At 39.7% G+C, this 58,037-nt stretch overlaps 1 protein-coding gene and 1 long non-coding RNA gene across 2 annotated transcripts; both read left to right on the plus strand.

Annotated features, from left to right (window-relative positions):
• Positions 1-9,602: 9,602 nt before the first annotated feature.
• LOC108699806 (histone H1B-like) lies at positions 9,603-10,599 on the plus strand. Its single transcript, XM_018232388.2, has one exon. It carries the CDS (start codon positions 9,801-9,803, stop codon positions 10,428-10,430), a length of 630 nt encoding a protein of 209 aa, XP_018087877.1. The 5' UTR covers positions 9,603-9,800; the 3' UTR covers positions 10,431-10,599.
• A 1,743-nt stretch (positions 10,600-12,342) lies between these two features.
• Positions 12,343-49,770, plus strand: LOC121397716. Its single transcript, XR_005963854.1, has 2 exons — positions 12,343-12,889; positions 49,393-49,770. It is a non-coding gene; the product is annotated as an uncharacterized LOC121397716 (long non-coding RNA).
• Positions 49,771-58,037: the final 8,267 nt, after the last annotated feature.

Here is a 58,037-nt window from a genome sequence, read left to right on the forward strand (position 1 = left end):
TCCGAAGGACGGTTTTAGGATCAGACGCTATTGCTTATTTCTATACTGTGGTTGAGACAAAACTCCTTTTCTTTCCAGAAATTAAGCAACTCCATATTTTTCGTTTTATTTTACAATGTATAGTCAGCTGTGAACTACCCACTGCTGTGAAAAATACCAAAACACAATTAGGAGGGCAGCTGCTTTCAAGTAAATGGAAAAGAAGAACTGGCATGTGTCCAAGGATGAGAAGTTTCTTCTGTGCCCTTGTATCTTCATCAGAATATCTAATTCCGTGTGTTGAGCGATGTTTATGTCCACTGAGCTCCATTAACATTCGAGCATTGGCACGATTCAGAAAATAATTATTTTTTTGTAGATGAAGAAGTAGCAATGCATAAAAGAAGAAATGATTCAGAATTATAGTAACACAAATGCAATCATTCTTAGCAAGAAGTGAATGTTACAAATGACAAATGTTCGGAATATTCAGCCTATTAAAGCTTGTGTTATTCTTTGAAGGAAAACTATCATGAGTAAATGACTTTTGTGTTCCGTTGTATCGTACATACTATTGAGAGTCTTAGTGCAGTGTTTAAAAAATTGTCGAATCTTTTTACAAATTCTGCTTCTTTGCTAATCTAGGTGTCATTCTTTTAATAATACATTGTGATGACAGTTTCTAGAGGAATATCAGACAGACCCATTTTGGGGAGCTGCTGGAAGTCCTTAAAGGGATATTGTCATGGGAAAATTTTTTTTTCAAAATGAATCAGTTAATAGTGCTACTCCAGCAGAATTCTGCACTGAAATCCATTTCTCAAAAGAGCAAACAGATTTTTTTATATTCAATTTTGAAATCTGACATGGGGCTAGACATTTTGTCAATTTCCCAGCTGCCCCTGGTCATGTGACTTGTACCTGCACTTTAGGAGAGAAATGCTTTCTGGCAGGCTGCTGTTTTTCCTTCTCAATGTAACTGAATGTGTCTCAGTGAGACATGGGCCTTTACTATTGAGTGTTGTTCTTAGATCTACCAGGCAGCTGTTATCTTGTGTTAGGGAGCTGCTATCTGGTTACCTTCCCATTGTTCTTTTGTTTGGCTGCTGGGGGGGGGGAGGGAGGGGGTGATATCACTCCAAGTTGCAGTACAGCAGTAAAGAGTGATTGAAGTTTTTCAGAGCACAAGTCACATGACTTGGGGCAGCTGGGAAATTGACAAAATGTCTAGCCCCATGTCAGATTTCAAAATTGAATATAAAAAAATCTGTTTGCTCTTTTGAGAAATGGATTTCAGTGCAGAATTCTGCTGGAGCAGCAATATTAACTGTTTCATTTTGGGAAAAAAATGTTTTCCCATGACAATATCCCTTTAAAATAACATTGATTGCATTGATGTTCTAAGTGGGAAACCTGAAGAAGTGAAATGTTGAATAGAAGCAGCCAACAATGTAAGAATGTAAGAAATGAATGCTGTGTTTAAAGAACTGGTGGAATGTAAAGAGTTCTCTCACAATACTTTAATTCTGCTAAATATCATTTTGACATTAAATAAACCCAATAGGATAGTTTTGCCACCAATATGGATTCATTTAGTTGCCAAGTACCATTTGATTATTTAAGATTTTAGATGCTAAACTACCAGCTGTATCTTAATAAAGGTAGAGGTGCATGTTTGTCAATGCAAAGTTAAATCACACAATTTGCTGTACTCACATTTAAGTAAATTGCCAATGTCAAAGTGAAAACTGAAAGTTCTTCAAATCTGGCATTTTGCACAAAAATGTGGTTACGGTTTTAGCTCTGCAATAACATATACATTGCCATACCTAAAAAAGCTCCTTCCCACTATGCAGTTCTTCATAGAAACAATGGCTCCTATGTTGCCAATTTCTTCCAAAGCATGGTGCCAACTTTTCCATCAATATCTACATATCCTTTCTCTGGTCAGGCCAGAAATCCTTCAAATCAGCTTGCCCAAAGCTTTTACATTTTAACCAATTATGTACTGTAGTGGATGTAGTGCATGTGTAGTGGTAGTGTAGTGAATGGGTACATTTCATTTGGCAGGATAATTTTTTTTCTTGCAAAACATGCATGGAGAGACTTTAGTACAGATTCATGGTTCTAAAGTAAAACCTCACAAGAAATTACTTTCTACTAGTTTACTGACTGGGGATTAGCACCTGCAATCACCTGCAAATCTGGCACTGTTTTCCAGGTTTCTTAACAGAAGGAACATTAGATTGTGAAAGTGTGAATTATTCTGCATTATTTATCATCTCAGATGGCTCTTTGTATAGCCTCCGACTGCCTCTGTCTAAGTAAGATGATTCTACCCACTTGACATATCTTAACCCTTCCACTTCTACGCAAATAAATTGATTTTGATTCTTTCCATTTTGGACCTTCATAGATTTCAACAGATAAGTACAAATAAAAAGACCTTAGATTGCGCTGTTCTATCAAAATATATTAGGTTGCCCCTGCACTAGGAAGAAATGCAGCAACTCAAATCTCAATACCTAAACACATATACAGAGGTTGAACTGCCACTGTCTTAGAGTACTACTTGGCCCACTGGGATACCAGGAAAACTCCCGGTGGGCCCAGGTGGCAGTGGGTCCTCATGCTGCTAAACTTTTGGCCTATTTCATGGCCATTCCATATTTCTATGAGAACAAATATACTAAATAGATGGAATAATTGATTATAGTATGTTAAGAAAACAGACTAGGAGAATAGAGGTTGATTGTGGAGATGACGAATAATAGTACTGAGAGTGGTCCCTGATCTAAGGTTTTATGGTGGGCCCCTAGTGTCCCAGTCAAACACTTACCCAAAACCTGAAAAACTTCAAGCATGGGAGGAACAGAAATGTGTTAACGTTTGGAGGAACAAGAGCCAAACTAAGTAATTAACTAGGAAGCTTTCTTCACATGGGTAGCGAATGCTAAATAGGTAAAATGCCAATAGGAGCAGAATAGGACTCAAAACACATTTCTACTTTTGGTCCAATTAGCTGCCATAATTACTAGGTGTTATGGAATATTTTTCCAGTTTGACATGTTCCCATAATTCTTATGTTGTGTTTGAAATCTAAAATCTAAAATGCTTTGAAATGTCAAAAAGTTGCCTCCAATAAACCAACATTTTTGGGTTAAGGACAGGCCCGGATTTGTGGAGAGGCCACCAAGGCCCGGGCCTAGGGAGGCAGGATTTTAGAGGGCGGCATGCTGTTCAACCACACCCACTTTGGTTCAGAAACACTGGGGATGTGCAGGAGATACAATTGTTTTTTTTAATTTCCAGTGCACCAATGATCATTGCTTCTGTCCCGATGAAAATTTGAGCAAATAAAAGGGAGGAGATGGGGGCGACGAATGACAGTGGACCTAGTGGTGGCAACTACAAGTACTAGTACCTGAAACGGCCTTCTCAATGTGATACCCTTTCTACCCTCTCCCTTTTCTTCATGGCAGGAGCAGCCATTGGAGCTTTCAAACAATTGCATTATAGTCAATAGAAGGCAACAAGCGAAAATGCCCCATGTTCGTTCAGTCTACAATTTTTTTTCAAAATGTTCCTTTTCAGACTGTTTTGGGAAGCCATTCTGTATAAAGAAATATGGATTTCAAAACTGTACGGATCACTTACAATCATACCTGCAAATGAACCCTAGTACAATAACCCATAACAACAATTAGATATTTGCTCTTATTATTATTACAACTGTGCCAGATTGATCTGAGCTTAATGGTTTCTGTTAAACTTGCACCTGTGTTAGTAAAGAAGTGCCTTTGATTTTTAGTCTATGCGAGAGAGTAAAGAACTCCCAAAGGTGGGAGTTAAATAAACCACAAAAGTACAGCAAGACATTGGGTAAAAAATGAGACAAGCTTGCAGGGATAAAGGATGCATACACAGAGATCTGCATGTAACAGGCACAAGGACCAATAAACGCAGCAGGCATCTGCAAGCCCGAACGGATTTGCCTTGAGTTGCATTTCCCTGGAGGGCAGTACAGATAGTGTAACTCTGCTCTCTGGAATGAAGCAATCAGCGATTAGAATCTAAAGTAGCCAGCGAGCATCAACCAAGAGCGTTAAAAATAAAATCTTCTTCTCGCCTTTCTTAACTGTATGTAAATGTGTCTGTTGCTTTGATCAGATAGAGAACTCTCCCTCTAGCTTAGTCAACTGATACAGTTTTGCATCATTTTATTATATAAAAAAAAATAAAAATCATCTGGACTGATAAAGGCAGAGTATTTCCATCTGCAGTTCTTAACGCTCATTCCTCTATCACTAGCCACGCGTTACTGATATATCCAGGTTAATGTACCAGGTCTCACCTATCAGGCTGTATTTGCAAGCATTAAACTTCCCTTTGTGTTTAGTTCCACTGTAGTTTTTTTTTTTTAATGGGGAAACATACCAGCTGCATAAAATGCCATTTATTGTGTTTGCAGGGTGTTTTCACTCATATTTGGATGCCTTGATTTTCTGTATGTTATAGTCATTCTCTAAATATGCAGTAAATAGAGTGCTGAGTTTTAAAGGGGAAGGTCTTTGGGCCAGATTGTATCCAGTAGTATAGATGATAGTCATCAGCTGGAAGGTAGATGCCTGTGCTACACAGTGCCTTTTTCATATTAGTCTGGTAACAAGCAGAGTAATTCAAGGATTTAAACTCTACATGATTTTAAGTATCGTTTTCTTAAAGGAGAAGGAAAGGCTAAAATTAAGTAAGCTTTATCAGAAAGGTCTATATAAATACACCAGTAAACCCTCAGAGTAATGCTGCTCTGAGTCCTCTGTCAAAAGAAACACCACTTTCTTTCCTTCTATTGTGTACACATGGGCTTCTGTATCAGACTTCCTGTTTTCAGCTGAAACCTCCAGGGCAGGGCTTGAGCATGCTCAGTTTGCTCCTCTCCCCCTCCCTCCTCCCATCTCTGCTGTAATCTGAGCTCAGAGCTATGAGTGAGCAGGGAGAGACTCAGGCAGGAAGTGATGTCCCACCAAGGTTATATGGCAGCTGCTATCCTAAACAAACAGACAGTGTCTAGAGCTGTTTACTCAGGTATGGTAAAGCATTCTACAGAATAAATATAGCATTCTAGCTTGCACTTTTGTGGTTAATATGTTGGCAATAAACTGTCTTGGAGCTTTCCTTCTCCTTTAATCAATATCATGTTCTGTGTACATTAAAAAAATGCAAGCTTGGTCATCACCACATACAGTAGCTTGCCATGCACTGAATTACTAATAGTACGTGGTTCTCATCATGATATTTTTGTAATGACCATTTGGATCTTGAGTAAAAGATGACATTTTAATAAATATTACTATAATAGTTTTTCTATGCTCTAGAGAAGGGATCCCCAACCTTTAGAACCGTGAGCAATATTGAGAAGTAAAATGAGTTGGGGAGTAACACAAGCATGAAAAAATGTTCCTGGGGTGCCAAATAAGTACTGTGATTGGCTATTTGGTAGCCCCTATGTGGATTGTCAACCTACATTGAGGCTCTGTTTGACAGTACACCTGGGTTTTATGCAACTAAAACTTTCCTCCACTCCTGGAATTCAAAAATAATCTCCTGCTTTGAGGCCACTGGGAGCAACATCCACGGAGTTGGAGAGCAGCATGTTGCTTGTGAGCCACTGGTTGGGGATCACTGCTCTAGAAAATTCTACATACCAGTCCATAGTTTCCTAATTTCCTATCAAACTAGTTAATAGACTCTGTTGATAACCCATATTTTTAAGCAAAAGGGGTGAGCCCAGGGCACAAATTCTACTGTGTGGCCCTCGCTGCCAAAAAACCATGGCAGTTGTGCTGTCACCTTTCTTAGCACCCACACAATAATAATAATAATGATGATGTTGAGATGATAGTATATATTAGATATGTCTGCTTAACAAGTATCCATGTCTGATAAGAAATGGTTTAAATAAATAGGACATCCAATGTTATGTTCAGAATGACTTGTTTTTTTATATTTTACTTTTTTGAAAGTCATTAAATACAGCCATTACATTTCGGAAATATTAATTATATTATTCTGTATTTCCTTCCCAGACTCTCCAGTAACCATGCTCTAGGAAACAAAATAAAGCTAGCCATGGAAATCTTTGTGCGTATGGGGTGTGGATATCATCTTTCCTTAACCAAGGGCTGGGTATTTGACAGTTGGAAGGGGGAAGGAGTTCCCCTGGGGAAAACAGGGAATTTACTGTACTTTTGACGTGTCGGGTCAGTTCCTTAAAAAGGATAAGAATCCCAAGTTTTGGACTGCACTTGCTGGTGGATGATGTAAATGGACTTCACAGCAATGTCTATAACTTCTTTATTTATAGCATCATCTAATGGGAGATCTGCCGCATCTTTGTAAGCCACCTAATTCTGTAGCTCTAACATTAGGGACAACTAACCAACAGCCAACTAACCTCCTGAATTTGTGCTTGGTGCTGGTAAGAAGGCTGAACCAAATCCAAGATTTGGTTTAGGATTCGACCAAGATTTGGCCGTTTTTGGCAGGATTCGGCCTAATCCAAATTCCTGCCGAACCAAATTTGAATCCAAAGATCAAAAACGTGACTTTTTAACACACAAACAAGCACAAACAGCACACAGTTCTCGTTCCCCCTCGTTTCCCTAATTTATATACTTCGTCCAAATCTTTAACAAAGGATTCTGGGTTCGGGCGAATCCCAAAATAGTGGATTCAGTGCATCCCTACTTGTAAGTGTATGTATATACAGTATTTGTATATTTTTATTTGCATAGTGCTCCTTGAGGGAAAAGCACTGTAAAGCAGAACAATAAATTAGTAGAAGAAGTAGATCATTACAATAATAAGAACAAATAAGTATAAAATACAAAGCACAGAAATATAAAGTATAGTTACAATACATATTAAGTGCTTATTGTCAAGGAGATAAAAGGATGGAGGTCCCTGATCATAGAGCTTACAGTCTAACAGTGAGCAAACAGAACATTGTGATTCACCTTTATATAACACACTGCAGAAAAAATGTCTCCTGAAAATTAAAGTTTTTCATAAGAAAAATAGAAAGTCTAAGTAAAAAGATTTTTAAAAATGACGTTGAAAAAAGGTTATATTATAAATAAAATGAGGGGTTTGGTTTTTCTGTGTGATACTTTATACAAACATTGTTGCAGATGAATAGGCCCTTGACAAATGCCCATTTACTTTGTATTAAGTACATTTTTAATTTAATTTGGGCAGAAAACCTCAATGGTTAGCAATGCCACCATACACTCTTGAGATCCCGAGTTTAGTTCCGACCAGGCGCCCTAGGCAACACAGTCGGCTAACCGTGCTCCATCTTTGTGCATGTCATAACGGAGGGGGGCAACAAAGGGGAGGGAGGAAGGGCAGAGGAGGGAGATAGCAGCAAGAGACAGATTGGAGGAGGTGGGAGGGAGGTAGGAAGGGGAGAGTGACAGAAGAGGGAGGCAACAGTGGCAGAAGGTAGTGAAGCCAGACTGGGAGTAGGCAGAAGACCCTTGAACAGAAACCTGCCCAGCGCCCCCACATCATTGCACCCTAGGTGCCTCTTCTGCCTACTCCTGGTCTGGTCCTGTCCTGGTCTGGCCCTGGTTCCAACCACAGCACTATCTGCTTAAGGTTTTTAATTTCTCCCTTGCTCCAAGAACATACAGGTAGGGTAACTGGCTCCTAATAAATCTAGTCCAAGGCAACCTTAGCCTCTATGCTTCACTGTGGCAGAGAACGATGAACAAAATCAGTGCAACATGATATTATACAGTATATGCTAATAATAATAAATTAATCAATTTCTAGCAAGGTATAGGAAATCCCTTTGTCATTAGTAGCACAAAACCAATTTGCAGCGGCGCCCTGTGAATCAATTAGTTATTCATAGTGAACAAATTGAATCAAAATAGTGTAGCAAGTTTGGATAAGTCTTCTGGGGGTAGACCACTGCACATTCCTGCAGATCCCCAAAAAATAGTCACAACGATTAAGGAAACAGCTGGCTTAAAGCCAGTTTTGTTGGTAAGACAAAATCCAAAAATCCAACCCCTAAACATGTCCAGCTCTTCATAACACATAAGGCTTAATGCTCTCTAGCATGGGGTGAAGGCCTAGCACAAACAAACACAATGAAAAGCTTTTTGCACTTAAAAGTTAATAAGGTTTACAGTGCATTGTCTACACTTTCCCAGGTTATTTTTCAGCAGCATTAGCCACCCACTGACAGTTGGAGATTTATAATCAGGCAGGTATGTGAATGGGATAACATGCAACTTGGAGTCACCTAATGGAATGGAGGGTTTACCCACATCCACCTATTAACTCCTGGGATACTGTGCACCAGCATCACCCAACCCAAAGCCATGACATGAGGTGATAATGTTCCAGTCCTGCTAGCGTTTTTTTAAGTTGAAATTTCTTCAATGCTTTGTATTGTTTACCTTTCACTTCAGGCCCTCTTCTATTCATATTCCAGTCTCTCATTCACACTACAGCTAAATTGGACCTTAAACCCCCACTTTGAAAACTGTAGACATAACTTGCATCCAACTTGCATAAAAGTGTGAGTCTTAAGGTGGACATACACGACGGGATGATAAAAGCTGCCAACTCGGTCTGTCGGCAGCTTTTATCATCCCGTCGTGTATGTCCACCTTAAGACTCACACTTTGATGCAAGTTGGGGCCCTCCGATGGGCTTCCCCGAACGATATCTGCCCGGAAAGTCAGGCAGATGTCGATCGGGCAAGGCTAAAAATCCTGTTGGATCATGGATCGTTGCTCTGGGCTGAATGCAGTTTTACTTCCATATTAACAATTGTTTTCCCCCAGTTCCATTTTATATATTTTGTATACCTTGAGTTCAGCTTACCGGAAAATTCTTGTTTCATTCCAATCTAAAAAGTAAAACTATAGGCTAATGTATGAATTGAATATAAAGGTATGGAATCATTGCACTGAGTAAGTACACATAAGCAACATGTTGCATGCTTGGTGTATGTTGCTACTATGCTGAGTGGAACAAGCATAGTACATGAACATACCAGCCTGTATATTATTCTAAATATAACAGGCCAATAGCATACCTCCAAATTGTCCCGTTTTGAGCTCAGCCCGCAGTCCCGGCTTGTTACTGAAATGTCCCTACTTTCTCTCTTACATTTTTCTGGCTGTTCAATGCAAGAGATCAAAGTTTCTAACTTAATTGGCTTTTGGCAGAAAGCCCAGAACAGCCACTAGGTGCACAAAGATACTTTTGCAACAATTTTGGGATAAGCAAATAAGTAATTGTAACAATTAAGATAAAAAATGTCTCTTTGGAGAAGTTAGACTCACAGCTTAAAGGGCGATTCACCTTCATTAGCAAAACTGTAATAACTGAAAAAAAACCACAGAAACATGTTCAAACTTTCATAACCTGCCAAATTTTGGAAAATGAACATGATAATTAGGGGGCATGGTCCATTTTTGTGACCACATCCCCTATTTACCATTTTCATTTTACAACTATTTTTGTCCCTCTTTCTATTTCCAAAATATTGGGAGGTATGCAACACAGCCATTGTTATGATCTGGGCACAGGGAATAGGATATTTAATTGTGGAGGTCATCAGATGGGAATGCTTGCTGTGGTGGTGTGTGTGTGCTAGCTACCAAATTGTCACTAGTACTGAATGCAGGCTTAGTAATTCAAACATAAAGGCAAGGTTGTCTAGTAGGTTTACTGGCTGTGCTTGCTTAATAAATGACCCACCCACAGATTTTAGCTCTTGTGAGTGAATTGGAACAAGAATGACAGCTACAACTAAAACCGATCCCGCCATTCCCCTGGCAGAACCAGCCACTGCCAAGAAGACAAAGAAGCAGCAGCCTAAGAAAGTAGCGGGAGGCACAAAAGCCAAGAAACCCTCCGGGCCCAACATGTCTGAGCAGATCGTCAAAGCCATGTCCGCCTCTAAGAAGGCTATGGCTGCCGGAGGATACGATGTGTACAAGAACAACAGCCGGCTCAATTTGGTTCTCAAGGCCTTGGTCACTAAGGGGACTCTGACCCAAGTCAAAGGGAGCAGAGCCTCCGGATCCTTCAAGCTCAACAAGAAGCAACTGGAGACCAAGAACAATGCGGCCAAGAAGAAGCCAGCGGCACCCAAATCCAAGAAACCAGCAGCCGGGGCAAAGAAGGCGCCCAAGTCCCCTAAAAAGCCCAAGAAGGTCTCGGCCGTAGCAATGAGCCCCAAGAAGATGAAGAAACTAGCAAAGGCCGCCAAAAGCCCCAAGAAACCGAAGGCTGTTAAACCCAAGAAGGTGGCAAAGAGTCCCTCTAAAAAGGCCAAAAAGCCCAAAGCTGACAAGAGCCCAGCAAAGGCCAAAGTCGCCAAACCCAAAGCGGCTAAAGCCAAGAAGCCTGCGCCTAAGAAGTAATGTGCCCGCAACCCCCGCTCATCCCTGTCAGGATAATGCAAATAAATGTAATGCTGGAAAAACATGCATTACAAATATTGTGCTCTTAAATGCATTTCCAAAACGGTTTTACCTAGCAATAGAGGGATGTTGAGGTTTGATGTTCAGCCTGTACATCCCAGCTGAGAGAAAAGTGACCCCGTCATCCTATTTCTCTATTAGGAAAGCTTAGTTACAATAGCACACAGCCTGAAAATACAGAAAAACTAAACAAACCTTTTATTTTTTTAGTGTACTGTGGGCATGGGAGTGATCATGTGCTGTGTTTCCCCTCTATAGGTGCTTTATATGTATGAGAAAACTCTCTTGCTCTAAAAAAATGAAAATGCAGTATTATGAATTACTTTTTTCACCACCGTGGAAGAAAACACCTTCAAATGTGCTGAACAGATGCAGCACCTGAAACGAGAATGAGATTCCTCCTTAATTGGCTCTTAAGGAGTTAATTCGTTATGCCGCAAATTAAAAAATTCATAATTTATCATTGCACCCAGTCGAAATGCCACCCAACTGAGCCTCACCCCTGTGAAAACCATCACATAGTAACTGTCAAAGCCTTCTACAGCCGACGGGCAAAATTAATATGCAAATGTATGCAAGAAATTAAAAAGCAGAATTACACAGGCAAATGAGGTAGCTACACTTGAATTGTTAGGATTATGAATAATTACTGCAAATTTTCTGCTCCTAATATAACTTGTTTTTTGATAAACAAAGACTTAATTATCGAGATGCGCAGGAGAATTTCCGTGGCGCTCATTAATCTTGCAAAAAAAACAAGTCCCTGGTGCCCAAACCGTAATGAAGAGCGCGTGCCCTGAATCTTCAGAAAGATCGGAGGCACCAGGGTGCCAAGGGTAGAGAGAAAAAATGACAGTACCAATGTCCCTTCACATACCCTAGAGTGTCGTAACATCTTCCCACTAACTATCAAAGGGACTTATTTATGGAAGCAGATGAGCAATAAGAGAAATTTATGAGGCCTTAAGCACTAGTGAAATGATCTGGTGCTGTGTACAGCAAAACAAGAAAAATAATACTGTGGGATCTTGCAGTGGCTTATGATCTGCTCCCGTGAACACTGAACTGACGAGGGTGAAAATACCCAAAGCTGCAACACTAATGGCTGAAAGGAGAGTAGAACACGGGGGATTTCATCTCCCAGTCTTCGCCGCACCGTGTCATCTTGGTTGGAGAATGGTGGTGTCCATGGGAACAGAAGCGTTATTATAAACAATGGCTCTGCCAATTTTCCCCCCACGGGGGACTGCAATTCAGAGGAACGAGCCTGTGTGTTGTCATATACGGCATGTGCATGTTGGTTTCTGTATCAATATATGTTTGTGTCAGTATGGATATCTCCAGGCGAGAACAGGGTTGAACAATCTGTATCTTTCGCAGTTGGGCTGCGCTACAATATCCATTCAGCTGAGAATGATGGGAGCTGCAGTGCGACTCTAGCTTGAGAAAAAAAAGTTATCATATATATACTGTGTATATATATATATATATATATATATATATATATATATATATATATATAAAATACACAAAAGCCATGAATATCTTGTAAATTATATAGTGAATAAAGTACCCCCTTTTGTAAAATATAAGGATATTATAAGTTACTGAGGAGTTTCATGACCATATAAAAACACGAGGATATTATAAATTACCGAGGAGTTTCATGACCATATAAAAACACGAGGCAGAAGGCCAGGAAACTCCGAGGTAACTTCTAATATCCTCATATTTTACAAAAGGGGGTACTTTATTCACTATATAATTAACTGATGACATCAGAACTCACTGTTTATATAGTGGATAATGTACCCCCTACTGTAATTTATAAAGATATTATAAGTCACCGAGGAGTTATGTGACCATATAAAAGCACGAGGCCGCAGGCCGAGTGCTTTTATACAGGTCACATAACTCCAAGGTGACTACTAATATCTTTATAAATTACATTAGGGGGTACATTATGCATTATAATCTAGTTTTTATGTACAGTGCCTTACAGTGGCTGTGTATGTGCAGAGTTTTACTGGCATTGCTTTATGTGGTACAAAATAACACTTTTGAGGCTGTTTTATTTTGCCCTACCCCCCCCCCCTGATTAAATTTTTTCCATGTAGTTACTTTTTTTGGGGATAAGTACCTTTTGAATTCAATCTGCTATTTTCATTTTCCTTGTGCTGCATTGAGTGACGTCGTCAGTTGCAGGTTAAAGACAGCTGAGGGGGGGGGGAGGGTGAATAAAGGAAGGTGACACAATTCAGGAACAGAGAGTGATGGCTAAATGCGGAACGAAACCGGAGTTTCACTGTGTAAGGACTGTGTGAGGGAGACTGGAATGACATCGTGGAGGGGGAGCTAAAGCAGCAGACACGGAGGAGTAGGAAGTTAAAGTTAAAACGGTGAGTGGAAGGGAGGGGGAGTGAGACAGAGAGGCACTTTGCGAAGGGGAGGGAGATAATAGAAGCATCATGTGACGGGAGCCAGACGGAGGGGGTGGGGCTAGGGAGAGCCGAACCCTACACTGACTGATTTAAACAGGCCATAGTTATGACACAGGAGGAGCGCGCCGTGTAAAGAAAAAGCTGAGCCAGCGAATTACAGAAGCAGGACGCAGTGGAGGAAAAGCGAAGCAGCGGCAAGTGACGTCTCTAGCTTATAAACGGCGCGTTCTGATGTCAGAACGCGCCGTTTATAAGGATATAATTTACAGTCTGGTCCCATAGGGAATTGACCAGACTGTAGATTATAAGGATATAATACACAAAAGCCATGAATATCCTGTAAATTATATCCTTATAAACGGTGAGTTCTGATGTCATCAGTTATAAACGGTGAGTTCTGATGTCATTTCTGTCACATGACTCACCGAAACTTGTGTATTATAATAAATAAAGTACCCCCAGTTGTAAAATATATGTAATAGAGGATTCGCACTCTCATTTTCAAAGTATAACAACTTTTATTTATCACATTACAATCCGACGTTTCGGTCCCTCCTGGGGACCTTTCTCAAGGATATCCTTTCTCATGTCCTTGAGAAAGGTCCCCAGGAGGGACCGAAACGTCGGATTGTAATGTGATAAATAAAAGTTGTTATACTTTGAAAATGAGAGTGCGGATCCTCTATTACCTATATCACAAATATTGATCAAGCACCTTCAATCAACTACTGTCAGAGGTGCGGGCACTCCAGGAAAAAATTATATATATATATATATATATATATATATATATATACACACACACACAGCGGGATGCCAGCACAACTCATGTAATAGGTTAGCAATAGGTTAGCAATGCCTGGGTGCAAATAGTAATAAAAATAATATATAAAATAATATACACAATCACAGGAGAGGCTTGCACAAACAGGTCTTATGAAGCAATTAAAAGTGTTTAGCAAAAACGGCTAACGTTTCGGCTACCACTCTAGCCTTTATCAAAGTCACTTTGATATGTTAGCCGTTTTTTGCTAAATAAATATTTTTATTAGCTTTATAAGACATGTGTGTGCAAGCTTCTGCTGTGACTGTATATATATATTACCTGACAAGCTTTAAAAAAGAAGGAAAATCATCCTGCACTTGGGGGTGCCTAATGTTAGGCATCCCCAAGTGATTGTATTGACTCAACTGAGACCCCGGCCTGTGCTCCTATTAGCAGAAAACTGCACCGGCCCGGTTATACCAGTGAGTACTACGGATCGATTCTCTTCCGTCTTCTGCTTTCTTCACGCATCTGCACATGTGCAGTAGAACGAAATGCCGAATCTTAACTAAAAAGTCAGCTATTTAGTTCAACTGCGCATGCATTTGCCCCGTGAAATTTGAAGCAAGAAGAAGCCGGAAGAGGATTGCTCCGTGGTGCTCACTGGTATAACCCCGGGCCGGAGCAGTTTTCTGCCGATAGGAGCACCAGCCTGGGGTTTCAGGTAAGTCAATACAATCACTTGGGGGTGCCTGACATTTGGCACCCCCAAGTGCCAGATGCCTTTCCTTCTCCTTTAAGTATTTATTTTTGCTGTGCGAAAATTTGCCAGCGTCTAAATTTTTTGGATGCACATCGGAAAAGTCGCTTGCATCAAAACCGTTGCGCGTCAACATTATTTGGACACCCATTGACTTTAACTCCAGCGTAGAATTGACACAAGCATCAGAATTGACATGGGCTTCAAAATTGACGTGGGCGTCAAATTTTGCGCTTTCACATTTTTTTCCGTCGAAACGGGACAAATTCGCCCATCATTATTGCTCCTGTGAAAGGGTGTCTAGTCTGTCCAGGGCTGTGCAACCATGGAGTGGTTTGCTTTAAATGGGTTTGTCCACCCAACCAGTCGATATTTTCTTGTAAATACAACCACTGAGTTATTATAAGCCATTGTATAACATTTCTGGGGTGTTATCATTAGATGATAGTTTGTTGGGTTTGCCAACAAAAGGGTGTCTGGTAGCTTCACGTAAGTATTAAAAATACATTGAAGTCAGTTGGTGTTTTTTGCAATGATTTCTCTCAGCAAAAATTTGGCTTGGTTTCATAAAAAAATCCCAGATGCCAAAACGCAGATTTCACCTCAAAATGCATGCCTAGCAAAAATCTTCGCTCAACACCAATAGAAATTTTTCACCAAGGCCTTATCATAGCCAACACCTCTTCCTCACCCAACAGCACTGCTAAAATTAAGATTTAGGCTAGAGATGTCTGCAGAAATCATTGTTATATCATTATTATAATTGGCATGGTTAAATGTATAATACTATTCAATGTGTGGCTTTTTTTTATTATTTTCTTAAGATTTCACACTTTAAATGTAAAAACAAACAAGTTCAGCTTGACTTAGTAAAATGATCTACAGGGCAATGAAAAAGACTCTCTTTTATTTATGTATCTCTATAACAGTACAAAACATGAATTAATATTTAAACCACAGGCCTATTAATTAATTCTCACCTCTTATTAAAGGGGTTATTTTACAGCATACGCTGTTTCATGTGTTTTTTCATGTAGTTCTTTCATGCACTGCAAGAGCAATGTACAGTCATTTGAGTAGGACAATCGAGAATGTAACAATGCAAGGCTAATGTCACACAAACATCTTTTTTCTGCAATTAATCGCCAGAGATTGTGACAAATTGTCCTGCTGGGATAAAGAATTCATCTGACTCAAATCACTAGTAAACAATCCAAGCTGGCTTTAAGAATCGCCTTTCGCTGGCAAGGTAAATACAGTTACATGTGTATTGTGGGCAAACTGTAAATCCATGGCAGCAGAACTTGTGCAAGGGCCATTTACAGCAGAAACAGAAACCAAACATAATTTTCGATGATGTTTGGAGCCACTTCAAGATGTGTCTCATTAAAGCCCAATAACAATTGTTGGGTACAGTCTTTACTCAACTTGTTGCTCTGCCACTATTACATTCTCAACCAATAGTTCTTCATTATGTTTGAAGCAAAGTTAATTTCCAAGCTTGCATCTTTGTTTATGTGATAGGAAAGTACAATAGGGGAGGTACAGTGGTGTGAAAAACTATTTGCCCCCTTCCTGATTTCTTATTCTTTTGCATGTTTGTCACACTTAAATGTTTCTGCTCATCAAAAACCGTTAACTATTAGTCAAAGATAACATAATTGAACGCAAAATGCAGTTTTTAAATGAAGGTATACGTTATTAAGGGAGAAAAAAAACTCCAAATCTACATGGGCCTGTGTGAAAAAGTGATTGCCCCCCTTGTTAAAAAATAACTTAACTGTGGTTTATCACACCTGAGTTCAATTTCAAAGGTTATAAAGCCATTTCTAAAGCTTTGGGACTCCAGCGAACCACAGTGAGAGCCATTATCCACAAATGGCAAAAACATGGAACAGTGGTGAACCTTCCCAGGAGTGGCCGGCCGACCAAAATTACCCCAAGAGCGCAGAGACAACTCATCCGAGAGGCCACAAAAGACCCCAGGACAACATCTAAAGAACTGCAGGCCTCACTTGCCTCAATTAAGGTCAGTGTTCACGACTCCACCATAAGAAAGGAACTGGGCAAAAACGGCCTGCATGGCAGATTTCCAAGGCGCAAACCACTTTTAAGCAAAAAGAACATTAAGGCTCGTCTCAATTTTGCTAAAAAACATCTCAATGATTGCCAAGACTTTTGGGAAAATACCTTGTGGACCGACGAGACAAAAGTTGAACTTTTTGGAAGGTGCGCGTCCCGTTACATCTGGCGTAAAAGTAACACAGCATTTCAGAAAAAGAACATCATACCAACAGTAAAATATGGTGGTGGTAGTGTGATGGTCTGGGGTTGTTTTGCTGCTTCAGGACCTGGAAGACTTGCTGTGATAGATGGAACCATGAATTCTACTGTCTACCAAAAAATCCTGAAGGAGAATGTCCGGCCATCTGTTCGTCAACTCAAGCTGAAGCGATCTTGGGTGCTGCAGCAGGACAATGACCCAAAACACACCAGCAAATACACCTCTGAATGGCTGAAGAAAAACAAAATGAAGACTTTGGAGTGGCCTAGTCAAAGTCCTGACCTGAATCCTATTGAGATGTTGTGGCATGACCTTAAAAAGGCGGTTCATGCTAGAAAACCCTCAAATAAAGCTGAATTACAACAATTCTGCAAAGATGAGTGGGCCAAAATTCCTCCAGAGCGCTGTAAAAGACTCGTTGCAAGTTATCGCAAACGCTTGATTGCAGTTATTGCTGCTAAGGGTGGCCCAACCAGTTATTAGGTTCAGGGGGCAATTACTTTTTCACACAGGTTTGGATTTTCTCCCTAAATAATAAAAACCCTCATTTAAAAACTGCATTTTGTGTTTACTTGTGTTATCTTTGACTAATAGTTAAATGTGTTTGATGATCAGAAACATTTTGTGTGACAAACATGCAAAAGAATAAGAAATCAGGAAGGGGGCAAATAGTTTTTCACACCACTGTATACTGCCCATAAGAATATCTCTGCAGGTATTACCAAGCATTATTCCCAATGATTATGATGACAGATTCTGTTCCAGCATCTGTTAATATGTTTCACAGTCCACAATGCCTACATTCAGCATACATTCTCCCTAACTGTATAAGGCAAAATATGAATCTCTACTCTTTATCTTTCAGCCTTGAGATCTCTGAGCCAATAAAAAAACATTTTGCAGCTTCTATCTGGCTACAAATGTACTATTTAACAAGAAAGCCCAAAATGTCCACGCAAGCAGATTACTACAGTGGCCACTCTCATCTCTAATGTATCTCTACTTTAGGGTGTGTACAGGGTTCTCTACTGGCCTGTGTAATAGTGTGGACAAGTAATTAAATGGTGCCTGACCCTGTGTTAGCTAGCGATGGACAGTCATTTAGTAGTGTGTCTACAGCTGGCCATACATGGGCCGATAAAAGCTGCCGACAGACCGAGTCGGTAGTTTAATGACCCGTGAGTAGGGCCCGCTGACAGACTTCCCTGATCAATATCTGGCCGAAAGTCGGGCAGATGTCGATTGGGCAGGGTTAAAAATCCCATTGGATCGCGGCCGAATCTGTTCGTTGATGTGGTCCCGCGATCTGACCACCCTTATTGGCTGCATTATGATCTGATCGCTGGGCCCCACCTCAATGTGGGCATATCGGGGAGAGATCTGCTTGTTTGGTGAAATCTCCAAACAAGGGGATCTCTACGTGTATGGCCACCTTTAGATTACAGATTAACCATGTTGCATTGACATTATGTCAACAGCAGATGATCATTCTCTTTCCCTATTTGGCATAACAGAGAATTTGCCACAGGAATACCATAGAAACGTCCCATGTTTGATTAACCCTTTTGCAGTACTGAAACAAAATTTTCCATTGTGACACAGAGACTTCACGACCACTGAGAGGTTAAACTGAAAACATTCCTTAAATTGTGAGCTTATGGAACCTAACTGTGCCATTGAGAGCAAATCTGGCCAGAATATTCCCAGTGGTGTCCAGACAATAAAACATCTGTTGGTAACATGGCTGATTTGTTTGCTTCAATTCGGCTGCAAGAGATCCCCACTTGATCGGTCGTGTTCCTACCCAGCAGTGCCAATACAAGCAGAAGAAATTGATATAAATGTTCAACTAACTAAAGCAGTCAGCATGCTATTAACTGCTATAGACAATTCTTCCTAAGTATAAATGCTCTTCCCACATTCACACTCGCACTGGCTGTCTGATTTTGTGACTGAATCTAATTGAATTAAACTAGTCCAAGTCATCAGTAGCTGTCCCACTTTCAGTATGTTTAGGCTGGGTGATTAATTCATATAACAGAACAAGCTAAATAAATCAGATACATTGGAACCTACTGAAAAGAAGGGTTGTCTTTTACTCTGCAGCCTAATCCCACAACATAAGTACTTTGACCTTTGAGACTGGCCTTTCAACATGATTTAAATCATTTTAGTCAGAGAAACCTTCAGGGCTATTGCCAGTAGCTGCTGACACCGTATATTAAAGTGTCATTAAATGTCGCTCAGAGGTGAATATAGCACAGATGGTCACAGAGGGAATTCCCCCAAATATTCGGTTAAGTGGTGTTAGTCTGCACTTTTAATAGAGCTTCAAATAATTACTGTATAGAAAATGCAGAACCAATATAGCACAGATGTAACAGCAGGAACTGTTTTAACAGAGCTTCACTTTGCTTTACATGCAGCTTTTTATTTCTCAAATAAATACCTTTCTAATCTAGTCTAGTCTTGACTCAAATACCAATACAGCAGAAATTAGATTGATGCAAATATACCATGGCTAAATTACGAATTCTACAAACTCATGTATTGGAACACTAAACATAAATGATGATGATAAATGATGATGATTATGTTAATTTCAAAATTCCGCACAAGGTGCAGAGTGTAATACTGGCTATATATATATATATATATATATATATATATATATATATATATATATATATATATATATATATATATATGTAAATGTGAAAGGGCTGCGGCACACACTTACTGGAGTAGAGACCCAGGTGCTAGTCAGAAAATTTTTTGTATATGTATGTAGAAAGCTGACGCACACTGGGATTTCTCAAAAATAAATCATATTTTATTGGATCGACGTTTCGGTCCTCACATGGACCTTTATCAAGATAGGAATAAAGTGCAAGTGTACATAATTATATAGACTCACCCACCAGTGAACAATCACCAAAACACGCCCACATATCAAGTGAATGTTTTAACCCTAGAAGACCCACAAGTCCAGCGAACATGGATGAATATATATTGGTCTGAAAAACAAAGTGTATATAACATTACAATGTATTACATAAAGTGTCTAATCATATTGTACAACAGTTTAAAATTGATGTTAAAGGTAATGAAAATATTTATCTTAATAAAGTGACATTGCAGTAGATATAGTGTAAAAAGTGTCATAAAAAATTCTAAAAATCACTAAAAACATTATCAAATGTATCCATAAGACATAAGCTGTTGGCATATAAATATATTAATAACTGACTATCAAGAAAGTATGGAATATTTCATTATTTATAAAAAGCAAGAAAACGAGCAATATTCATTAAGACCCCTGGGAGCAATGGAGTTTAGCGTTCTAATCCAATAAACCTCCTTTTGCAGTAGCATGCGACCCCAGTCACCTCCCCTAGCGGGTTCAGGTACAACATCAATGCCCATAAATCTAAATGTTGGGAGATTATGCCCCATTTTTAGGAAATGTTGTGGTAGCGGTAGATCCGTTTTTCCAGTTTCAAAGGCTATGCCCTTTAATGGTTTTAAATGGGAGGTGGAGAGTTACAAAATGGGTAGGAAATTACGCCTATTAGAGCAATTTGGTGATACGAATAAGCCTGCATTGAGCTCAAAATGGAAAAATAAAAGCTCATATGATCCTGTTTCATCCAATACCAATATTAATGTCTTTCTACAGACTGTGTCACATGAAGTTAATTCTCTCCCGTCATCTGAGTTTAAGAGTCATCCAAACTTGACGGTACCAGAAAGACAGGCCTTAAAATCTTTAAGCAATGATAATACTATTATAATCAGACCTGCTGATAAAGGTGGCGGCATAGTCCTTATGGATTACATTGATTATCAAAATGAAGTCAAGAGTCAGTTTAATGACACCACTGTTTATACGAAATTGAACTCTAACCCTGTGAATAAATTTAAAGCCGAAATAAATTTGGTGTTGGAACACGCTGCTGAACAGAATTGGATTACAGTAAATGAGAAACAATTTCTTCTCCCTTTGTACCCAATCTGCCCAATCCTGTACTGTTTACCCAAAATCCATAAAAATCTATGCAATCCCCCAGGTAGACCTATTGTCTCATCAAGGGGTAGCTTACTACACCCCATTGGTCTATACCTCGACCATCATCTTCAGAGCACAGTCCAAGCTTTACCATATTTTTTAAAAGACACACAACAGCTCCTGGAAATTCTAAATAATACGATACTCCCTGATGGCCCTATCGTACTGGCAAGCTTGGACGTTTGCAGTTTATATACAATAATTCCCCATCAGGAAGGCATAGAAGCGGTACATTGGGCTCTGCTCAATTCTACGACATATAGTGGTCCACCAATTGACTTTATCTGCCAACTTCTGGAATTGACATTAAAATTTAACTATTTTCGTTTTGAGAAACAATACTATTTACAGAGGGAAGGCACGTCGATGGGTGCAGCAATGGCTCCTGCTTATGCCAATTGTTTTATGGCCCATTATGAACGACACAACATTGTACCCATGTTTGGTGAATCTCTATTGTTGTACCTACGCTATATAGATGATATTCTGTTAATCTGGCGTGGTGATGTACTAGATCTGTTGAAAATGGTTGAACAGCTAAATGCTTTGAATTCTCCAGTTAAATTTACGGTTACACATAACATGCAGAGCATTCAATTTTTGGATGTTGAAATCTTCAAACAGAGTAACGGATTGGGATATAAACTATACCGTAAGCCAACGGATAGAAATACACTTTTATACTCTACGAGTTTCCATCCACCTAATTCTAAAAAATCAGTTCCTTTCTCGCAATTTTTGCGCACTATGCGCAATAATTCTAACGAAGACATCCGTGAAAGTCAAATAGTGGACACAGCAGATAGATTCAAACAAAGGGGTTATCGCCAGCATGTTATTGCTAGATCCATTACAAAAGCCCGGGAACATCTAGCACAAACACAGGACGCCCAGCACAATATAGGTCCTAAGAAACAAGATCGCTTTATCCTAACATCTAGCTTTACAACGGGGTCCATGGCGGTTAGAAACATAGTAGAAAGAAGTTGGCCAATCCTGAAATGTGACAAAAAATTATCCCAATCACTTACCCAAAAACCGCTGTGGGGGTATAAACGGGGACCAAATTTGAGAGACCTACTTATGCAGACAGATCCCACTAAATGCTATGAGACCGGTGGCAAAATTTTAAGTAAATTGAATAAAGGTTGCTATAAGTGTGCAGGTTGCATTACATGTCGATACATGCTACCAGGTAAATCTTTCAAACATCCACATACTGGAAAAGAGATTATGATCAGACACCGTATTTCTTGCACATCCACACATGTCATTTATATCATAGCATGCCCGTGTGGTTTGTCATATGTTGGGAAAACGCAAAATACCCTCCGAGAGAGGATGGGCAACCATAGGTCTTCCATTAAAAAAGCCTTTGAAACTGGAAAAACGGATCTACCGCTACCACAACATTTCCTAAAAATGGGGCATAATCTCCCAACATTTAGATTTATGGGCATTGATGTTGTACCTGAACCCGCTAGGGGAGGTGACTGGGGTCGCATGCTACTGCAAAAGGAGGTTTATTGGATTAGAACGCTAAACACCATTGCTCCCAGGGGTCTTAATGAATATTGCTCGTTTTCTTGCTTTTTATAAATAATGAAATATTCCATACTTTCTTGATAGTCAGTTATTAATATATTTATATGCCAACAGCTTATGTCTTATGGATACATTTGATAATGTTTTTAGTGATTTTTTGAATTTTTTATGACACTTTTTACACTATATCTACTGCAATGTCACTTTATTAAGATAAATATTTTCATTACCTTTAACATCAATTTTAAACTGTTGTACAATATGATTAGACACTTTATGTAATACATTGTAATGTTATATACACTTTGTTTTTCAGACCAATATATATTCATCCATGTTCGCTGGACTTGTGGGTCTTCTAGGGTTAAAACATTCACTTGATATGTGGGCGTGTTTTGGTGATTGTTCACTGGTGGGTGAGTCTATATAATTATGTACACTTTATTCCTATCTTGATAAAGGTCCATGTGAGGACCGAAACGTCGATCCAATAAAATATGATTTATTTTTGAGAAATCCCAGTGTGCATCAGCTTTCTACATACATATATATATATATATATATATATATATATATATATATATATATATATATATATATATATGGACCCGCACTCCTTCTATCGTGAAAATCAATGTGTTTATTCATAATGCATATCCAACGTTTCGGCCCACATCAGGGCCTTTATCAAGGAAGGCCTTGATAAAGACCCTAATGTGGGCTTGTAAGGACTGCCGCTAACCATGGTGGTCTAGTGGCTGGCAGGAACGCCGCCATGTCTCTGGCAGGAACGGCCACCGTGTCTCCGCCACATGCATTGTCTCCCCTTCAGCGCCGGTTCTCCTATGGTGCGCACGGCCGTGCGCTTCCGGGTTTATGCACTTGCGTGATGATGTCAGTGCGCAATGGCGTGAAGTTCTAAGTATTTTAAGGGGCCTTGAATGAAAATTCATTGCCCGTTGTTAGGTTCGATTTAGCTTGTTCCTGGCTGTATATTCCTAGTGAATCCTGCTGATTTCCTGGTTAATGACCCTTGCCTTGTCTGACTATTCTGAACTTTGTATCCAGACCCTTGCCTGCCTGTTTATTCTGAACTCTCCAATCTGACTATTGTCTGCCTGACTATTCTACGCTCTCCAATCCTGATCCTAGCCTGTTGACCTTTTGCCTAGAAGATGCATTAGAGCTCACTCTATTAAAAATACCAGAAATCCTGTCTCTCTACATGCAGAATTTATGCAAAAGGCAGTTATTTTGTTAGATTTTGTTGTACTAGAATCAGTTATTTCAGTGAGCTCTAATTCATCTGGGTGAGAGGAAGAGAGGAATAGTGACGATAAACTTGGTTATTTCAGAAACGGTACAGAATTGTTAATTGATTGTATTTAGAAAGTTTCTTATTTCAGTATGCTGAAAGTTATATTAAATTTTCATGTTCGCGATTTTTAATAAATAAGGGTAATCAAGCATGAGCTTGACACAGATTATATCAGCCACATTTTGTAAGGCCCTAACGGAGAACTAAACCCTTAAAATGAATATGGCTAAAAATGCCACATGTTATATGCTGAACTTATTGCACCAGCCTAAAGTTTCAGCTTGTCAATAGCAGCAATGATCCAGGACTTCAAACTTGTCACAGGGGGTCACCATCTAGGAAAGTGTCTGTGACACTCACATGCTCAGTGGGCTCTGAGCAGCTGTTGAGAAGCTAAGCTTAGGGCTCGTCACTAATTATCCAGCAGAAAATGAGGTTGGCCTGTAATATAAGCTGATGCTACAGGGCTGATTATTAAATTCTGATGCTAGTTGCACTGGTTTCTGTGCTGCCATGTAGTAATTATCTGTATTAATTACTGATCAGCCTTATATTGTGACATTTCTATTCTATATGTGCTGTATAATGTTCCTAAGCTCATTAAGTGACAGCAGCACAGAGCATGTGCAGTGAATCAGCAGAAAAGAAGATGGGGAGCTACTGGGGAATCTTTGGAGACACAGATCTTTACTGCTAAAGGGCTGTGGTTGCCTTGGGCTGGTACAGAAGCACAAAACATAATGTACACAGATTGAATATATTTTTAATGCATTTAATTTCATTGGATTAAACTATTGATGTAATTGATATTGTAAGATATATTTATACTCAACCAGCACACTGTATATCACCTTCAAGCTACACCACAGCAGTTGAAGGACCTCATGTCTGGATATGCATTCTACAAATTCTACTTTGTGTTCAAAATCAACTTGGTAATTAGAATTTTTCTACAAGAACAAAGCAATAATGGAAAAAACAAATACACCACAAGCAAATATATTCAAATGTATTCAGGACAATATACAGTGTATTAACCCACAGAGTCGAAATATTACATAACGTTCTTAAGTGTATATTTAATTCATGATTCTACAGTTGTTAAAATAATTGCTGTGACAATTCCTTTTGTATTTATTTTTGTTGTTTAAAATTTCCTCTGGTTATTGTTAATTTCTGTAGTTATTGCTATTAATGGGCAGCTCCTGCTGAATGATTACACATGAATAAGTGATGCCGTGAAAATGAATGCAAATATTCCTTCTTATGGTAAATAGGTAAAATGCATCACATGGTAAAGCTGGCCTTTCCCCATGTTATTTATTTTCTGTGATCTATTGCTTTCTGAATTAACAGCACCAGCGTTTGCTCTGTAGCTTGCTGAGCCATAATTGGGTAGACTCCAAGAGGAAGCCTTTATCGCTGTTTATTGTCTCCCAGCTGGATATGGAGCACATGGGAGAGAGTTCAGAGCACCAGGAGCAACCCTTTCTGTTTAAGTAGGCCACATTTATCATCATATCAATGCTTCTCTGCCTTTTGGCTAAGATCAAGTATAGTACTTTTGGCAAGGTACCCCTTTTTATGATCTTCTGTGAAGAAGGAGAAACACTTGGTCCTCTGGTCTAGGAAGCTTGATGAAAGTGGGGTTGCTGTGCTCCCATGAGGGTGGTGCCTGATTTATTTTTAGTCAGGGGCTATGCACATGCACACTTTTGCCTAATCATGCAGGCGAGTGGGAAGTTTTTTCTTTTTCCGGCCGCCAGCTGGAGCCTTACCAAGGCAATCAATGGCATTGCACTAGCACACTACAGCACCTTGATTTGTGCACCGCTGGATGGGTGCCATAGTCCTTTGGGCTTGACCCCAGGCCAAGACTTAAGGCCTGGTGGACGCTCTGGCAGAACCCAGGGCAGGCGGGACTCCCCCTCGCCGCAAGGAGAAGGGGAGTCCCAACAGCCCTAAACCCCCTCAGGGGAGGCGGGGATGGTGGGGCTCACCCTAGCTTCAGCGAAAGTGGACCCATCCGCTCATGCTGTCCTTTTGGACACTTGAGCAATGGAGCCCATGCCTTCGGGTAGGACTCATGAAGGATGATTCAATATCATCATATCAATTTGTATATTTACCAGGTAATAAATAGATGCTTTTTCGTGAACTGTAGAAGGCTACAGGACTGACGTTGAATGTACATTTTTGTAAGCTCAGCTAGGGTCATAGAGGACGTTCTGCACTCTGTAGCACTCTGCTTTATATGTTTAATATGCTGCATACTGCCCCCGCAGTCTGAGTCCACTTTTTATCACTGATGTCCTCAGCAGAGTGCCTAGTTCAGCTGTTCTATGTTCTATCTATGTAGAAATCTCCATTTCCGCCATGGTGGATATTTCTGCACAAAATGCGGAAATGGGTTCCATCTGCAGCTGAACCTAACATTCCAGAAAGAAGAAAGAGCGACTAGAGCATAAAACTCTTTAACTAGGATTATTTCTGTATAAAAATGGGTTATAGATAGTAAATTGTCTTAAAGGAGAAGGAAAGGTTAAAACTAAGTAAGCCTTATCAGAAAGGTCCATTTAAATATACCAGTAAATCCCCAAAGTAATGTTGCTCTGAGTCCCCTGTCAAAAGAAACACTGCATTTCTTTCCTTCTATTGTGTACACATGTGCTTCTGTATCAGACTTCCTGCCTTCAGCTTAAACCTCATTGCCCTGGGCAAGAGCATGCTCAGTTTGCTCCTCTTCCCCCGCCCCCTCCCTTCTCTGCTGTAATCTGAGCCCAGAGCAGGGAGAGACTCAGGCAGGAAGTGATGTCACACCACATTAATACTGCAGCTCCTATCCTAAACAAACAGAGAGTTTCTAGAGCTTTTTATTCAGGTATGGTAAAATATTCTACAGAATAAATATAGCATTCTAGCTTGCACTATTGCAGCTAATCTATTGGCAATAAAATGCCTCTGTAGCTTTCCTTCTCCTTTAATGCCAAAATCTAAAGGAAATACCTTTATAGTTTTGCAAACACACAGGGGCACATTTATCAAGGGTCGAATTTCGAGGGTTAAAAAACCCTCGAATTCAACCCTTGAAGTAAATTCCTTCGAATTTAAATATCGAATTTGAAGGATTTTAACGCAAAATCTTTGATCGAACGATCTAATAAAAATCGTTCAATCGAGCGATGAAATTGTTCGAATCTAACAATTCGAACGATTCAAAGCGATCGATCGAATGAAAAATCATTCGATCAAAAAAAACTTAGAAAAGTGCTCTGGAAGGTTAGGCTAACATTGCACTTCGGTGGTTTTAAGTGGCGAAGTATGAAGTCAAAGTTTTTTTTAAAGAGACATTACTTCGATTATCGAATGGTCGAACGTTTTTTACTTTGAATCGTTCATTTGATTTGATGGAATTTAACCAATTCGACGGTCGACGTACCCAAAAAAATTGGAATATTTTTGCATTCGAATTATTCACTCGAGCTTAGTAAATCTGCCCCACAGATATATGCTTATTTTTCATGTTGTATCACTTTTTCCTTTTATTGCTGGTGAACTTGTGCAACAAACACTTCTCTGTAATACGTAAGGTTGTAAACATTATGGTATTTAGTCAACCTTAGCTGCTGTGTACAGAAGGATTGTAAAAGAAATTATCATTTTCTGTTTATTGGTTCAAAAGGCGGCATCCCAGTTTGGCAGTGAAGGAGTTAGCAGATATTTCCTTCTGGAACCAAATCCTGTCAGCGGAAAAGTTTAAACTATCTTAAAATTATAATGGCCTTTTTAATAGTTCAAAAAAAAAAAAATACTCGTATTTATGAGCACTCATGAGGGAGTGAAAAAGCTAAGTGATAAAGTGCACCTTTTGTATAATGACAGTTATTCAGCTTTTAATAGTGAAAGCCATTATATCCCCTTTCAAGCTCTGAATCAGTCATAATTGAAATTGCAATTATTACTGAGCTCGTATAATAAAATAGACACCGTATTTTTGTATTTACCCAAGTGATGATAAGGGACTTTTAAACATAAGTGAGACTGACAATGAAACATAAAGGGTCTGGTCACTGCAGTACATTTATTTTAATGCCTTGCAAATTATGCCAACGTGAGAACTGTTTAATCCCTCCATGCACTTAAGTATCAATGCGTATTATTACAGTACGTTTTAACAATGCAGCAATCTGACATGTTTTAGCCTTTCCTATACAATTAAAGAAAATCTTACAATGTTACAATTGCTTATCCACGCATATTAACAGATTTTGGCTTCTTACCTTTAGATACTTTTGTGTAGGCAACATCTCAGGAACACCATCAAGCTTTTTTCTGTTGTGTAACTTGGATCAAATGTTTCTTAATCTTGGGTCCTTAGATGTTAACACTTTTACCTAGGTTCGAATATCGAGGGTTAATTAACCCTCGATATTCGACCGTCGAAGTAAAATCCTTCGACTTCGAATATCGAAGTCGAAGGATTTTGAGCTATTCCTACGATCAAAGGAATAATCGTTTGATCGAAGGATATTCCTTCGATCAGGAAATTGTTAGGAAGCCTATAGGGAAGTTCCCCATAGGCTAACATTGGCCTCAGCAGGTTTTAGGTGGCGAACTAGGGGGTCGAAGTTTTTTTTAAAGAGACAGTACTCGAATGGTCGAATAGTCGAACGATTTATAGTTCGAATCGTTCGATTCGAAGTCGAAGGTCGTAGTCGAAGTAGCCCATTCGACCATTCGAAATTCGAACTATTTTTCCTCTATTCCTTCACTCAAACTAAGTAAATGGGCCCCTTAAGGTTCGAGCTGTTATCTTGATTATGACATGTCTACACACTACAAGTTAGTATATATAACCAAAGACACAAAGATGTTGAAGTGAAATAGATACTTGTGATTGTCAGTTTCAACCACCCACTTCAAAGCAAACTAGTTCAGTGTGAGACATGTACAAAGTATCTAACGGTTAAAACATTACCTTTAATAAAGTAACACTAAAAAGAGGAACACTCATTAGCCACACACTTTTGACTTTTTAGTGGTCAAAACTCCTGTTATACCGATGTTCTACATCATTCCCAAAATCCACAAAAACGCACAATCTCCCCCGGGTTGCCCGATAGTGTCTGGCATAGGGAGCCTAACAGAGCCATCAGTATATATGTGGATGACATTTTAAAACCTTTTGTCTCTGGCCTTCCCTCTTTTATTCAAGACACTTATGACACCCTACACCATCTAGAGGGCATCACTTTAGGGGAAGAACAATGGTTGGCCTGTCTCGACATCGTGTCCCTATACTCTAGCATCTTACATTATGTGGGGCTTCGAGCAGTGAGTGACACACTGGGCCAACAATTTGGTGCACATAATGTGTTTGTTATTGACCTTCTCTAATTTATTTTGACACATAATTATTTTACTTTCAACAACAAATACTATCAGCTAAGGCCGACCGCGATGGGGAGCACATGTGCTCCATCATACGCCAACCTGTACTTAGGGTGGTGAGAACGAAATTATGTCTTCAGTGATGCGCTATTGGAATATACACAGTCAATAACACTTTGGTTACGCTATATCGATGACGCCATTCTAATATGGTCCGGTACTCAGAGAGATTTTTTCGATTTTGTTGATAAATTGAACATTGATGACATCAACCTTAAAGTCACTGCTGAAATCCAGAAAGACAGCATTAACTTCCTGAATATACGAATTTATAGAAATCATGACCAGAACCTACATACAACTGTATTCACTTCAACATCTTTGTGTCTTTGGTCCTTAGATGTTACTGCCTCCAATATATAATCACTGGTCCAAGCATTCTGGGAGTTGTAGTTTTGTAACAGTTGGGGACGCAAGGCTAAAAAAAAAGCCTCTGTATAATTACTTAGGACTCAGAGCTGCATAATACAAAATATATTTGGTGGTCACTAGGTGGTGGGAGGAAGAGAAAAGTGTCTGTCCCATAGTTATGCCAAGTGAGTAGGCAGGATTGCCAGGATTATTCTGTGCCTTCAAATAAATTTATACATTTAAGGCTGAATATAAATAGACATGGCCTGGTCAAAAAGACCTGATTTCAAAATGATGTATTTATTAGTGTACCCTAGTGTTGACACTAGTTGAATCCTGACACCAGTTGAATCCAGGGGGCAAAGCTGTGGCACAATGGGGGCAGGGTTGTCAAGCTGTAGGGGGCTGGTTGTGTCATCAGGAGCGGGGCTTTGACATGAGGATCGGTGATTGGCCGATCGTCACATCAATCATAGGGAATGATTTGGATAACCGGGCAGGCAGTTTTGACCCAGGCAGCCCTTCAAAAAAACCAGGCTGTCAGGGTCAAAACCAGACATCCCTAGTACCCTGTTTTTGTATTTTGGGCAGTGAGAGATCTTTTTTTTTTTTTTTTATTTCATGTAGCTGAAGTCACTGTTTCATTACTTTCCTCTTACCCTGAGCAGGTACTATAGTGGTGCAAACATATAGGGGGTTATTTACTAATCTCCGAATGCAAAAATCATTAAAAATTTGTGATTTGTTTTTTTTTTATAAAGTCAGACTTTAAAAAATCACGAATTTATCGGAATTTATTAAACCCTGGAAAAGTCTGAATCTGAAAATCCGAAATCTCCTGTCGAGGTTGCATATAAGTCAATGGGAGAAGTCCCAATCACTTTTTGGTGTGCGCTGGGTTTTCAGGTTGGGTTTTGGGTGTTCGGGTGAAAAATCCGAAAAAATTTTGAAAATCTGATGAAAAATCCGAAAAATTAGAGAAAAAAAGTATAAAACATCCGAAAAAATTGTGAAAATCGGATTTTTTCACACAAAGCAAATTTTGTGTGAAAAAATAAATAACCGTAAAAAACGGAAGCAGGTTTGATCTGAGTTTGCACCAAAAAATATTGAGATAAATTCGGACTTTGATAAAAAAAAAAATCATAATGTCCCTTTATAAACCACCCAGAGCCTTCTTTATGTTATTTTATTTCTGTTCCAGGAATGTACCATATTTCAAGCTACAAGTGGCTTATCTTATTTTAATTTAAAGGACAATGAACCCCCTACCACTTTTAAAATGCAAGCCCTCCTGCATAGGTCAGTGGCATCAACTGTGCTCCCATACCTGTGGGGCAAATGCAGAACAGTAACAGGGTTGGCAGCTACCATGTTTGGCCTCATTACATCTGGTGCCCAGACTCCCTAGTGGTGATCCCCAAATAGGAGAATTTGCACTGGAAGCCAACGTAAGGAATATGCCCCATACTGGGGAAAGGGACTATGAAGGGAGCTATTGTTTTAAATTGAGTCTGAGTGCTCTAATCATAGTGTATTTTTCTCTTGTTTTTTTTTTTTTAAACATCCTCTGTCTTAGCTATAGATTTTTCTAAATGACTGAAAAACTGTGACTGTATAGGAGCATACCTAGAGCCCAAGGGTACATTGCAGATGGTAAGTGCTGAATTGGGTGCTAAAAAAAACGAGTTATAATCACAGAACTCACAAAAGAGTTACGTAAATCTCAGTAAATCCCCTATTTGCCACCTGCACTTTTCTGTGTGTGAGTCTTGTCCAGTACCAAATGCCAGTGATGCAAAGTGATCTACTACAGAACCCATTTCTTCATCTGAACTCCTTCATTATAAATGCTTCCGTGTACACAAATGAAAATGTTAAAAGAAACATAACATTAAAAAGACCTTGTTTTACTGCAGTGAGAATGTTTGCTGGATTAAGCTTGTGGATAAAATTATGGACAAGACAGGTCAAAGCAGAATTGTGTCTTCTCAAGAAACTGTAGAGTTTTGTTAACACTATCAAAGCATATTGGCAACTGATTGAATTGATTAATTTTGCTTATATTATTTGTAAGTAGCACACCCATACATAGAATAATCACATCCCTTTTTACGGAATAAATATAAAAGAAAATATATAGAATCATGTATAATGCATTTCTGGCGGTGTACTTTAAGGATCCGCTAGCTGGCAGTTGGGTATACAGGTATGGGACCTGTTATCCAGAATGCTCGGGACCTGGGGTTTTCCTTAAAATGGATCTTTCTGTAATTTGGGTCTTCATGCCTTAAGTCTACTAGAAATTCATTTAAGCCTCAAATAAACCCAATAGGCTGGTTTTGCTTCCAATAAGGATTAATTATATCTTAGTTGGGATCAAGTACAAGCTACTGTTTTATTATTACAGAGAAAAAGGAAATCATTTTTAAAAATTTGGATTATTTGGATAAAATGGAGTCTATGGGAGACAGCCATTCCATAATTCGGATCTTTCTGGATATCGGGTTTCCGGATAAGGGATCCTATACCTGTATCTGGAATTACCATCATCTTTGCATTCCAGGTTTCCTTAGCCAGTTGCATTAAAAACACACATGCAGCAACTACCTAAACCCCTAATTCTCATCCATATCCGTGCATGGTGCAAGTTGTGGTAGATGTGACTTGGTGTGTGCCCATATTCAGTTGCATTAAAAACCACAAAAGGTGCCACTAAAATAACACATGCTGCAACTTACGTGAGTTACCTAAACAGCCCCGAGTTCTCTGCATCAGGCTCAAGTTTTTTTTGTTTTTTTTTTAACTCCCATCACCTCGAAATTCTAATTAAAAAAGACTAACCAAAATGTATAAAAAAAATAAAAAATTTTAAATTTTGGGTGAATAGGCTGTATTCATCATCATTTATTTATATAGCGCTGTCAAGATATGCAGTGCTTTAATTCGATCATTTCGATTCAGATTCAGATTGTAATCGATCGAATTTGAATCAAAGTATTTTCCAAATAAAACTTTGATTTTTCAAAGTCCACCAAATGACTCCAAATGGGTTCTAGGAGGTCCCCCATAGGCTAAAACAGCAATTCGGCAGGTTTTAGATGGTGAATGGTTGAAGTTGAATTTTTGAAGAGACAGTACATGATACATTTCGATATTCAAATTTTTTAATTTTTTTCAAATTTGATTCAAATTTGGACTATTCCCTAGTTGAAGTACACTAAGGGGCAGATTTATCAAAGGTCGAGGTGAATGTTCAAATGAAAAAAAATCGTTTTTTGTGTACTTCGTCTAGGGAATGAAAAAAATTTGAAAATTCAAATATCGAAATTTATCATGTACTGTTTCTTTAAAAATTCGACTTCGACCATTCGCCATCTAAAACCTGCCACATTGCTGTTTTAGCCTATGGGGGACCTCCTAGAACCTATTTGGAGTCAATTGGATGGACTTTGAAAAATCTAAGTTTTTTTGAGGAAAAACTTTGAATCTAATTAGATTGATTGAGCTATTCCTTCTATTCGAATTCGGCCGAATACGGACCTATTTGATCGAAAACAGATCTATTTGACCAAAAAACACTTTGACTGAATTTCGTTTGTTCTTTTTGAATTCGAATTTCGAAATTTTTTTCAATTTGAAATTCGACCCTTGATAAATATGCCCTATAAATTACCTTAAAATTCGAATTTTCACTTCAACTCTTGATAAATTTGCCCCTTAGTGTGTGCCCATTTCTGGGATGGGGAAAATGCATTGTGGGTAAAAACATGGCAAAATGTGCAAATGAATTTGCCACTTTGTTCATAAACGAGCCATACAGTTCCACAGCTTCAAACAAATAGCAGACACAGCCTGAATCAGACTTTTTTTATCTTGATAAACAGGGAAAGAAATACCAGAATACCAGTGTAGAGAAGAATTCTGTGACTACCCCCAAATAAACATAACCCCACTGAATGATCAGATTCGTTTTTACAGATAACTGATTATACTAACCCAGGCTACCTCATTCTGTACAAAGAACCACAACACTTTAAACGATTGTCAACAATGAAGTTGGAACTGTTTTCTTAAACTCTTGACTGAATAACCAAATATATTCAGTTAAATCAGAAATTAGTCAGCTCTCCCATTCACTGATCTCTGTATGATATAAAAGATTAGGCAGTGAATATTGTTGGTTTTTTCAAGTACAGTACACAGCCCTATATTACTAGTGGGAAGTTTCCTTTACATACACTGAGCACATATGGAAGTTGGTAATTATAGAAGATAATCCTCTCAATGCCTTTGCAGAGAAGAGAATTCCACAAATAAAGATCTCTGTGGCCCTCCTACTAGGCAAATCTCCAAGCCACTTAAACTTTCCATGAAAAAGAACCCGTGGTGTACATCAATGTTTAGCTCACTATTTAATATTTATTTGCTGAAACCCATGGAACAGGATGAAAAAAATATTATAATAATAGAAAATAAGCAGGTGTATAGATGGCAATCAAAATATGGGTTGTGGTGCTGCAATTTAAAAGTCCTTGGACCTGTTATCCAGAAGGCTTGGGATCTAGATAACAGATCTTTCCATAATTTGGAACTTAAGTCTGGATCATGTACAACATAATGTGTAATAACTACAGAGAAAGAGGAAAGCATTTTTAAAAATTTCGATTACTTGGATAAAATGAAGTATATCGGAGACAGCCTTCCCATAATGCAAAGCTTTCCAGATAATTGGGTTTCCAGATAACGTATCCCATACCCGTAGGTTCTTCCATTATTTTTTTGATGGGGGGTGGAGGAGACTCAAATGCAAAAGCAGTTGACGATTAAACTTAACTTCTTCTTCAGTCTTGAAATACAAATCTTTTCCAATATGGACACCTATGGGCAGATTTACTAAAGGGCGAAGTGGCTAATGATAGTGAATTTTTGCCAGAAATCACATCCGCAGGGACATTGCCAATTCACTAACAAGTGAAGCCGTCAATTCGCTAGCGAAAGAGACCGTCGCTAGCGTTCGTTGGCCCTCTGGCGAATGGTCATTAGAGATGTCGCGAACTGTTCGCCGGCGAACTTGTTCGCGCGAACATCGGGTGTTCGCGCTCGCCGGAAGTTCGCGAACGTCGCGCGACGTTCGCCATTTTGGGTTCGCCATTGTTGGCGCTTTTTTTTGCCCTCTCACCCCAGACCAGCAGGTACATGGCAGCCAATCAGGAAGCTCTCCCCTGGACCACTCCCCTTCCCTATAAAAACCGAAGCCCTGCAGCGTTTTTTCACTCTGCCTGTGTGTGCTGAAGAGATAGTGTAGGGAGAGAGCTGCTGCCTGTTAGTGATTTCAGGGACAGTTGAAAGTTTGCTGGCTAGTAATCGTTTTGATACTGCTCTGTTATTGGAGGGACAGAAGTCTGCAGGGGTTTGAGGGACATTTAAGCTTAGGTAGCTTTGCTGGCTAGTAATCTACCTTCTACTGCAGTGCTCTGTATGTAGCTGCAGTGGGCAGCTGTCCTGCTTCTGATCTCATCTGCTGACTGCTGCAATAACAGTAGTCCTTGTAAGGACTGCTTTTATTTATTTTTTTGTTGTTTTACTACTACTACTACTACTACTACTATAAGAGCCCAGTGCTATTAGTCTAGCAGTGTTGGGGAGTGGGACTGGTGTGCTAATCTGCTGCTCCTAGTAGTTCAGCAGCACCAACTTTAATTTTTTTTTTTAATATTCATTTTTTTTTTATTTTACTTTTTTTTATTTTACTACCGCTGTAGTAGTGTATAAGTTGACCTTTTAGGCATTATTTGCCCTGTAGGCATTATTTGCACAGTGTTTTCTTCAACCCGCCATCTAGCTGTGTGACCTTGTTCACATTCTGTCTAAATATCCATAATATTACCGTCTCCAGAAAAAACACCGGAGTGACTTTTTTCAAGCAGCCATAATATATTTTACGTAATCCGTATCCACCGCTGTAGTAGTGTATACGTTGACCTTGTAGGCATTATTTGCACAGTGTTTTCTTCAACCCGCCACCTAGCTGTGTGACCTTGTTCACATTCTGTCTAAATATCCATAATATTACCGTCTCCAGAAAAAACACCGGAGTGACTTTTTTCAAGCAGCCATAATATATTTTACGTAATCCGTATCCACCGCTGTAGTAGTGTATACGTTGACCTTGTAGGCATTATTTGCACAGTGTTTTCTTCAACCCGCCATCTAGCTGTGTGACCTTGTTCACATTCTGTCTAAATATCCATAATATTACCGTCTCCAGAAAAAACACCGGAGTGACTTTTTTCAAGCAGCCATAATATATTTTACGTAATCCGTATCCACCGCTGTAGTAGTGTATACGTTGACCTTGTAGGCATTATTTGCACAGTGTTTTCTTCAACCCGCCATCTAGCTGTGTGACCTTGTTCACATTCTGTCTAAATATCCATAATATTACCGTCTCCAGAAAAAACACCGGAGTCACTTTTTTCAAGCAGCATTCATATATTTTACGTAATCCGTATCCACCGCTGTAGTAGTGTATACGTTGGCCTTGTAGGCATTATTTGCACACTGTTTTCTTCAACCCGCCATCGAGCTGTGTGACCTTGTTCCCATTCTGTCTAAATATCCATAATATTACCGTCTCCAGAAAAAACACCGGAGTCACTTTTTTCAAGCAGCATTCATATATTTTACGTAATCCGTATCCACCGCTGTAGTAGTGTATACGTTGGCCTTGTAGGCATTATTTGCACACTGTTTTCTTCAACCCGCCATCGAGCTGTGTGACCTTGTTCCCATTCTGTCTAAATATCCATAATATTACCGTCTCCAGAAAAAACACCGGAGTCACTTTTTTCAAGCAGCATTCATATATTTTACGTAATCCGTATCCACCGCTGTAGTAGTGTATACGTTGGCCTTGTAGGCATTATTTGCACAGTGTTTTCTTCAACCCGCCATCGAGCTGTGTGAGCTTGTTCACATTTTGTCTAAATATTGATAATATTATCGTCTCTAGAAAAACCACTTGAGTTACTTTTTTTCAAGCAGCATTCATATATTTTACGTAATCCGTATCCACCGCTGTAGTAGTGTATACGTTGACCTTGTAGGCATTATTTGCACACTGTTTTCTTCAACCCGCCATCGAGCTGTGTGACCTTGTTCCCATTCTGTCTAAATATCCATAATATTACCGTCTCCAGAAAAAACACCGGAGTCACTTTTTTCAAGCAGCATTCATATATTTTACGTAATCCGTATCCACCGCTGTAGTAGTGTATACGTTGGCCTTGTAGGCATTATTTGCAGAGTGTTTTCTTCAACCCGCCATCGAGCTGTGTGAGCTTGTTCACATTTTGTCTAAATATTGATAATATTATCGTCTCTAGAAAAACCACTTGAGTTACTTTTTTTCAAGCAGCATTCATATATTTTACGTAATCCGTATCCACCGCTGTAGTAGTGTATACGTTGACCTTGTAGGCATTATTTGCACACTGTTTTCTTCAACCCGCCATCGAGCTGTGTGACCTTGTTCCCATTCTGTCTAAATATCCATAATATTACCGTCTCCAGAAAAAACACCGGAGTCACTTTTTTCAAGCAGCATTCATATATTTTACGTAATCCGTATCCACCGCTGTAGTAGTGTATACGTTGACCTTGTAGGCATTATTTGCACACTGTTTTCTTCAACCCGCCATCGAGCTGTGTGACCTTGTTCACATTTTGTCTAAATATTGATAATATTATCGTCTCTAGAAAAACCACTTGAGTTACTTTTTTTCAAGCAGCATTCATATATTTTACGTAATCCGTATCCACCGCTGTAGTAGTGTATACGTTGACTTTGTAGGCATTATTTGCACAGTGTTTTCTTCAACCCGCCATCTAGCTGTGTGTATTATCGTTTCCAGAAAAACCAACTGAGTTTTTGTTGTTGTTGTTGTTTTTTTAAAAATAATGCCAGGCAAAGGCAGGCCGCCACGCAGAGGCCGTGCTAGGGGCCGTGCTGCTATGCAATCCTGTGGCCCTAGCAAATTGCCCAGTTTTAAAAAGCCAATGACCCTGAACTCCCAAAATGCTGAAGAGGTAGTTGACTGGCTTACACAGCACACCCCATCCTCTACCGTTTCTAACTTTACCACAACATCCTCCTCATCCTCCACTGCTATGGCCACCCCACGTAACACTTCCTCCACCACCGGTGCCCCTTCTTCACTGGGGTCAGAGGAGTTATTTTCCAATGAGTTTCTTGAACTGAGTAATGCGCAACCATTATTGCCAGAAGAAGATGAAGGAGATGAGGACCTTACACCAGATTTAATTCTGGCAGAGAACACGATAGAGATGGACATAATGAGTGATGAGGAGGAGGTCCCCGCTGCTGCTTCCTTCTGTGATGTGTCAGAAGAAATTGATGCATCTGAGGAGAATGATGATGAGGAGATTGATGTTTTGTGGGTGCCTAGTAGAAGAGAGCAAGAGGAGGGTAGTTCAGATGGAGAGACGGAGAGTCAGAGAGGCAGTAGGAGAATAAGACTTAGAAGAAGCAGGGAGGACAGCCCGCAGGGATCAGCAGGGCAACAACATGTATCGGCACCTGTGTTCAGCCGGCCAACGCACCCGCCATTGCCGCCAATACCGCCAACTCCGCCAACTTCTACTGTTACCGCCAGATCGCACACTTCCAAAAAGTCAGCAGTGTGGGATTTTTTTAATGTGTGTGCCTCTGACAAAAGCATTGTAATTTGCAATGAGTGCAGTCAGAAACTGAGCCTTGGTAAGCCCAACAGCCACATAGGTACAACTTCTATGCGAAGGCACATGAGCGGCAAGCACAAAGCACTTTGGGAGCAACACCTCAAAGGCAACAGGCAAACTAAAAGCCACACTCCTTCTGGTCCAGCATCTTACTGCTCTACCTCTGCTCTCCTTGACCCGTCTGAACCACCCTCCACTCCGCCTTCCACCTTGACCACCTGTTCCCATTCCCAGTCATCTGCCACCAGCCAAGTTTCTGTGAAGGCCATGTTTGAGCGTAAGAAGCCAATGTCTGACTGTCACCCCCTTGCCCGGCGTCTGACAGCTGGCTTGTCTGCACTCTTAGCCCGCCAGCTTTTACCATACCAGCTGGTGGACTCTGAGGCCTTCCGCAAATTTGTAGCAATTGGGACACCGCAGTGGAAGGTACCCAGCCGCAATTTTTTTTCTAAAAAGGGAATACCACACCTGTACCAACATGTGCAGAGCCAAGTTACCGCATCTCTGTCACTTAGTGTTGGGCCAAAGGTCCATATGACTACTGACGCATGGTCCTCCAAGCATGGTCAGGGCAGGTATGTCACCTACACTGCCCACTGGGTGAACTTGGTAATGGCTGGGAAGCAGGGAATGGGTAGCTCAACAACAACAGTGGAGTTGGTGTCACCGCCACGGATTGCACGCGGTTCTGCCACCACCTCTACTCCTCCATCGCTCTCTACCTCGTCTTCTTCTTCTTCTTACTCTGCTGCTGGGTCCTCCTTCTCCTCCTCCACACCTGTGCACCCCCAGCTCCCCCTAGGCTATTCGACGTGCCAGGTACGCCGTTGTCACGCTGTCTTGGGGATGACGTGCCTGGAAAGCAAAAACCATACCGGATCTGTACTCCTGTCATCTCTGCAGTCACAGGCCGATCGGTGGCTGACCCCACACCAACTGCAGATCGGAAAAGTGGTGTGTGACAATGGAAGCAATCTGTTGGCAGCGTTGAGACTAGGCAATTTAACACATGTGCCCTGCATGGCACATGTGTTAAATTTAATAGTCCAACGTTTTGTCTCCAAGTACCCAGGATTCCAGGACGTTCTCACCCAGTCCAGAAAGGTGTCGGCCCATTTCAGACGTTCCTACACAGCCATGGCACGCCTTGCTGACATTCAGCAGCGCTACAACATGCCAGTCAGGCGTTTGATTTCTGACAGCCAGACTCGCTGGAATTCAACGCTCCTTATGTTGGAACGTCTGCTGCAACAACAAAGGGCCGTCAACGAGTACCTTTTTGAACTGGGTGGTAGGACTGGATCTGCACAGCTGGGGATTTTTTTCTCCCGTTACTGGGTGCTTATGCGCGATGCCTGCAGGCTCATGCGACCTTTTGAAGAGGTGACAAATATGGTCAGTCGCACCGAAGGCACCATCAGCGACCTAATACCCTTCGCTTTCTTCCTGGAGCGTGCCGTGCGACGAGTGACAGATGAGGCTGTAGACCAGCGTGACGAGGAGCTGGAAGCGCACGATTTCTGGTCGGAATCACCAGAACGAACCCAGGCACCTGCTGCAACGCAGGGAGAGGTGCCAGAAGTGGAGTCAGAGGAGGAAGGTGGCTTTGTGGAGGAGGAGGAGGAGGACCAACAGGAGCAGGCTTCCCAGGGGGCTAGTGGTGACCTTTTGGGGACCCCTGGTCTTGTACGTGGCTGGGGGGAGGAGACCGTGGATGATGCAGTCCTTGATAATGAGGAAGCGGAGATGGATAGCTCTGCATCCAACCTTGTGAGAATGGGGTCTTTCATGCTGTCATGCCTGTTGAAGGACCCCCGTATCAAGAGGCTTAAGGAGAAGGACCTGTACTGGGTCGCAACGCTACTAGACCCTCGGTACAAGCATAAAGTGTCAGAAATGTTACCAACATACCACAAGTCCGAAAAGATGCGGCATTTACAAACCAGCCTGCAAAACATGTTGTACAATGCTTTTAAGGGTGATGTCACTTCAGGAACTCATCAACATTCCAGGGGCAGAGGTGCCAGTAATCCTGCCACGAGCACACCTGCAAGGACAAAGCCCTTTGGCCAGTCTGTAACGTCAGACATGCAAATGTTTTTCTGTCCAAGGCAGCGCCACAACCCTTCTGGATCCACCCTCAAAGAACGCCTCGACCGGCAGGTAGCGGACTACCTGGCATTAACTGCAGATATCGACACTCTGAGGAGCGATGAACCCCTGGACTACTGGGTGCGCAGGCTTGATCTGTGGCCAGAGCTGTCACAATTTGCCATGAACCTCTTGTCTTGCCCAGCCTCAAGTGTGCTCTCAGAAAGGACCTTCAGTGCAGCAGGAGGGATTGTAACTGAGAAGAGAACTCGCCTAGGTCACAAAAGTGTCGATTACCTGACCTTTATTAAAATGAATGAGGGGTGGATCTCGGAGGGTTACTGCACGCCGGAAGACTTGTTCTGACTTCTATGCAGCTGTCCTTCTCTTCAAGCCTCATGACTCCACACACAGCTGTCCTTTAGCGTCCTCCTCCTCCCTCCGCCACCGTTACAAACTAGGGTGCAAACCCTACTGGTTTAATTTTTTCTGGCCTCTGTGCTTCAGTGGCTGCAACCAAAAAAACTGGGCAAACAATGTCTACAAGGTCAACGTATGGCAAAAAATGACTATTTTCAGCATTTATATGGCATATTTTTTCTGGCAACTGTGCTTCAGTGGCTGCATCCAAAAAAATGCATATTTTCTGCATTTATATGGCATAATTTTTCTGGCCTCTGTGCTTCAGTGGCTGCAACCAAAAAAATGCATATTTTCTGCATTTATATGGCATAATTTTTCTGGCCTCTGTGCTTCAGTGGCTGCAACCAAAAAAATTTATATTTTCAGCATTTATATGGCATAATTTTTCTGGCAACTGTGCTTCAGTGGCTGCGACCAAAAAAATGACTATTTTCAGCATTTATATGGCATATTTTTTCTGGCCTCTGTGCTTCAGTGGCTGCGGCCAAAAAAACTGGGCAAACAATGCCTACAAGGTCAACGACGTTGACCTTGTAGGCATTGTTTGCCCAGTTTTTTTGGCCGCAGCCACTGAAGCACAGAGGCCAGAAAAAATATGCCATATAAATGCTGAAAATAGTCATTTTTTGCCATACGTTGACTCAACGTATATGGCAAAAAATGACTATTTTCAGCATTTATATGGCATATTTTTTCTGGCAACTGTGCTTCAGTGGCTGCGACCAAAAAAATGCATATTTTCTGCATTTATATGGCATAATTTTTCTGGCCTCTGTGCTTCAGTGGCTGCAACCAAAAAAATTTATATTTTCAGCATTTATATGGCATAATTTTTCTGTCAACTGTGCTTCAGTGGCTGCGACCAAAAAAATGCATGTTTTCTGCATTTATATGGCATAATTTTTCTGGCCTCTGTGCTTCAGTGGCTGCAACCAAAAAAGTTTATATTTTCAGCATTTATATGGCATAATTTTTCTGTCAACTGTGCTTCAGTGGCTGCGACCAAAAAAATGCATATTTTCTGCATTTATATGGCATAATTTTTCTGGCCTCTGTGCTTCAGTGGCTGCAACCAAAAAATTTATATTTTCAGCATTTATATGGCATAATTTTTCTGGCAACTGTGCTTCAGTGGCTGCGTCCAAAAAAACTGGGCAAACAATGTCTACAAGGTCAACGTATGGCGAAAAATGACTATTTTCAGCATTTATATGGCATATTTTTTCTGGCAACTGTGCTTCAGTGGCTGCGTCCAAAAAAACTGGGCAAACAATGCCTACAAGGTCAACGTATGGCAGTTGTTTAAAGAGAACAGCAGATTACTAGCCAGCAAAGCTACCTAAGCTAAAATGTCCCTCAAATCCCTGCAGACTTCTGTCCCTCCAATACAGAGCAGTATCAAGCAGATTACTAGCCAGCAAACTTACTATCATCTGTCCCTGAAATCACTAACAGCTCTCCCCCTACACTATCTCTTCCAAGCACACACAGGCAGATTTTTCAGATACATTTTTGCCCTTGATCCCCCTCTGGCATGCCACTGTCCAGGTCGTTGCACCCTTTAAACAACTTTAAAATCATTTTTCTGGCCAGAAATGTCTTTTCTAGATGTTAAAGTTCGCCTTCCCATTGAAGTCTATGGGGTTCGCGAACCGTTCGCGAACCGCTCGCGTTTTTGCGCAAGTTCGCGAATATGTTCGCGAACTTTTTTTCCGACGTTCGCTACATCCCTAATGGTCATTACTCCGCAAATTCAGTAAAATGCGGATTTTACTGGACGTTACCTCTTTTGCCAGATTTGACTTTGCCACCTCAGACCAGACAAAGTGCTAAAAATCAACTAGATCTTCCTCAATCTTCTGTCACTTACATCATATCCTGTGTGCTGAAAATGCATTAAAGTTCAAAAAACGCTGGCGACTTTTCCTTTTTTAAGTGGGATTGCCTGAAAAAGTCCTAACAAACCTTTTGTTGGGTAACCGATTTCCTAGCATATGTGGGCTCATGTGTAGGGCATTATAGTAACTCTCTTGTCTTTATTAAGGTTCCCTGGACATTTGTAATAAAAAGTGGTAACTTCAAGCAATTGCACCAACATTTATCATAAAGACCTCATACAACTTTAAATTACCTGCCGTATGCAAATTGACCTAAGCGCAAGATCACTCTCCAATTTGCACTAGACACAAATGAACACTAGCGCATCTTCGCGTTCGGCGGTCAGGGTGCAACTTCGCATATTAGTGAATTAGAGAAATGGTAGCGAATTTGCGCCTGGCCAAGTGGTGCGATGTATGCCAATCAGTCACTGGCGACAATTCGCCCCTTTAGTTAATCTGCCCCCTAGAATTGGCATTCATGAAAAATATATTTATCCTAATCATTTGGAAGTAAAGCTATTTAGCCTTTGCCCAACTCCGTTATTGGAGGCTCAACATTATGCATATTTTTTTGCCTGTTGCCGTTTGGAGCACATATTGCTGAATTAAGAGACATGAGGCTCGGGGTTCAGAACATTTCAATTGAAATGTCTCCAACTGCTGATATTTATCTTATACATTAAAATTCACAGTCGTTTAACTTTTTCAAAGGTTGCACTCGGGCTGCCAGATGGCAGACATTAGAAGCTTTCAAGAGCACAAGAACGGGACTCGTGAGCGGCACCAAAGTAAAACTTACATTCTCTTCAATTCAATACTTACTTATCTGGATGACATGCCAACTTTCAAATGAATTACCCTACAGTTAATGAGGATTTGATCATTTTCTGAGGGCATTATTAAAGGACAGAGATATTTGCTGAACCTATGTGATATGTAGTGACCTCAGGAAGCAATCTTGCTGTAGTCTTGAGGGGAAAAATAGACATGAAGCTGTTCAGAACCTTTAATGATTCATATTTTTAACCTTTTTCTGCTAAGACACGATTCAATGTATCCTCGGTATGTGGGTTGGGTGTTTGATGGAACATTTTTCAAATAGATTACATCAGGAAGCCCAAGTAGTGCCAGCTAGACAGACATACAGTGACAAAGAGCCCACATATTTCATGATGGAGATGTGTGTCATAGGAAAGCAGTGATCTATAGCAGACTTTCCCTACAAATACACAGTAAACACGCCTCTCATATCCAAATAACTAATATATCGGAGTGGCTATTTATAAAACTTCCATATTTAGAAACCTGATAAGTACATTTTAATATGTGCAGGAATTAATGCATTGTCTCTGCATAATTTGATCTGAAATGTTCTCTAAAATTGCTTTGCAAACATGATGAAGAATAGCAGTCAGTACCTGATTTATCTGGTATGTGTGTGATTATTTGCCCTACAAAATAGTGCAAAACACTATTTGGATTTACATACTTATTGCACTTCACAGGGCTTTAGCACACCAGCAGGCTCTAAATAGATGTCACGAGTGGAGTTTTTCCACCGGAAAAACACCACTACTGCTCTGTGTTTTTTCAGTGTTGACATAACATCCAACTGGCAGTGCCCACATTGGGTGGATTCAGGGCCGGCCTTAGGCCTATTGGACCAATTGGGACCAATTGGGCCCAATACCTCTGGGGGCCCCGCACCACAGGGCAGCACAGATAATATTTCCCTCAGCACATGATGCTGCCTGGCCTGCCCCCAACTTTGAGAGTCCAGCCCATACCCAAATCCATAGGTCCAGCCTGCCCCCAACTCTCATAGGCCCAGCTTTCCTCCAACCTTGATAGGCCCTGCCTGCCCCCAATCCAACCAAGCCTGCTCCCAAGCTGAATCGGCCCAGCCTGCCCCAAACTAATTGGCCCAGTCCACTCTCCTATTTCCTCCCTCTCTCTCTCACTTACCCTGTGTGCCCCTATTATGTGCCCCTATTTCATCCCTCTCACTCTCTTATCTTGTCTGCCCCTTTCCTTTCTATTTTGTGCCTGTATGCCCTTATTTTCCTAAATACTTGGTGTGTCAGTAGCCAGCAACACTTTGTCTAGGGGCCCCGCCAACATGGTCCCAATTGGGCCCCACATTTGATAGGATCAGCCCTGGGAAGATTTCTACACTATCAGGAGGATGGCATTAATGTCAAGATTAACACTTAGGGCAGAGACAAACGTGGAGATTATATCACCCTCGGAGACAAATCGCCTCTCCTTCGGGTGACTTTTCCCCCAAACTGCCTTCCCGCCGGCTAAAATCTTAATCGCCAGAGCGCTTCGTTTTCTGAACTTGCCTCACGAGCAAACTTCGGGCAACTTCGGAGAATGGAGCGAACGAGTGCCATCCCGCCAGTGATATAGATTCCAGCCGGCGGAAAGGCATTGCGGGGAGATTAGTCGCCCAAAGAAGAGGCGATTTGTCGCTGGGTGACTAATCTCCCTGAATCTCCACGTGTGTCTCTGCCCTTAGGGGCAAATTTTTCAAGGGTCGAATTTAAAGTTTATGGGAGTTTATAACAACTCCAATAAACTCCCATCAACTCGAAATTCAAAAACAAAATTACCAAATTTTTTCAAAATGTATTAAAAAATTTAAATATTTTAAATTCTGGTGAATAGGATCAACCTGCAAACTCGAATCAAATTGAAATCAAATTTGATTAGAGTTTTTTCACCCAAAAAAATAGTTTTTTTTAATAGAAAAAAACGATTTTCAAAAGTCTACCAAACGACTCCATTTGATTGTAACAGGTCCCTCATAGGCTAAAACACCAATTCAGCAGGTTTTAGATGGTGAATAGTCAAATTCAATTCTTAAAGGGACAGTACATTGTAAATTTCAAATTTGAATTTTATTTAAACTATTTGGACTATTACCTAGTCGAATTACACTAAAATAAACTTGAAATTTGAATTTAGAAATTCAAATTTTCAATTCGACCCTTGATAAATCTGCATCTTATTTGTAAAGTGCCAACATGTTCTGCAGCGTGTGCAACAGAAAGGTGTATAAAACAAACACACAAATTACATACAAAATCCTATTGATACAGGAGGTAAAGTTGCTTAGTAGAGTTTAGAATCTAAATGAGGAGGGGGTTTGGAAACAATAAACTAATACTCTCTGTGTATTTTTTTAAAGTGGACCTGTCACCCAGACACAACAATATGTCTAATAAAAGTCCTTTTCAAATTAAACATGAAATCCAATTTCTATTTTTTATTAAAGCATTCATGGATGTTGTAAGCTCATTTAAAAATCTCAGCTGTCAATCAAATATTGTCTGCCCCTCCTCTATGCCTCAGGCATAGAGGCGGGGCAGACAATTACTTCCACTTTCCATTCTGCACTTCCTAGATCGTCACACATTCCCCCAGTTCTCTTTACCATTTAATTGTGTAGCCAGTGCATGGGGATGGACATCAGGTCCCCCATTCTGGTGCACAAAAAGATTCTGAGAAGATGCAAGGCTTGTCTTAATAACAGTGTCCACAAAATGCCTCCTGCCTACTTGCTATAGTTATGAATTTCCAGACTGAAGGAAACAAGATTCAAATAATTTATAGAGTGTAATTAAAGTTCATTTTGCTTGACTAATGTGATAAAATAGGATTTTGAATCATTTTATTGGGTGACGGTCCCCTTTAAGGAAATGACAAGTACTTCTGTGTCTGAGAACAGTTTATTTAAAACATTATTGCTCCATATAGACAGACAAGCATTCTCTTATATTTTAGTATTGTTCTGGCTACTAGTGCTCCATTTAATTGCAGCTCTTGTTGACCTATAGTATATCTCCATTCTGATGGGGTGCTGATGCATATTGTCCTCCTACAGCTCTTTTCCTTTCTTTGCATTGTAATGTCTAGGAATTACTTTAATAGATATAATTAACATTATAAGGTCATATGATCAAAGAGTGCATTGGCAATTATTTTCATACTGTTTATCACAGCAGTCCATTGTTTCTGCATTGCACAGCTGGTATGGAAGCACAATTTCCATAATTTGTTTTAACACTGATCCCTCTCTGTTTCCAAGAATTGAAAGCATTCAGCAAAATATCAATGTCTCAGAGATCTGTGCATGGTTTATTATTTTACTTATATATGTCCTCTCATCGTGTGCTTACATGCCTATTGCAGCTACCTTTGGTTCAATGGGTATGAGTTAATATCATGAATCCGTATTGCAAAACTATCCTATAGGGTTTAAATTACAGAAACATTTTGGGAAAACTCCAGGTCCCAATCAAGTCATAAAATAGATCGCCTACTAGTACAGGTTTGGGACCTGTTATCCAGAATTCTCTTGACCTGGGGCTTTCGGGATAATGAAACTTTCCATAATTTGGGTTTCCATACCTTAAGTCTACTAGAAGATCATTTTTACATTAATAAATGCAATAGGCTGGTTACAGCTTGAATAAGGAATAATTATATCTTGGTTTGGATCAAGTACAAGGTACTGTTTAATTATTAAAGAGAAAAAGGAAACCATTTTTAAAAATTTGGATTATTTGGATAAAATAGAGTCTATGGGAGACAGCCTTTCCGTAATTCGGAACTTTCTGGATAACAGGTTTCCGTATAATGGATCCCATACCTGATCGGAGTGTCATTTCTTAATTGAAAAAAGCTTCTGTATTGTAGGGTCTCTTGATAGTACAATGGTTACTCACCACGTCAATGAAGTGGCCCAGGTGCACCACCCTGGGCCCTCAGCACAAGGGGCGGATAAACCGAAATCTCAAAATGGGCCAGGCACTCAAAGGCAAAAACTTCCACCAGGCAGATGTTCAAATGTGAAGAAGTTTATTGTGTCAACCAGCCTGATGCGTTTCGTGTTCCAAACACTTCCATTTCGTGTTCCATTTCTTAATTCTATGGGGCACATTTACTAAGCTTGAGTGAAGGATTCGAAGTAAAAAAACTTTGAATTTCAACGTCAACGTTTTTTGGGTACTTCGACCTTCGACTACGGCTTTGATTCGAACGATTCGAACTAAAAATCATTCGTCTATTCGACCATTCGATAATCGAAGTACTGTCTCTTTAAAAAAAACCTTCGACTACCTACTTCGCCACTTTAAACCTACCGAGCTACAATGTTAGCCTATGGGGACCTTCCCCATAAGTTTTCAAAGCTATTTCTGATCGAAGGAAAATCGTTCGATCGATGGATTCAAATCCTTCGAATCGTTCGTTTAGAAGGATTTAATCGTTCCTTCGATTGATCGATCAAAGTATTTGCAGTAAATCCTTTGACTTCGATATTCGAAGTCGAAGGATTTTACTTTGATGGTCAAATATCGAGGGTTAATTAACCCCTTAATATTCGACCCTTAGTAAATGTACCCCTATGTGTCATTTTGGCATACCTGCCTTTATAAACATTAACATTTGTCATCTGGTGTTGGCTTGAATAAGGATTAATTACATCTTGGTTTGGGTCAAGTATAAGGAACTGTTTTTTTAAAAATTTGGTTTATTTGGATAAAATGGAGTCTATGGGGTAAATTTATCAAAGAGTGAAGTTCCGCCACTAGAGTGAAATTCCACAGCTCACATGGGATTTTGAAAGGCATATTTATCAATGGGTGAAAGTGAAAGTTCACCCTTTGATAAATACGCCTTTAAAAATCCCATAGAAATGAATGGAAAGTGGCGGAATTTCACTCTAGTGGCGGAACTTCACTATTAACTTCCCTCTTTGATAAATATACCCCTATGGGAGACAGCCTTTCCGTAAGTCAGAACTTTCTGGATAATGGACTTTCGTCTAATGGATCCCATACCTGTCATTTCATAATTCTATGTGTAATTTTCGCATACTTGCATTTATAAACATTAACGTTTGTCTTTTGCTTAGTTTAGCATTTTGCAGCAAATTTATTATTTGCGAGCACTTGAATTCCCCTCTGCTTTCTTTGTTTTTTGCACACTTGTCTTGTTATTTGTTGTTGCTGCTCTTAAGTAGCAGAAATGAAGCCTCTGGATAACACCATTCCCCTGGAGGGGGGGGGCAGCATAAAGGGCCATGTTTTGCACCTTGGTCTGTTGGGTCCTGCCACTAATTGGAGCTTAGTGTCACATTTATGACAATGTCTCTAGGGATTCATATGACCATTTTAGCACTGCCGTTGCTTCGTGGCTTAATGGACTATTCTACAACAAAGAACTTTTGTAGTCCGGTCCCAGTGGTCCTTTGTTAAATGTACATCGGTCCTCAATTAACCTGCACAGGGGCTTTAAAGGCTCTCTTTCCTAGTCTAAATTGAAAAAAGATATCCTCCGTATGTGCTGTGCATATATAAAACAGTCCATCTCCTTCTGCACCCCTGTGATCAGACAAGCACATTGTATGAGTATCCGTTCAATTCGATGTTGGGAAATATCTGTTTCCATGCTTTAAAACCCTGGAAATTGATCCTGATTCTATCACTTATTCAGTATGTTTTTTTTTTCAATTTAAAATACTATAGACTGTCCAGCACATGACATGACATCAATGCAATGTAAAGGAACTGCAGAAATGTACAGGTTTATTCCCTCGGGGGGGATTAACTCTTTATCTCCTAGTCTATTACAATATTAATGTAACAGAAAAGATTTACTTTGCGTTGGTCAGAGATATATTAGAGATATTATGCAGGAATAAGCTGAAATGCTGCAAATGCTAACCTTATTCACCTTATTGCTGTTTCAGGCAAACACCGTCCAGATGTGGCCATGGAGAAAGGAAGCTTCCCATATGATGTTCTGTATACAAACACCGAGGGGTTATGAAAGGGTTACAGTCTAATGGATGAACAAGAATAATTATGGACAGTCTGAAATCTCACAAGTGCATGCAGAGACAATAAGCTTTTATTCAAACCTTTACAAGGAGAAATGAAAGTTTTGGACAGAGTGGAAGTAGCCTTAATGAGCGCTAAATCGTTACCAGGGGGGATCTGTTTTATAGACAGCATAGTCTGTGATCTGCTGTAATCTGTTCATTTCTTCCAACACCCTCTTTTGTCTCCAGTCTGCTAAACTCAATGTTCCCTGCTTAATATACCATTAAACTGATGTATAAAATGAATGCACTCTAGCACCGAGTAAACTGCGCCACAACAGATGGAATTTAGACCACGTAAAAGCAATTAGCGTCATTTAAAGTCCCTTCTAAATAGAGGTAGGGCATTGAGTGCAACGTTAGGACAACATTATCGTAATTATAACATATTTACTTGTCCCAAGTAACTGTGTGCAGTAAAAACAAATTCCAAGATTTATTTCCATTAAGCAGTAAAGGTACTTGGAATAACTGGGATGAATACAAGCCGTGTTACAATAGGGCAGGGATGTCAAGCTTTTCACTGAACTCCAGCTCAAAGCATCCTCACTTATCAGCTAGCCTGTGATTATGTCATATGTAGTTTATCATTTGCTGGCTGTAATAAGGGTGTCAGGGAGACACCAGAGACTGTATATTATATAGTAAATAAACTACCCCCTATTGTAAAATATAAGGCTACTATAAGTCACTGAGTGGTCATGGAACTACAAGGTTACTTCTAATATCCTCATATGTTCCAACAAGGGGTACTTTATTTATTATTATACACAAGTAGTGATGGGCGATTTACTGGCGGCAAATAAGTTCGCAAAACCGCAGCGAAAATTCGCCAGCGAAAATTCACAGGCATAAAAAAAAATGTGTCAAAAACGGGACGCCAGCGCCGTTTCGCAAATTTTTCGCCATTTTGCAAATTTCGCAGGAAATTCACAAATTTTTCGGCGAAGCGAAACGTCCTCAATCTTATGTCACTTACATCATATCCTGTCTGCTGAAAATGCATTAAAGTTGAAAAAACGCTGGCGAATTTTCCTTTTTTAAGCGGGATTGCCAGCAAAAGTCCTAACTTTTTTGGGTTAACATTTTTCCCAGACATTTGAGGGCCATAGAACATTTATTTTACAGCGTGTTCATGTTTAGGGCATTATATGATCTCTTTTGTCTTTATTTAAGTTTCCTTGGACATTTGTAATAAAAAGTGGTCACTTCAAGTGGTCACTAATAAAGACGTCCATACAACTTTAATGTACCCGCCCTATACAAATTAACCTAAGTAGGGATGCACCAAATCCACTATTTTGGATTCGGCCTTCACGAAGGATTCGGCCGAATACTGAACCAAATCCTGATATGCATATGCAAATTAGGAGTGGGAAGGGAAAAACATTTTTTACTTCCTTGTTTTGTGACATAAAGTCATGCATTTTCCCTCTCCGCCCCTAATTTGCATATACAAATTAGGATTCGGTTCGGCCGGACATAAGGATTCAGCTGAATCTGAATCCTGCTGAAAAAAGCCGAATCCTGGATTTAGTGCATCCCTAGACCTAAGCGTAAGATCACTAGCGATTTTTTGTCCAGGCATAAATGAACGCTAGCGAATCTTCCCTATGAAATGCTTGCACTGAAGAAATATCCCTGGCGAAAAGTCACCAGCGTTCGGCGCCCAGGATGCAACTTCGCATTTTAGTGGATTAGTGCAGTGGTAACAAATTTTCGCCTGGCGAAGTGTGAGAAGCGGTCGCTGGCAACAATTCGCCCTTTAGTAAATCTGATAGAACAGATAGATTAGGAAGGGCTGCGGTGGAATAGAGGAGAGATCCAAGCTACAATCTGTATTTCCAGGTTTCTTTTTGATATAACCACCCACAACATACAGCATGGGTATAAAATAAGCTGCTGGCAGTAACGGGGTTAACTATGACATTATGTTGACTGATTTTCGTTCCTATGTTTGCAAAATGTGTGGGTAAAATTAAACATTTAAAAAAGTAATTTTTTTTGTGTGTGGCCTAAGTTAGAACATACCGCCAGCTGCCTTCATTGTTATTTCTCGGTTTCTTTAGCCCAACATCACATCGCTCACCCACCTGGTAACGAGACAGATAAGAGTTAGCAAGTAATCATTTGCTCTTTAATAGGCAGCGCTTGTTTAAATTACAACTCACTCACCAGTGCTTTATAAAAACCCCGAGCTTCTCAATTAATATTGAGCATTAGACAATTCAATATACTTAAGCAAAGTTGGGATAAATGTTGATTTTTCTGACCTCAAGTTAAAAGAAGCACACGTTGCTTGACACATTGTATTAGACAGCTAATTAGAAGTAGTTAATCTAGTTTAATACCCTACCAAAGAGTGTATTAACGCGTTTCTTATATTTTAAGGTTACACCGCTTAATTGAAAATGCATGTTGTTACCACGGAAAGCCTAATTTTACGAAAAATAAATAATTACATGGGAAAAAGGTAAAAACCTTCTGGGGAAAAGAATGATCTTAAGGGGCGTTTTATACCAAGAGCGCTGCACTCGGAACATACAAATTATATAAGAATAAAATGAGTTTTTCCTCCATCACTTCTTTGAATTAAGATTACCAAAACCTCTCATCTGCTTGTCATGATTTGCGTTGGAGTCAAGTGACATGACTACAGTGACAATGACAAATTGACACTCAATTACAAAGACTCCAGGCAAAAAGACGAGAGACCGGGACCCCGTGAACAATGATCAGAGTTAAAAATGAAAGTGTCTGTATGAAGGGTTACAAAGAGGTTTCCACCGGAAATGTTAACAATGTGCTGCACAATGACAAAAGTATCATTTAAAAAACAATAAAACATTCTAATGCAAGAGACCCATGCAAGTGCCATATCATTAAACTGCTTATGTTTCATTTCATGGAAGTTGTATATTTATTGGGTATCAAATATCACATGTGGGGTCCAGCTGAGAGTCCTTAGGGATACTGGTCTGGGGGCAAATTTACTAAAGGGTGAAGTGAATAACGCTGGTGAAAATTCGCCAGCATGACGTCATTTCGGGACTTCGCGAAGGAGATAGACTGTAGCGCTAATTGGCACTCTAACGCCAGGCAAAGTTGCGCTTTGGCGAATGGATGTAACTACGCAAATTCACGATGCGGATTTTAATGAACATTACCCCTTGCGGCAGACTTGCCTTCGCCACCTCAGACCAGGCGAAGTGCAATAGATCAGATAGGACTTCCTCAAAAAATATACAAGCGAATTACCGCTAGAGTCTATCTCCTTCGATAGCGAAGTTACGCCTGCACCAGTAAATCGGCGAAGTAACAAAATGGCGAATTTTTGCTAACGTTAGTCACTTCGCCCTTTAGTAAATCTGCCCCTATATCTTATTGTTATTCTTCCTTACACGTTATATCTACATATATATTTCTAAGTACAACCTCTAAGTGAGATGCAATGGCTGTGTATTATCTGTTGTGTAGATGCACACCATTTGTAAGTGATTATGTAATAGTAAACACATCCTTATCAAGGTAGAGTAAGGGTAGGACTACATGGACGCAACTTTGGATTTTAGTGAATTAGAGTTGCCTTGGCGAATCTACACCTGGCGTAGCGTTGCGCTGTGAGCGAAGCAGTCGCTGGCGAATTTTCGGAGGTTAGTGAATTTGCCCCAATTGTCTTTCCCAAATGACAAAAATGACATGACATTATAATCTGGTCTTTACAGACCTGGAACAAATAATTTTCTAATTAAAACTGTACCCAAAGCTTGTGTTCTGAGAACTGTGAGCAGAGGATGCCAGCCCTGTGGTACAATCACTTCTGCCACTGCCAAGAGAGAGTGGGAGGAAAATGGGATGTGAAAGTGGAGGGAGGTGTTGGGTTGAGAGTTGTCTCCTGCTTGTTATGTGGGACGAGGCTCAGCAGTGAGCAGGATGGACAGGTCTCCAGTGAGACAAAGAACAGATCAGGTAGAGTCTGCGTTAATCTTTAAATCAGCAGGAGAAGACTAGAAGTTTTCTGACTTGGGGGTCAAATAAATTGCAGTAGCCTAGCTATTACACCACGAGTAGGCTGAAATTTCCCCTGAATATATATGTATATGTATCAAGAGGGCAAAAAAAAACCCTACTCCGATTGTACAAAACAGCCTGTAAAAATGGCAAAATCTCAGCAGGTGCAGACCCTGTTCGGAAGCAGATTTGTCAGTCACTTTTCAGAATCAGAAGAAGCAATCTACTTCAAGCTGCAACTGCGACTGGCGGCCCTGCTCCAGCAAACATTCTGCAGAAGGTAGTTCTTTTGCCTCCCACTCTTCTCCGGGTTATAATATAATAAAATATATTAGATCTGTATTGAATTGTATTTATTTGTTTATTCCTCAGATAAATTTTAGTTTTCATTTGCCAGATCCACAATCATTTTATTATCAGCACGAGCGCATGGTGCGATAAAGTAAACATAAATATTTAAGTTGAAAAAAATTGAAGAAAAGAAGTGGAAAAAAAGGAAAATAAGCAAAAAAGAAAATAAGCAAAAGAATGGCAGTAGAGTAGAGAAACAGGCTCAGACTGGAGTTCTGGATATTCTGGCCAAAGAAGCTAACTGTGTGCCGTATAGGCCTCTGTAAACTTGCAATGCCAGGGTGTATTTTGACATTTCTTTCTATAAATCATCCTAATGAATTTTTTCAATAATTTGTAAATATATTATCAGACCCCGGAACTCCTCCTGCTCTTTAATCCACGTGAGATGTAGGGGCACATTTACTTAGTTCGAGTGAAGGAATAGAATTAAAAAAAGTTCGAATTTCGAATGTTTTTTTTGGCTCCTTCATATATCGAATTCGACCTTCCACTACGACTTTGAATCAAACGATTCAAACTAAAAATCGTTCAACTATTCGACCATTTGATAATCGAAGTACTGTCTCTTTAAAAAAAACTTCGACCCCCTACTTCGCCATCTAAAACCTACCGAACCTCAATGTTAGCCTATGGGGAAGGTCCCCATAGGCTTTGTAAGCTTTTTTTGATCGAAGAAAAATCGTTCGATCGATGGATGGATTCAAATCCTTCGAAGTCGAAGGATTTAACTTTGGCAGTCTAATATCGAGGGTTAATTAACCCTCGATATTTGACCCTATGTAAATCTGCCCCGTAATATTGTAAGAACTTTGACGTTTCTTTATCTATTTATTTTTTTGATACAATGTGCCTCACATATAGTAATGCAAGTCAATACTTTTACAAATTGGTTTAAAGGTTAATGTTTTCAAGGGGATGTGGCTTTGTTCATTTTAAATAGTGACGTGGATGCATTGAAACACTGCTTTTGAAAAAGTGGCTGTGACCACGAAACGCGTCAAGAATGTTAACCATGGTGTGCTTCAATATTTTTAAAATTTTTCAATAAAATAATGCTTTTAATCCGGCTGGTGCTCCGTGGATGAAAATACTTTGCTTGGCTTTATCACGCTTCGGGGGCGGTATCACGTAGCAGCACAGAGGATCAGTGAGTAGTAATGGGCGAATTTCTCCCATTGCGCTTTGGCAAAAAATTCTCGAGTTTCCCCAAACATTCGCGAAATTCCCATAAAATTCGCAAAACGGGGTAAAATTCACGAAAAATCGTGAAATTGGAAAGTTCGCAAAAAAATTGTAACGGTTTCACTAAAAATTCGAGCAATTCGAACGTTTCACTTAAATCAAGCAATTCAAAGGTTTTCACAAAAAATTCAAGCAATTCGAACATTTTCACGAAAAAATTGCAAATAGCGAAAATTTACCCGGCTAATTTTCACCTGCTAATTTTTGCGGGAGATTCACAAATTTATTCGCAATCTGCTTTGTGCTTCTGGTTCAATTCATTCACCACTGTATTGTTTGACTGTTAATTGACCAGTAAATGCTACCTGCTGATTGGGTTTTATGAGTTACTAGACCAGTAATAAATGTTCCACCTTTCATTACTTTAACTCACTGGCATTTTTAATCTTAATGGTACAATAGAAGAAACCCTCCAACTTACAAAAGCTTAGGGGCATATTTATCAAGGGTCAAATTTAGAGTTTATAGGAGTTATAATAATTCCCATAAACTCAAAAAAAAACACCAATCAAAATTTATTCAGGTGAATAGGATCAACCTGCAAATTTGATTCAAGTTTTTTCACCAAAAAAATAAAACCACATTTTTAAACTTTTTTTTAAAAAAAGTCCACCACACAACTCCAATTTTATTGTAGGAGGTCCCCCCATCAGCTAAAACGCCAATGCGGCAGGTTTTAGATGGTGAATAGTCGAATTCAAATTCTTAAAGGGACAATACATGATACATTTTGAAATTCTAATTTTTTTTAAACTCAAATCGAATTTGGACTATTCCCTAGTCAAAATTACACTAAGGGGCATATTTATCAAGGGTCAAATTTCGAATTGAAAAAACTTCGAAATTCCAACCTAAATTAAGTCGAAAGTTTTTTTTTGGTCAAATAGGTTAGTTTTCGACCGTATAGGTTGATTCGAATCGAAGGAATAACACATTTGATCGAATTAGATTCAAAGTTTTTCCTAAAAAAAAAAAAAACCTTTCTATTTATAAAAAGTCCACCAATTGACTCCAAATAGATTCTAGGAGGTCCCCCATAGGCTAAAACAGCTATTCGGCAGGTTTTAGATGGCAAATGGTCGAAGTTGAATTTTTAAAGAGACAGTACATGATAAATTTCGATATTCCAATTTTTGAATTTTTTTCAAATTCAAATCGAATTTGGACTATTCCCTAGTCGAAGTACACAAAACATAGCTTGAAATTCGATTTTTTTTCATTCGAAAATTCACCTCGACCTTTGATAAATCTGCCCCTAAAATAAACTCGAAATTTGAATTTAAAAATTTCAATTTTCGATTCGACCCTTGATAAATCTGCCCCTTAATATTAACTTGTTTCGAAAACACGGCAACATGTTAATGAAATCTATTTGATTTTTTATAATTTTCCAACAACAGGGTGCTGAACATTGCCAAAGACATTAAAGACAGGTTGTAAGTTATAATCAATCTTTATAGTCATTGATTATATATTTTTCCAACATAATCATAATAACCATTTAAACCTTAGTTGAGCAACGACTGATTGTGTGTTTTTCACTTCTACCTTGAACTTCAACTTGACCTATGCCGTATCTGATGATACGATTACCATCTGGCTGTGGTCACAACACTTGAATACTTCAAAGAGTACATTTAATAGTATTTACTTGGCTTTGGCAAGCACATTGTATCTGTTCTTAATTACAGAACAATAGAACCTTTTATTTCAGGCTTCTTTTAGCAGATGGCAAGCTGGTGTCCGATTCCAGTCTACTACCCCATCTGGAAATGTGGAGAGATTAGACACAAAAAGAGACAGCGAAGAAGTACTGACCATGTGTAGTATGACTTTTAGGGGCAGATTTATCAAGGGTCAAAGTGAATTCGAGGGAATTTTCGAAGTAAAAAAATCCGAAATTCAAAGTATTTTTTTGGATACTTCGACCATCGAATAGGATACTACGACTTTGAATTCGATTCGAAGTAAAATAGTTTGAATATTCGACCATTCGATAATCGAAGTACTGTCTCTTTAAAAAACTTCGACTTCAATACTTCCCCAAATTAAACCTGCCGAAGTGCTATGTTAGCCTATGGGGACCTTCTACAGCACTTTTCTAAGTTTTTTGAAGTCGAAGTAAAATCGTTTGTTCGTACGATAAAATCGTTTGATTAGAAGGATTTAATCGTTCGATCGAATGATCGAATGATTTTACTTCGACCGCAGAATACCCAAGTTTGATGAAAAAAGTTCAGATTCTATATTCGAAGTATTTGAATTCGATGGGTGAATTTCGAAGTATTTTTTACTTCGAAATTCGACCCTTGATAAATCTGCCCCTTAAACTAATTACGATAAGCAAGCAATTCTGGTTGCATTTTATCAGTGCCCACAGGGTACATAGTATATTTAATAATGATGTCCTTGGTGAAAGCATTTGCCTTGGAGCAGTTACAAATTTAAAGGAAAATTATACCTCAAAATGAAATTGTAAGCAACAGGTGCGGAGCCGAAACGTTGGATCACCAATTAATCTCCACTTTCATTTGAATTATATTGACTTGATGTTTTTCCATGCTGTCAATCCCTGCATTTTGTCTACATACTTCTCAGTCTAGCACCCAGGTTTATGCATAAATATATATATATATATATATATATATATATATATATATATATATATATATATATATATATATATATATATATATATATATATATATATATATATATATATAATAAGTGTGTCTTATTGGACTACCAGATCAGTTGGTAAGATACTCCCATAGGGAAATGCATGCAGAGGAATCCAGGTGGAGTCTCCAAGATGTTGGTTGTGCAGCAGAATTGCCTACTTACAGAGCCCTACCAAAAGGAAAGCATAACCGGTAAATCCCAACCAGCAGGTGCCGAAACTTCTC

This window comes from Xenopus laevis, chromosome 8S (genome assembly GCF_017654675.1).
Source record: "Xenopus laevis strain J_2021 chromosome 8S, Xenopus_laevis_v10.1, whole genome shotgun sequence".
NCBI lineage: Eukaryota > Metazoa > Chordata > Amphibia > Anura > Pipidae > Xenopus > Xenopus laevis.

Bases quoted from the DNA above. Each gene is read 5' to 3' on its own strand.
- LOC108699806 (XM_018232388.2), top strand. From the start codon at position 9,801: ATGACAGCTACAACTAAAACCGATCCCGCCATTCCCCTGGCAGAACCA.